The sequence below is a fragment of the Eleutherodactylus coqui genome, chromosome 13 (genome assembly GCF_035609145.1).
Source record: "Eleutherodactylus coqui strain aEleCoq1 chromosome 13, aEleCoq1.hap1, whole genome shotgun sequence".
Lineage (NCBI taxonomy): Eukaryota > Metazoa > Chordata > Amphibia > Anura > Eleutherodactylidae > Eleutherodactylus > Eleutherodactylus coqui.
Window position 1 is genome coordinate 39,655,419 of NC_089849.1, and position 71,251 is coordinate 39,726,669.

General features: G+C 45.9%; 1 protein-coding gene across 1 annotated transcript; it reads left to right on the forward strand.

Annotated features, from left to right (window-relative positions):
• Positions 1 to 1,504: 1,504 nt before the first annotated feature.
• On the forward strand, positions 1,505 to 55,820 carry KRT222 (keratin 222). The gene is made up of 11 exons (XM_066586421.1): positions 1,505 to 1,653; positions 11,507 to 11,587; positions 21,079 to 21,310; positions 25,020 to 25,102; positions 26,364 to 26,520; positions 35,214 to 35,384; positions 40,575 to 40,706; positions 43,101 to 43,321; positions 45,763 to 45,833; positions 50,833 to 50,950; positions 51,921 to 55,820. Exons 2-11 carry the CDS (start codon positions 11,538 to 11,540, stop codon positions 52,132 to 52,134), a joined length of 1,449 nt encoding a protein of 482 aa, XP_066442518.1. The 5' UTR covers positions 1,505 to 1,653; positions 11,507 to 11,537; the 3' UTR covers positions 52,135 to 55,820.
• Positions 55,821 to 71,251: the final 15,431 nt, after the last annotated feature.

Consider the following 71,251-nt stretch of genomic DNA (forward strand, 5'->3'; position numbering starts at 1 on the left):
CTCATATAATTTTTGTAAACAATTTTTATATGTTTCAATGCTCTTAAAAGCGTTGAAACTTTAACTTGAACCAATTTTTCGTTACACTGGGCTGCCTCCAGGCCTAGTTACCACTTAAGCCACATTAACCAAAGCGATTAATGGGTTTCACCTGCCCTCTTGGTTGGCCATGGCCAATTTTTTGGATGTACATTAGTACTGTTGATACAGCAATTTTTGTGGGCCCTCGCCTACAGTGTAATCAAATGAATTTTTAGCCCACCTGCATTACAGCTGACGTTACCTCAGCTGTGTTGGGCAATGCAATTGGATATTTCTGTGTACCGCCGGTGGCTTCCTGGCACCCACCCATGCTGTGGGTCCACAGGGAATTATAAATGCATCTGTTTCCACTTGTAAAGAACCCCAGTCTGACTGGGGCATGCAGTGTGGGCCGAAGCCCACCTGCATTAAGCACGACATTACTACCTCAGCTGTGTTGGGCAATGCAATGGGATATTTCTATGTACCGCCGGTGGCTTCCTGGCACCCACCCATGCTGTGGGTCCACAGGGAATTATAAATGCATCTGTGTCCACTTGTAAAGAACCCCAGTCTGACTGGGGCATGCAGAGACACCTTGACAGAATGAATAGTGTGTGACACATAGGTTCCCCATTGCTATGCCCACGTGTGCAGCTCCTGATGGCGGTGGCACAGGATTCTATTTCTCATTGCTTCTGTACAGCATTGTGGGCTATCGCCCCGCCCCTTTTAAAGAGGGTCGCTGCCTAGCCGTGCCAACCTCTGCAGTGTGTGCCTGCGTTTCCTCCTCATGGCAGACGCACTTCTAAATAGACATGAGGGTGGTAAGGCATTAGGGCAGCTGAAGGCTGCGCAGGGACACTTTGGTGTGCGCTGTGGGGGGGGAGGGGGGGCGGTTGGGCAGCATGTAACACAGGAGAAGTGGCAGTGGAGTGTCATGCAGGCAGTGATTGTGCTTTGTTGGAGGTAGTGTGGTGCTTAGCTAAGGTATGCCATGCTAATGAGGGCTTTTCAGAAGTAAAAGTTTTTGGGAGGGGGGGCCCCACTCTTGCCGCTATTGTGGCTTAATAGTGGGACCTGTGAACTTGAGATGCAGCCCAACATGTAGCCCCTCGCCTGCCCTATCCGTTGCTGTGTCGTTCCCATCACTTTCTTGAATTGCCCAGATTTTCACACAAGGAAACCTTAGCGAGCATCGGCGAAATACAAAAATGCTCGGGTCGCCCATTGACTTCAATGGGGTTCGTTACTCGAAACGAACCCTCGAGCATCGCGAAAAGTTCGTCCCGAATAACGAGCACCTGAGCATTTTGGTGCTCGCTCATCTCTAGTTGGAATACCTCTTTAAATCAGAACTGCATTTCTTGTGCTGTATACTACTTTACTGTAGCACTCAATCTACTAATGCCTCAAAGGGGAACTCAAACTGGTTCGAAACTTGATTAGCCGCATTCTCAGCGAAAGGAACATTTCAGACAAGTTACAATCTGAAGAGAAGTAAACTTTCTTTAAGTTCCGGTGTGGCAGATATCTGCGGAATATACTTACCCCTATAGTTGTTTGCTGGATCTTATATTGTCTGAAGGCACCATGATGACAGTGAGGTAGACGGTGATAATCTCCGGATCAGTAAGTATCATTGTTTTTAAAGGTGCTACTCTAGAAAATACCCGAACTCAGTAGGGCAGGACATTAAATAAAGAGACGCACCTACTGCCAGGTTACACTTGATCTAAGTACACAACGTCTAGCCAGAGCCATATCACGTTCTTGACTGTGTTGAAATGTTTTTTTACTATACTAGTATGTGGATGTGACAGCGCTGAAGGATTGCAACATAAGTGGTTGCTTTACTATTGTTATGATAGATATACAAATTACTATAATGGCTCTATGGCGGCTTATAGTAAAATCTCCCGTCACCACGCCTTTCAATAACCTATGCTGAAACATACCATTCATGTCTAATAGCATTCACATTATTTTGCTCCATAAGTATAAATAATAATACTACAGTTTATATTGAGATGTATTCGAAAAATGCAGGACCTGGGGCAAATTCTCAAACTTGCACTTGTCTTTTCATCAGTGTCTTACTTGAAATGGTGGAGAATAGAGATGAACGAGTAAACTCGCTAAAGGCAATTGCTCGAGCAAGCATTGCCTTTAGTGAGTATCTCCCCCGCTCGAGACTGCAGGTTCGGGTACCGGCGCGGGGGAGCGGTGAGTAGCGGCTGTCAGCAGGAGGGACCGGGGGGAGAGAGGGAGAGAGAGATCTCCCCTCCGTTCCGGCCCGCTCTCCCCCGCAGCTCCGTGCCCGCTGCCGGCACCCGAACCTGCAGTCTCGAGCAGGGGAAATACTCGCTAAAGGCAATGCTCGCTCGAGCAATTGCCTTTAGCGAGTATACTCGCTCATTTATAGTGGAGAACAATGTACAATTTCTCTAATTTGTCATGATGTAGAGGAAAACTAGTGTGGTGCCATGTTATGTGGTGTTGAATACTTTTGTATAAAACAGACAAAAGTATTATAGAGGTGATACCTTTATTGGCTGACTCAAAAAGTTATATATGCAAGCTTTCGAGGCTACTTAGGCCTTTTCATCAGGCTTGACCTGTCTATGAAGTCTGATGAAGAGGCCTAACTAGCCTTGAAAGCTGGTATATAAAATTATTCTAGTTAGCCAATAAAAGTATCACCTCCATAATACAGTATATACTCGAGTATAAGCCGAGTTTTTCAGCACAAAAAATGTGCTGAAAAAGCCCTCCTCGACTTATACTTGAGTAAAATAAAAAAAAAACAACTCAATACTCACCTCCTCTGTATCCCCGGTGTGGTGCTGTCCCCAGCAGTGCGGCAAGCTGCTGCAGTCTTCTCCCTGGCTTGCTTTTGAAATCCCCGCCATCAGCATTGTGATTGGATCGAGCGCCGGCCAATCACAGCTGGCGCTCGATAAACCAATCACAGCCATCCACTGATGTCATTCTGAATGGCTGTGATTGGTTTGTCGAGCACCGGCTGTGATTGGCTGGCACTTGATCCAATCACAGCGCTGACGGCGGGGATTTCAAAAGCAAACCAGAGAGAAGACTGCGGGGAGAAGACTGCAGCAGCTTGCCGCACCGCCGGGGACAGCATCGCGCCGGGGGCACAGACGCGAGCTAATAGGTGAGTATTGTTTTTTTTTTCCCTACTATATACTCGAGTATAGCCAGGCTTATACTCGAGTCAATAAATTTTACCAGTTTTTTGTGTTAAAAGTTATTGACTCGGCTTATACTCGGGTCGGCTAATACTCGAGTATATACAGTACTTTTGTCTTTTTTAGACAAGAGTATTTAAAATTACAGCTAATATGCATATGTGTAGGCTATATGGAGTATTTAACTGACATAATAATGCAACACCTAACTCGACTTTTAAAGGGGTTGTTCATGGAGTCTAAATACTGACATGATCCTGCGGTGTTAGAACCTCCACTTCTGGCCTAATTCTGATATTAGGTCATATGGTAATGTGGTATGGCCCATCTCTATGCCCGTTACCTCATAAAAGGGGTTGCTCATCTTAATAACTAAGCCAGTCCCCTTCTCTCTTGTGACCGATGCAGGAACAAACCAGGATGCATGACCTGGTCACAAACACAGGGTTCATACCACATGATCAAGTATTAAAACCGAGCCAGAAGTGGAGACTCCAACACTGTGGGCCCTTGGCTCCTGGACAACCCCTTTAAGTTGCCCATACATCTTTTTTTAACTGTAATTCTTATTAGAAATTTTCAAATTTCACAATAATGCAATAACCATTTAACTAGAATACTTCATAGTCTCATTAATACACAACATAAGCAGTTCACAGTTATGTAGATTGGGGGAAGAGAGAGAAGAAAACATGGCTGAAATTCAAATTAAGAATAATCTCCTTAATGTTCCGGTCCAATCTTGAAGTTGGACTGCTATAAAAAACTCAGAATACTAACGGCCTGGCCAGGGCCTAATTTGAGTTAGGGGGGAATAGGGAAGATTTAGGTTGGGACGGGGGAAAGTGTAACTTCTGAGACAGTTGGAGCTTTTTCCATGGGGTGGACACTGCAAGAGATAGTTTCGGGCAATAGATTGGCAGTTTAGTGGGCATTTTATGATAGTGCTGCTTTTACAGGGAGGCTAGGGATCTACTACTTTGTTGGGGGAGAGTATATTCTAGCCAAGTAGTCCATATTTTCAAGAATTTTCCATGCCTGTCAGCTAGAATAGAGGTCAGCTTTTCATTTATTAGATACCAATCCACCCTTCGCTTGAACTCGGTCAAGTCCAAGCAAGCCTTGCGCCACGAATGGGCAAAAACTTGTTTTATGACCAGAAAAAAGAAGGAAATTAGTTTCCTAGAGTCGGGGGGGGGGGGGGGGGGGGAGTTGCCCATACGTCTTTAATAGCTGTCAGCCGTACACTGATTTGATCAATATCTATTCCTGCACCCCCATACACATGGCAACTTGGTTTGGGCACGCGTGCATGTGTTCTGAATGAGAAGAGGGTAATGAGTCACTGCCAGACACCACTGCGGGTAGCTTATCTCTCCTGAGAACAAAAGTATTGAACGTTGAAATTCAATATGCCAAATCCTTTTTTTACGCCAACATCTGTCATCAGGGAGAGTAAGGAGGTTCCCATACACATTACATTCAGGAGACCCTCCTCCTATAGATTGTCATTGTGTCCTTATGGCCTTGGTAACTTAAAGCTTGCACCCCTAATCTCATACTTCGTGTCTAAATCTATGGAAAGGCAGTTGAACTAAATCTTTAGTTCACTCTCTTCATTCTCTAGTTAAATGAACGAGAACTATATAAAGCAGTAAAAGAGGTGCATTAACAGAAGGTTCGGAACAGGTCAGTACTCGACCTAAGGCCGGCCTTGGGTTGTCATGTACATGTCAAAATATTGTGACAGCCTTTAACAAAGCAATCCTACTTCAAGTCGATGACCAGGAAAACCGGGGTCGTAGAAATAATATTAAATTACGCGGTGTCCCAGAGTCTCCACCTCCCCCCCCCCCCCCCCGCCCCCCGTTCCCCCCGATCTCGTTCCCCTCGATCTCCACAATGCAGCTACGGTCATCCTCAACAAAATCCTTGATCGTGCTGAGTCAACAGCATCACAGAAGGGGAAATCAAGAATTAAAAACAATCACAGAAAATGGCCGTTACTTACTGACTGAGGAGAGCATATAGATGCATCCTCTCACCATGCAGGTAGCTGACTACCAAATGGAGGCGCCAATAACACCTGTGCAGGACACCGATAAAACACCCACTCACACTGCCTCTTGATAATGAGGGGGGTGGATGCTTGGTGTATACTCCCACACATAGTGGATACAGGGTGCCAGACCATTCTGGTATATGTAGTTCACCATGCAGACCAGCAACCTATTAATGACGCCATGATAATTCGGCGGGCTGCCCTGCATATCCATCAGTGAACCACATTGGTACTGCCACCCTGGGCTCCCCCTGGAGTCTTAATGCCACACTGCATGTAAATGATAGATAATAAATGCAAGGCATTGGTTGGATGTTGGCCAAGATACATGAGCCCACTAACTACTTCACGGTTCCTTGCGTTGTAGTGGGTCCCTACACTAATAAAAATGCATCACAGAAGGGGAAATCAAGAATTAAAAACAATGTGGTTCACTGATGGATATGCAGGGCAGCCCGCCGAATTATCATGGCGTCATTAATAGGTTGCTGGTCTGCATGGTGAACTACATATATCAGAATGGTCTGGCACCCTGTATCCACTATGTGTGGGAGTGTACACCAAGCATCCACCCCTCATTATCAGGAGGCAGTGTGAGTGGCTGTCTTATCGGTGTCCTGCACAGGTGTTATTGGCTCCTCCATTTGGTAGTCAGCTACCTGCATGGTGAGAGGATGCATCTATATGCTCTCCTCAGTCAGTAAGTAACGGCCATTTTTCTGTGATTGTTTTTAATTCTTGATTTCCCCTTCTGTTATGCATTTATATTAGTGTAGGGACCCACTACAACGCAAGGAACCGTGAAGTGGTTAGTGGGCTCATGTATCTTGGCCAACATCCAACCAATGCCTTGCCTTATTATCTATCATTCACATGCAGTGGGGCATTAAGACTCCAGGGGGAGCCCAGGGTGGCAGTGCCAATGTGGTTCACTGATGGATATACAGGGCAGCCCGCCGAATTATCATGGCGTCATTAATAGGTTGCTGGTCTGCATGGTGAACTACATATATCAGAATGGTCTGGCACCCTGTATCCACTATGTGTGGGAGTGTACGCCAAGCATCCACCCCCCTCGTTATCAGGAGGCAGTGTGAGTGGTTGTCTTATCGGTGTCCTGCACAGGTGTTATTGGCTCCTCCATTTGGTAGTCAGCTACCTGCATGGTGAGAGGAGGATGCATCTATATGCACTCCTCAGTCAGTAAGTAACGGCCATTTTTCTGCTGAATCAACAGAGATCCAAATTAATAGGGTCCATAGAGTCATGGGCCCATGTCAGTCAGAATCTTATGTAATGCATACCACACGGAACAGGACTGTTCATACCACATGTCTGGCCACCTGTACAGACCCACAGAACCCGTCACTGTCCCCACCATATAGAACACCATGCATGGAAACAAACACCAGGGTATTGGGAATCCAGAATCCTCTAGGAAAATATGTGTGCAGCAGACTGGTGGTGATTGGCTATCTGGAAAACTCCACACCCAACCAGCTCAATTATACCACACCTGTGAAGGTGTGCTCGTGGAAACCTATAGATTTACAGGTTCCAGAAACACAACCTAACAAACAATCTCATGCTGCATCTGTCTGCACCACACTCATGGCAGCCCACAAATGCCTGAAAGATAAACTAGCTTTCCAATCTAAATCTCTTTTAGCTAGAGGACATCGACAATTTTTTGAGTTCGGGAATAAATGGAGTAGAACCTTGGCAAGATTCCTGGGAAAACGGAAGTCCTGTAAGTTCGTTCCCATAATCTCATCCCATAATGGAACCCCCATTAGTGATTCTGAAAAAATTGTAGCTGAGTTTGCACAATTCTATAGAGAGTTGTACAACTTTACACCTGCCTCGGGGATGCGAGTTGATACCTCCCTAGGCTCTCAAATTCAGTGGTACCTTAAGGAATCCAGCCTGATATTATTATCACCGGAATCGACATGCGAATTGGATCGATCCATCTCAGGGGAAGAGATTTCCCAAGCCTTAAAATCCATGCCCTTGGGTAAGGAACCTGATGCTGATGGCCTCCCATACCATTATAAAAAATACCCAGAATTGCTTATCAGCCCACTGACCTCTGCGCTGAACTGGATCATATATGGGTGCCCACTCCCCTCAGATATGGCAAATGTAGAAATAACAGTAATCCACAAACAAGGTTGAGTTCCTACTCTTTGTTCAAATTAGTCCAATCTCACTACTCAGTGTTGACCTCAAACTGTTTATGAAGGTTCTAGCAACATGCTTTTCTCACCATTATAGATGAGCTATACACACGCAACTTTATCTCAATTCTCCAACACATCCAAGAGGACTTGACTCGATGGTCCAAGGGCCTATACACTGTATTTGAAAATGCCTATATAGTGCTTGGCCTCATTCACCACTCTCTACCGCTGATTTACTCTCTCTTGATCGTACCACCAAAGGACTATAAACCCTCTTATCTGTCTCTCTCCTGGCCCAGGTAGATAGGGTTTTAATCTTTGTATAGATTATAATCTATGCATGAACTCATAGACCCTATCTATTGCCAGAAAATATCAAGAATCAGGCTTTAAGCTACTCTTGCGCTGGTACATGGTGGCCTCTAAACTACACAAAATATTCTCTTCCTCACCCTTGACATGTTGGCACTGTAGTACAAAAGTGGGCACCCTCTTACACATCTTCTGGGATTTTCTCCTCATACGCAACTTTTGGAAGGCTGTCCAGACCATTTCGTGTACACTACCGTTCAAAAGTTTGGGGTCACCCAAACAATTTTGTGTTTTCCATGAAAAGTCACACTTATTCACCACCATGCGTTGTGAAATGAATAGAAAATAGAGCCAAGACATTGACAAGGTTAGAAATAATGATTTGTATTTGAAATAACATTGTTTTTACATCAAACTTTGCTTTCGTCAAAGAATCCTCCTTTTGCAGCAATTACAGCATTGCACACCTTTGACATTCTAGCTGTTAATTTGTTGAGGTAAGCTTGTGAAATTGCACCCCACGCTTCTAGAAGCATCTCCCACAAGTTGGATTGGTTGGATGGGCACTTCTGGCGTACCATACGGTCAAGCTGCTCCCACAACAGCTCAATGGGGTTCAGATCTGGTGACTGCGCTGGCCACTCCATTACCAATAGAATACCAGCTGCCTGCTTCTGCTGTAAATAGTTCTTGCACAATTTGGAGGTGTATTTAGGGTCATTGTCCTGTTGTAGGATGAAATTGGTTCCAATCAAGCACTGTCCACTGGGTATGGCATGGCGTTGCAAAATGGAGTGATAGCCTTCCTTATTCAGAATCCCTTTTACCCTGTACAAATCTCCCACCTTACCAGCACCAAAGCAACCCCAGACCATCACATTACCTCCACCATGCTTAACAGATGGCGTCAGGCATTCTTCCAGCATCTTTTCATTTGTTCTGCATCTCACAAACGTTCTTCTTTGTGATCCAAACACCTCAAACTTGGATTCATCCGTCCACAACACTTTTTTCCAGTCTTCCTCTGTCCAATGTCTGTGTTCTTTTGCCCATCTTAATCTTTTTCTTTTATTGGCCAGTCTCAGATATGGCTTTTTCTTTGCCACTCTGCCCTGAAGCCCAAAATCCCGCAGCCGCCTCTTCACTGTAGATGTTGACACTGGTGTTTTGCGGGTACTATTTAATGAAGATGCCAGTTGGGTACCTGTGAGGCGTCTGTTTCTCAAACTAGAGACTCTAATGTGCTTCTCTTCTTGCTTAGTTGTGCAACGCGGCCTCCCACTTCTTTTTCTACTCTGGTTAGAGCCTGTTTGTGCTGTCCTCTGAAGGGAGTAGTACACACCGTTGTAGGAAATCTTCAATTTCTTAGCAATTTCTCGCACGGAATAGCCTTCATTTCTAAGAACAAGAATAGACTGTCGAGTTTCAGATGAAAGTTCTCTTTTTCTGGCCATTTTGAGCGTTTAATTGACCCCACAAATGTGATGCTCCAGAAACTCAATCTGCTCACAGGAAGGTCAGTTTTGTAGCTTCTGTAACGAGCTAGACTGTTTTCAGATGTGTGAACATGATTGCACAAGGGTTTTCTAATCATCAATTAGCCTTCTGAGCCAATGAGCAAACACATTGTACCATTAGAACACTGGAGTGATAGTTGCTGGAAATGGGCCTCTATTCACCTTTGTAGATTTTGCACAAAAAAACAGGCATTTGCAGCTAGAATAGTCATTTACCACATTAGCAATGTATAGAGTGCATTTGTTTAAAGTTTGGACTAGTTTAAAGTTATCTTCATTGAAAAGTACAGTGCTTTTCCTTCAAAAATAAGGACATTTCAATGTGACCCCAAACTTTTGAACGGTAGTGTATATACCGCAAATTTATACTTAAACGTCCTATTAATGCAGCCTCCTCATTTATCCCGGCTCTTTGGAAGTCTCCCTCACCCCCACTTGGCTCATTGGGTCCACAAAGTGAAGGAAATACAGTGGATGGAGGAATTTACAGCCTCCCTCAACAAATACAACTCTTGGTATCATAGATGGGCCCCCTGGGTTAGTTTTCAACACACACAAAAATACTGTGTAATCTCATGCTCTGCCTGAGATACCAGCTGGGAAGAATAGATAAAGTGACAGGAGATAAGAAACAGGGAAGGTCTAGGCACACCCAATATAGTGAGTGGATGCCTCTCTAGTCCTGGCCCTCCCCTCCTCCCCTTTTTTCTTCTTTCTCTTTCTTTCCCTCTTATCTTTTATTATCTACTTTTTTTTCCAATGGTTGTCCTACCATAAAAATTTTGTATTTACGCAATGGACCTTACCGTCTGTTCATATGTTTATATTGTTTGATTAGTGATATGCTCCGACTAACTGAATCCTTTCCTAAAGGTATGTAAACCTGTCTCTCCTTTTCCTTATCTGCATACAGAGAGTCATATCAGAAATCTAATTTGGAATGCTATAGCTACAGATTGCAGACTCTACATCCAGAGGATTGTATCATCTCTCACCTTGGTTGGAGGGTACCACAGTCTAGATTTATTATTTGTTCATACTATTAAACTACTGTTAATTATGTTGATCCCCAAGCAGGGGACAGCCTAGCCACAGCCTTTATAAAGGATACAAAATGGATGAGCAGCTGGTGTATGGTGAAACCTTCCAATAAAGCAAACAGGAGGAGAAAATATAAATGGTCTGCTAGGGCGTCCAACTAACTAGGCAGCACCTCATAATTATCTAATTACTCTTCCTACTGCCAAAACTCCAACATAGCCTCACAAGCCTTGGGCACCAAAAACAGAGTTACTCCACCCATATCTGTCTCTCCACACCAATCTACTCTTTTTAACCCTTTCCAATCCATTGTCTGACGTCCAAAGACATTATGATTTAAGGCTGTACAGCTCCGATGTTGGAAGACGTCCGTCAGGGTTCTCTTACTGTATATTGCCAGCCTCTCTGCTGTCGGTGCCTATCCAACGTCATCTCATGCAGTACTGGCTTTAGCCAGCATATAGCGCTGTTGTAGAACAGCAGAAAAAGAGTAAGCCCCCTAGGAAAACCAGGATACAAATTGGATTGGAAAGGGTTAAAGGAAGGGTAAATTTTGAGATAAAAGGGTGCTTTATGTGTATAAATATTGCATATGCTTCCAGCACCGTCCATTCTGGCCCTGAATTTCTACTAATTTTCCACTGTACATCGTTTGGTACTTGTCTTGTGAACAAATTTACAAATGTATGTTGTGCGAATGTGCTAGGCCATTTCTTCATAGAAAGGGATTATCCATCTACAAGGTCTTACATGCATAGAGGCAATCTAAATGAAAGGCATACGTATGATGTGTCCATAGAGATGTACATTAGCATCCATATAGTGCAGCATTCTTGGAGATTGAGGAAGTACAGATTGGAGAATAGTAAATAAAATATTACATTTATGACCCTCATCTATAAATACTTGTGATTTTTTTCTTTTAGGGGTAAATACTCTTCTGGCTTTGTTGAAATTGTTTGGTCACAGGAGGAAGCCCCACTAAATAATAAGATGTAACTTGGAGATGTATTGTCAGGAGCTTGGCTCAGAGTATAATTAAATAACTGGTGTTTGTAAGATTAAAAACAGTGCCTGGTTCCTCCCAAGACAAACAAAACGTCCGAAGGAATCGAAGTTCATATTACCTTACGTAGTAACTCCGTGTTTATCTTAATACAGCTTGTGTGGCCAGCTCGATAAAGTAAGGACGATGCAGGATTTTATTCACGGGGAGCCCCTGGCCCAGAAGACCCAAACAAGGTACTTTGACAACTACTGTATCTTTGTCTTGAACTTGTACCTATCTAGCATTCAACACTAAAGGTGATATCCAGAGCTCTGTGAGGAACTTTCTATTTCAATGTGATTGTAACACATAAAGTAGACACAAATGTACACAGTGAGAAAGACATAGATACCTTTAGGTGTTATGTTCAGTAAAATGCGTGGGTTCAGCTAGGGGATGCAGAGGTAGCAGTTAAACTGACTCTTTGCAACTTAAGAAGACACCAGCATTATAAATGGCACATGGTAAGTGTAGACCCCGATTAAAGATTTTGAAACAGGGCACAATGTAGTGGCCCAGGGTTAACGGGACTCCTTCATAAGTATGAATTCCTATTGGCTGAATTTCTGAAGGTCCTAAAAGCGTCTGTATGGATTTTTGCCTGGCCTGGAGGGTTAGGGTTCGTTCTTCTGTTAGGCTTACATTATGAGCTCTAAATGCTTCCATGTTACAGCTGAAACATGGAAGCATTTAGAGGTAATAAATAATCTAAACCTAACAGGAAAACTAACCCTAACCCTCCAGGCCAGGCAAAACTCCATACAGATGCTGCTGCTATCACTGTCCCCGGAGCAGGCACCCCCCTTCCATCTCCCCTGAGCAACCACTACCCGGCACCCGTACATAGTGGCAGGGCAGGTGACCGTTGCAAGGGGTGCAGAGTGTGCTCAGCGGAGGAGCGTGGAGCGAAGGAGTTCGGAGTTCGGAGATTGGGGTCGGGACAGACGGCTGCAGCACATGGCACTTTAGCAAGCGAGGAGCGGACCACAGCTGATTACAAACCGAGCAGAAGCAGTGCAGCACTTTGTCCATCGGCTGTGAGATGGACGCCACTTGCAGTTCCTGAGGCCATGTAGTCAGTGCAGGTAAGCGGCCAGGCATCTTCACTCTGTTCAGCAGAGGACCGCTGCACTTGGGCAGCCCGCCCAGCCAATCAGACGCTGGGGGCGTCTAACCAGCTGTATTATGCCTCCAACCCTAGCTTCCGGTGGTGACAAGGTACAATAGTACCAGAGAAACTGTACCTTGCCTGACAAAGAGCCCCAGGATGGAAAAGGCTGAACGATTGCCTTGTGTGTGCCCTGGGCCCAATTCACCCAGGCCTTCCTGCTATTGACCTGGAGAACTGAGAGAGTGAGAGAAGTCACCATGCAGCCCTGAGTGCCTTTTCCCTAAAGGCACTCAGCGCTATCTCCTCGGCTTTGGACCCGCTCCATGGACGCTGCACCAGGAGCTTTAAGAAACATCTCTGGGCCTAGCTCAGGTCAGATCAAGACCAATGTCTATGCTCATACATCCTTTCCTGTTCTTGTTGTCAAAGCTGTCATGATTATTCATTGCATCTTGGGCTGGGTACTGTTTCTTTTTGTGGAGACCACTGAGCTAGCGTAAGGAGATTTGCAATGTTCCTCTGGGAAAATGTGAGCTTTAGGAAGGAAAAAGAAGAGGGCAAAGAGGAAACTACAGGAGTTGCTATCGGAGTATGTTTTTCAACTCTGGAATGGAGTCTTCATCAGTATCTCTATAGCACCATTTATTGGAAGGTAGTTTCTTATAAGTCAGTCTTCCAACTTCTGACTTTCCCTTTTTTGTTTCTCTTTTTGAAGAGTAGGATGTAATAGGTGCCGTACTTCACAGAGAGCTTCTTTGGAAAGGAAGAAGTCAGCATGCAGATAAATAATTGAGTAAATGCCCTAAGGGGAATTCTCATCTCAACATTTCTATTTAAAAGCAGCTTCTGATAGGTTCGATAAACGTTCAGTAGGATCTGAAAACTACTTACTAAGATTTGCCTTCATTTATTTAACTATCAACGGTCCCAAAGAGCCTATAAATTATGCTAATATATAATCTGCGCTTGTGAAGCCATTACGAGCCAATTGTACATTATGTTTGTATATAACACATCAATTAAAAAGCAATAGAGATGAGCGAGCGTACTCGTCCGAGCTTGATACTCGTTCGAGTATTAGCGTGTACGAGATGCTCGTTACTCGTAACGAGTACCACGCGATGTTCGGGTTACTTTCACTTTCATCTCTGAGACGTTAGCGCGCTTTTCTGGCCAATTGAAAGACAGGGAAGGCATTACAACTTCCCCCTGCGACGTTCAAGCCCTATACCACCCCCCTGCAGTGAGTGGCTGGCGAGATCAGGTGTCACCCGAGTATAAAAATCGGCCCCTCCCGCGGCTCGCCACAGATGCGTTCTGACATAGAGGAGGGAAAGTGGTATCTTGGTGGAGCTGCTATAGGGAGAGTGTTAGGAGTATTTTAGGCTTCAAGAACCCCAACGGTCCTTCTTAGGGCCACATCTAACCGTGTGCAGTACTGTGGAGGCTGCTTTTTGCAGTGTTGCACTTTTTTTTTTTTTGGTATATCGGCCGTGCAGAGCATTGCGCCCTGCAGTAATACTCCAGGGCCAGAAGCGCTTAGGCAGGGACAGAAGACATATTGATTGAATATAGGCAGTGGGCCTTTGCAAAAAAATTTGGGGAAAAAAATCTATTTGGGCTGCCTGTCACTGTCCTCAGTGTTCTGGGTCTGTGCTGGGTGTAGTAGTTCTCCAAATTCATACGCAGCCAGCTAAGTGTTACAGCAGGCTTGCGCAAAATTATTTCCTGGCTCTGTCTGGGCTGTGAAATCACCGCTGTATTGCAGTCCACAGTGCAACACTCTGCAGTTCTTTGACATACTCCAGGGCCAGAAGCGCTTAGGCAGGGACAGAAGACACATTGATTGAATATAGGCAGTGGGCCTTTGCAAAAAAATTTGGGGAAAAAAATCTATTTGGGCTTCCTGTGACTGTCCTCAGTGTTCTGGGTCTCTGCTGGGTGTAGTAGTTCTCCAAATTCATACGCAGCCAGCTAAGTGTTACAGCAGGCTCGCGCAAAATTATTTCCTGGCTCTGTCTGGGCTGTGAAATCACCGCTGTATTGCAGTCCACAGTGCAACACTCTGCAGTTCTTTGACATACTCCAGGGCCAGAAGCGCTTAGGCAGGGACAGAAGACATATTGATTATTGATTGAATATAGGCAGTGGGCCTTTGCAAATACATTTGGGGAAAAAAATCTATTTGGGCTGCCTGTGAGTGTCCTCAGTGTTCTGGGTCTCTGCTGGGTGTAGTAGTTCTCCAAATTCATACGCAGCCAGCTAAGTGTTACAGCAGGCTTGCGCAAAATTATTTCCTGGTTCTGTCTGGGCTGTGAAATCACCACTGTATTGCAGTCCACAGTGCAACACTCTGCAGTTCTTTGACATACTCCAGGGCCAGAAGCGCTTAGGCAGGGACAGAAGACATATTGATTGAATATAGGCAGTGGGCCTTTGCAAAAAAATTTGGGGAAAAAAATCTATTTGGGCTGCCTGTCACTGTCCTCAGTGTTCTGGGTCTCTGCTGGGTGTAGTAGTTCCACCCTGCAGAGGTCAAGGTGCTCTACGGTGTGGCAGTTTTTCACAGAGACGCCTGACGACCGACAAACAGTGGTGTGCAACCTTTGTCGCGCCAAGATCAGCTGGGGAGGCACCACCACCAGCATGCGCAGGCATATGATGGCCAAGCACCCCACAAGGTGGGACGAAGGCCGTTCACCGCCTCCGGTTTGCACCACTGTCTCTCCCCCTGTGCCCCAACCTGCCACTGAGATCCAACCCCCCTCTGAGGACACAGGCACTACCGTCTCCTGGCCTGCACCCACACACTCACCTCCGCTGTCCTCGGCCCCATCCAGCAATGTCTCTCAGCGCAGCGTCCAGACGTCGCTAGCACCACTGTTTGAGCGCGAGCGCAAGTATGCCACCACGCACCCGCACGCTCAAGCGTTAAACGTGCACATTGCCAAATTGATCAGCCTGGAGATGCTGCCGTATAGGCTTGTGGAAACGGAGGCTTTCAAAAGCATGATGGCGGCAGCGACCCCGCGCTACTCGGTTCCCAGTCGCCACTACTTTTCCCGATGTGCCGTCCCAGGCCTGCACGACCACGTCTCCCGCAACATTGTACGCGCCTTCACCAACGCGGTTACTGCCAAGGTCTACTTAACAACAGACACGTGGACAAGCACAGGCGGGCAGGGCCACTATATCTCCCTGACGGCACATTGGGTGAATTTAGTGCAGGCTGGGACAGAGTCAGAGCCTGGGACCGCTCACGTCCTACCCACCCCCCGAATTGCTTGCCCCAGCTCGGTGGTGGTATTTGCGGCGGTGTATGCTTCCTCCACTAAACCACCCTCCTCCTCCTCCTACGCAACCTCTGTCTCGCAATCAAGATGTGTCAGCAGCAGCACGTCGCCAGCAGTCGGTGTCGCGCGGCATGGCAGCACAGCGGTGGGCAAGCATCAGCAGGCCGTGCTGAAACTACTCAGCTTAGGAGATAAGAGGCACACGGCCCACAAACTGCTGCAGGGTCTGACAGAGCAGACCGACCGCTGGCTTGCGCCGCTGAGCCTCCAACCGGGCATGGTCGTGTGTGACAACGGCCGTAACCTGGTGGCGGCTCTGCAGCTCGGCAGCCTCACGCACGTGCCATGCCTGGCCCATGTCTTTAATTTGGTGGTTCAGCGCTTTCTGAAAAGCTACCCACACTTGTCATACCTGCTCTGAAAGGTGCGCCGGGTCAGCGCACATTTCCGCAACTCCAAGACGGACGCTGCCACCCTGCGGACCCTGCAACATCGGTTTCATCTGCCAGTGCACCGATTGCTGTGCGACATGCGCACACAGTGGAACTCTACGCTCCACATGTTGGCCAGGCTCTATGAGCAGCGTAGAGCTATTGCGGAATACCAACTCCAACATAGGCGGCGTAGTGGGAGTCAGCCTCCTCAATTATTTACAGAAGAGTGGGCCTGGTTGGCAGACATCTGCCAGGTCCTTGGAAACTTTGAGGAGTCTACCCAGATGCTGAGCGGGGATGCTGCAATCATTAGCGTCACCATTCCTCTGCTATGCCTCTTGAGAAGTTCCCTGCAAAGCATAAAGGCAGACGCTTTGCACTCGGAAACGGAGGCGGGGGAAGACAGTATGTCGCTGGATAGTCAGAGCACCCTCATGTCTATATCTCAGCGCGTTGAGGAGGAGGAGGAGGGGGAGGAGCATGAGGAGGAGGGGGAAGAGACAGCTTGGCCCACTGCTGAGGGTACAGATGCTGCTTGCCTGTCATCCTTTCAGCGTGTATGGCCAGAGGAGGAGGAGGAGGAGGAGGAGGAGGAGGGGGAGGAGCATGAGGAGGAGGGGGAAGAGACAGCTTGGCCCACTGCTGAGGGTACACATCGTGCTTGCCTGTCATCCTTTCAGCGTGTATGGCCAGAGGAGGAGGAGGAGGATCCTGAAAGTGATCTTCCGAGTGAGGACAGCCATGTGTTGCGTACAGGTACCCTGGCACACATGGCTGACTTCATGTTAGGATGCCTTTCTCGTGACCCTCGCGTTACACGCATTCTGGCCACTACGGATTACTGGGTGTACACACTGCTCGACCCATGGTATAAGGAGAGCCTTTCCACTCTCATTCCCGAAGAGGAAAGGGGTTCGAGAATGATGCTATACCACAGGGCGCTGGTGGACAAACTGATGGTAAACTTCCCATCCGACAGCGCTAGTGGCCGAAGGCGCATTTCCGCAACCCAGGTAGCAGGGGAGGCGCAAAGATCAGGCAGCATGTACAGCGCAGGCAGGGGACCATTATCCAAGGCCTTTGCCAGCTTTCTGGCTCCCCAGCAAGACTGTGTCACCGGTCCCCAGTCAAGGCTGAGTCGGCGGGAGCACTGTAAAAGGATGGTGAGGGAGTACGTAGCCGATCGCACGACCGTCCTCCGTGACGCCTCTGCCCCTTACAACTACTGGGTGTCGAAGCTGGACACGTGGCCTGAACTCGCACTGTATGCCCTGGAGGTGCTTGCTTGTCCTGCGGCTAGCGTCTTGTCACAGAGTGTGTTTAGTGTGGCTGGGGGAATCATCACGGATAAGCGTACCCACCTGTCAACCGACAGTGCCGACAGGCTTACATTCATCAAGATGAACAAAGCCTGGATTTCCCCAGACTTCTCTTCTCCACCAGCGGACAGCAGCGATACCTAAACAATATGTAGGCTGCACCCGCGGATGGAAGCATCGTTCTCTATCACCATCCAAAACGGGGACCTTTTTGCTTCATCAATCTGTGTATAATATTCATCCTCCTCCTCCTGCTCCTCCTCCTGAAACCTCACATAATCACGCCGAACGGGCAATTTTTCTTAGGCCCACAAGGCTCAGTCATATAATTTTTCTAAACAATTTTTATACGTTTCAATGCTCATTAAAGCGTTGAAACTTTCACCTCAACCAATTTTTATTTTTACTGGGCTGCCTCCAGGCCTAGTTACCAATTAAGCCACATTAACCAAAGCGATTAATGGGTTTCACCTGCCCTCTTGGTTGGGCATGGGCAATTTTTCTCAGGTACATTAGTACTGTTGGTACACCAATTTTTTGGGGCCCTCGCCTACAGTGTACTCCAATTAATTTTTAGCCCACCTGCATTACAGCTGACGTTACATCAGCTGTATTGGGCACTGCAATGGGATATATTTATGTACCGCCGGTGGGTTCCAGGGAGCCACCCATGCTGTGGGTCCACAGGGAGTTTTAACTGCATGTGTCCACTTCTAAAGAACCCCAGTCTGACTGGGGCATGCAGTGTGGGCCGAAGCCCACCTGCAGTAAACATGACATTACCTCAGCTGTGATGGGCATTGCAATGGGATATATTTATGTGCCGCCGGTGGCTTCCTGGCACCCACCCATGCTGTCGGTCCACAGAGACTTCACAATAGGGAGTTGTACCTGCCTGTGTCTATGAATTAAAAAGCCCGGTCAGGTTGGGGCATGCAGTGTGGGCCGAAGCCCACCTGCATTTAATCTGACGTTAGCTCTGCTGTCCAGGGCACTGCAATGGGATACATTTATGTACAGCCGGTGGGTTCCAGGGAGCCACCCATGCTGTGGGTGCACACGGAATTCCCATTGCGGAGTTGTACCTGCCTGTGACTATTTATAAAAAAACGCGGTCTGACTGGGGCATGCAGACACCTTGACAGAATGAATAGTGTGTGGCACATAGGTTCCCCATTGCTATGCCCACGTGTGCAGCTCCAGATGGAGGTGGCACAGGATTGGATTTCTCATTGCTTCTGTACAGCATTGTGGACTATCGCCCCGCCCCTTTTAAAGAGGGTCGCTGCCTAGCCGTGCCAACCCTCTGCAGTGTGTGCCTGCGGTTCCTCCTCATGGGAGGCGCACTTATAAATAGACATGAGTGTGGCGTGGCATGAGGGCAGCTGAAGGCTGGGCAGGGACAGTTTGGTGTGCGCTGTGGACACTGGGTCGTGGGGGGGGGGGGGTTGGGCAGCATGTAACCCAGGAGAAGTGGCAGCGGAGTGTCATGCAGGCAGTGATTGTGCTTTGTTGGAGGTAGTGTGGTGCTTAGCAAAGGTATGCCATGCTAATGAGGGCTTTTCAGAAGTAAAAGTTGTTGGGAGGGGGGGGGGCACTCTTGCCGCTATTGTGGCTTAATAGTGGGACCTGGGAACTTGAGATGCAGCCCAACATGTAGCCCTTCGCCTGCCCTATCTGTTGCTGTGTCGTTCCCATCACTTTCTTGAATTGCCCAGATTTTCACAAACGAAAACCTTAGCGAGCATCGGCGATATACAAAAATGCTCGGGTCGCCCATTGACTTCAATGGGGTTCGTTATTCGAAATGAACCCTCGAGCATCGCGAAAAGTTCGTCTCGAGTAACGAGCACCCGAGCATTTTGGTGCTCGCTTATCTCTAAAAAGCAACCTTTGGTCAAAATTGACATAACACTGATGGTACATGGAAATATATAACTAGATAGCTGCACGCAGAGCACTTGTTCAAAAGACAGCCATCTCACCTAGGGGAACGTTGGGAAATCTCCATACACATTAGATGATCAGCCGATATACAGTGTATCTCATGTATATGGCCACCTTAAAGTGACCCTGCAATTTCAAGACAAAATTCTGCTCTGAACTGGAAGCTGGAGGTTATATGTTACATGTAGATGATCTTCTCAGATGTTTCTTCATTCTGGCGGTTATGGCTGCCGTTTTTGGGCTGCCAAGATGCTGCCGTTTTCTAATTACATTATGCACTGCTCTGTGACTGGCCAGCACTAATCATGTGAGCAGCACAGGCCAATCAGAGGGCAGGTATAGCATGTGTAGTCCTAACACTACCAATGCACCAGTGATTAGGTAGTCTGAAAATGGTGTCGGCCACCTCCGCTGCTCGAAAATGGCACCCAGAACCAGCAGAATGGATAGACTGCTGAGAAGAAAAACTACAGGTAATATACCCCCTTCTACCTTCCAGTCCTATTTTTTGTGGCATTCTCTGGGACCTCTCATCCATGTGGAAGGCACTCTGAACTGATTTAGTTATGAATCCATCCTTGCAGATCATGTCCACTCATACTTGCTGTTTGTCTTCACTGGGGAGATGGGATCTACCAGCAAGACAAAGCGACACGTTACAAGGCTAGAAATGTTCGACAGAGGTTGGAAGAGCATGACCAAGACTTCTAAGCACTTCCCTGTCCCCATTCCCCATTGAGCATCTGTGGGACCATCTAAATTGTCGTGTTCACTCTGTGGATCCTTCCCCATGCACACCCTCCAGCAACTGGGGGATGTACTGCAGTCAGCATGGCTCCACATACCTGAGACAACCTACCAGCACTTATAGAGTCACTCCTGGCCCATCTAGCTGCTATCCATGCAGCACATGGCAGTTACTCTGGATATAAGCTGGTGGTCATAATAATGTGACTTAACTGTAATCTGTGTGAAAACAAGGCAGTAAAGTTGCTGAAACATCTTTAACAGGGGTTGGACAAATGACCATTCCTCAGCCAGCTGTCTCCTCTGGTTGCCCCATACATATAAACGTTCACCTTGGCCGAACATGTTTAGGAAGCTTGTAGCCAGACATCTCTTGTGGTGGCTTATCTCTTAGGAAACAAAAGGGTTGGGTGTTGAAGTTCAATGTCAGGGACATCCTTCTTCCCCAAGCATCATTTGTTGGGCAAAAGTTGAACCGCCCCCATACACATTAGAGAGTTATCCGGCCCCACGGTTATTGGCAGGTTTGGACAACTGAAATCTAGCGCCATCATAGTGAACATGAAGCATGACACGATTCCCATTCCAATCAATGGGCTGTCTGTGTAATGATGGACTGGACAAGCTCTAAAAGCGAGGTTATTGGTTGCAGCACCTGTGACGCCACATAACAAGGCTTGGAAAAGCCTGTAAATGTGATGTCAGAAGGGAGATCCCAGCGGGGAGAGGTGAGTATATACTTATTTGCTATTTTAGTGTTGTGGGGGGTTGGATTTACATAAATTTTACGACTTAGAAAAACTCCTTTAAAGTTATGAATACTCTTAATTTCAGGTTGAAAGAGTTTTTTATGATGTCAACGGATAACGGCCTCCCATCGGTTGATCAGAAAGAGACAATGAGACAGCTTAATGATAGGCTTGCTGATTTCATGAAGCACTGTCATTGCCTGGAACAATCAAATATTGAATTACACAAGAAAATTGAAGAGCGCTTAATGAAAAGTGAACCGCAACTTCCTGCCTGGGATGAAAAGACGAAAGAGAGCCAAGATCTCCTCCAATCCGTGAGTGTGACATGGTTCTAGTCATATTAAAATACTGGGGTACGTTATAGAGAACCTAGGTTAGGGTCAATCTCCAGGATGTGAAGACCTATGGTGTCCTTCCACTGTGCTTTAGGCAATTCAATAAATCATCAAGACTAGGTGGGGAATTCATTCAAACCGCCATTTTATACGTTATTGTAAATATGAGATGCATTGGAGTTAAATGTGCCAAATTTGGTTAATTTCGAGCTACCCTGCATGCCAAAAAGTCAAATGTATGCAGATATTTTGTAATTTGCACCAGTTTGTGGTATAAATTTTAAAAAAATTGTTCTGCCAAGCCAATCAACTTTTTAGAAAAGTGTCGTGGATGACAAAAAGGGTGGGAAAGTTGCATATTTTTACATAACTACTGCATGCACAAAAATTAGCAACTTTTTTTAGACTGAAATCATTAAATCCCCCCTACACTGGTCCTCATTGCTTGCTTAGTCATTTCAACTACCATGTGACACATACCCTCACAGCTATGCATTCTCCATGACTGTTCGGCTGGTAATAGACATTCCTAGTACCCAGTTGGCTTTATTCCTTTTTTTATGCAGTTCCGTTGAGGTTGACATGGTAAAAAAATGCAATCACATCGAAAATTGCAAAAAATGTCATTAAAAATTCATGCGATTTTTCAGGTCCATTTTCTATGAGATTTTAACCACAGCTCAACTGCATCATCTGAATATGCCCAAAATCAGGTTGTTTCATCTGAACAAAACCTGTATATACCTGTATGTTCTATCAGGTATATGGCCTTATATTGTCTGCCATACAAGACTGCACTATATTGAGTGGTGGACTAGATCATGTCATATACCCAATGGGACCTACAGGTATTAGCAGACTTTATTCAAATGCAACAACCCATGGCAATATAAGTTGAATGTGTTATAAGGGGCGTCAGTAGTCAGATGCAGGGCAATCAGCAGATCATTGGGGGGTGGGCTTCATCTTGGAAGTGGGTTGTCTAGATGAGACAACCCTTTCACATGTACGGGCTGGTTGGCTTAACATGCATGCTATTTCTGTGGATGGATGATGGATGAGTCCAAGGTCTTCAGCTGAGCTTTGATGGACAATAGTACATAAGTCCTGGTGATAAGTTCCCTTTAAGGCTAAAAATCTGTCGTTGGGTTTACAGACATCACTAAAACGTCACACCTTCAAGCTGAAAGCATCGGCGCCTGCTAATTGACTTAATAATTAGTCAGTGATTCACTAATGATTTTTTTGGTAATCATTATCTCAGTGTTTAACAAAGCTTAACAACTAATAACCACCAAAGCCATAGCATAGGAGCGGTGGACTATTGCAAAATGCTGGCATCTCTTGTGCATAAATTATAATTCTCACCTTAATTGGTAATTACTACACTGAGGATCTATGACACATTTTATACTGGATGTCTGTTATGTAATTGCTTTCCTGGGACATAGGAATATTAGGAAAGCTTGATTATATGAATATTATATAAGGCTGTCTAGTGTCAGTAGAGCTGGGGAGTAGGAGAGCTCCCTTCGGTGGAGGTTTCCTTTCAGGGGCCTATATGGACTACTAGGGTATTAGTAGTACCACAAATTAAGGGGTCTTTCACACGAGGGACCTATGCGTGCCCAAATTCAGCGCATAAAAAACGTGGCTAACTACACAAAAATGCGTTAATGGCTGATTTGTGTGCGCCCAAATCCCGAGCCTAATTAGCACTAAAATCACCCATTCACGGTGCTATTGTTCGGGAGTTCGGGGACAAGAGAGAGAGAGAGAAAGAGGGAGATTGAGGGAGCAGCCCCAAAGTCCCAAACAGCAATTAGTACCTGCGGGGCTAGAGAGGACTCCCCAAAGGAATCCCCCATAGCAGGGAGAGAGAGGGCAGGGCTAGAGGGGACTCCCCGAGGGAATCCCCCATATCAGAGAGAGGGTAGAGCTAGAGGTGTGCCACGCCCCCTCTTTCTCCTTGCTATGGGGGATTCCCTCAAAGAGTCCCCTCCAGCCCCACCCCCTCTTTCCCTGCTATGGGGGAATTCCTTTGTGGAATCCCTCCAGTCCCGCTCTCTTTTTTTCTCCATGCTGTGGGGAAATTCCCCTGTAATGGGGAGAGAAGGGTTACCATGCAGGAGGTAATTACACTGACTGTCATTATGCCTTTTAGCCCTTAAACTACCGATTAATGTCTGTACTGCTACTGGGTAGTTTAAGGGCTAAAAGGCAGAATGACAGTCAGTGAAATTACCTCCTGCAGGGTAACCCTTCTCTCCGCACTACAGGGAATTCCTCGTTCTCCATTTGCCGGTAGGCTTTCATAGTCTCCCATAGGAGTCTATGGACACTCCAGAGCAGGGCGCACAAAAGATAGGTCAGGTCCTTTCTCTTCCCACAGCAGAGGATTTGAGTTACTGAATTTCAGGTCCTTTTTTTTGGCGGAGCACTTTCTGGGTGCAACTTAAATTCCTCTGTCTATATGTTTCAATAGGAAACCATGGCTTCTAATAGGCGTGATTTTTTGGCGCGCCTACATTGGACATTCGTGTAAAAGAGCCCAAAAGAGGTTTTCAATGACTAAGGGCTCATTCACACAGGTATGTTTAGTTTCAATCTGTGAACATGCTGTGTTTACATGGACTGAAACTCTGCATATATAGTGCCTCTGGATATTCTTGCAGGGGTTTATGCGTGCTTAATAACTGCGTACTTACACGAGCAAAAAAAGTGTAAAAAAAAATGGAAGAAGGCCCAATTGATTTCCTGCGTAAATATGTAGTGAATACACGTCATGTGTATCCACTGTCTATTTATGCAATCCCATTGACTTCAATAGGCTGTTTTGATCCATAATATGCATCCAATGCTGCATTTTTTTCACATGTGTAAGGGCGGATTCAAGGTGGTATCAGACGAGCATATGCGCAAATTAATTCTCTGTATTTTTGCATGAACAAAGTTAGAAGATGGCTAGATAGCTGAAACGTCTGCATGCAGATCGATCTTATTTTTTTCTCGTGATCGAAATGCCGGTTCACACGTTCGCGTGTTACACCATTCCCATCGAATAGAATGGCAATTAAATGCCTAATTAGGGCTAGCTGTCTTCTTAACCCTCCTTTGTACACAGGGTAACTCCCTCCTTCCCCCTCCCTTTTATTGAACTGCCATAGAAGTCTATGGCAGCTTTCTGCATAACACAGACAAATATAGAGCAGGTTTCACGGATGAAGATTTTGTACGGAAAAAACACGTTCATCTAACCGAATCTACTGAAATTGAAGGCATCGCTTCGTTGCACATAGTACTGTACTTTTTGCGCATGCAAAGCCAGTTCACACGCACTTGTGACACATTAAGGATAGGCACGCCCTTTACGTAGATTTCAAGGCTATTTTAAGCCTAATGAGCTCCAGATGGGTTATTTTCCCTACATTTTGGGAAGTGTCACACCCTTCCCCTTGTGTTTTTTCGCACCTCCCATATACTTCTATGGGACTTTTGCTGTGCAAAAAGCAGGAAAATAGAGCAGGTCCTCCTTTTTTAAGTGTGAGCTTACGAGAACGAACCCATTGAAATCAATGGCTTTTATTCTGTGTGTTTAGCGTGCGCAGTTACTAAGATAGGTGAACATACTCAAATATTAAATATGTGGAATAATTGTGCACGTTGTGCTATTGTGTTCTATCAACAGATCCATAAAACGCTACTAGAGAATGCAAAAATATTTCTGGAAATCGATAATTACAGGATGAACCTCACCCAACTCAAACAAAGGTAGGCCATTAGAGTTCCTATAAAAAGCCACAGGATTGTCTGTTTTGTGATGGCTAATAAATGCTGATTTACAATGTAATAAGAGCGACACCTTCCCAGAAGTATGGTGCAGTCCATTGAGATGTCTTTGCACAATATACAGTCATTGCTATAAAACTACGTGTTACCGTCTTATGCGACCTGAGTTTCCTAACGTTTCACTCATAGGCTGCCAGCTGCATAGATCACACATTGCTGTGAGTAAAGAGATAGGAAAGAAAGTGTTACGTCCGTCCTGGACTGCCAACAGGAACAGGGTACAGGGGCCAGCCAGAACGGACGCCGGAAACTCGAAATGCGGGCTGCTAGATGCAGGACAGGAAACGGATACAAACCGGACGCGCTTGCAGAAACACCAACAGGACAGTAAACTGCATACTAGAAACTGGACTTATGGACAGACATAACATAGGGACTGACAAACGACCAAAATACTCACCTTGCATACCAGCACACATAACAGATGGAATTGCTATGAAAGTACAAGGTATTGGTTCATGAATAGGCAAAGTCATTTAAGCCTGCAAGCCACCTCAAGGCTCCTGGTTATCTCATGAATCCCTTCTCTAACGATACAACATACACCAGAACCCTGCCTGCAAGCAGGGCGATCGCCCCTATAAGGGCGACCCGGCACTAGAACCTAAGAGCCACACTAGCCTAGAGATGATGAATGATCCAGCAGAACAAAGACAAACTGACATGAAACTGACAGAAAATAAACATAAGAACACACAGAGAACAAGACAATCCACACCTAATGTCTAGCTGGACACTGGACAAACACTGGACAAGACACTGTTCACACACATAACACATATACAGGCATTCAGGAAACCAAACCCTAGAGTGAAGGGATACCAGCTTCCTCTTGCAAAGGGGCTGGTATATATATATGCAGCAGACCAGTGGGGTTTGGCTGGCAAGAGGAACCTCACACCCAGCCAGCTCAATTATCCCTCACCTGTGAAGCTGTGCTCATGTAAACCTGTAGAACTACAGGCTCCAGCAGCATAACCTAACAGAGAGACTTTACATTTCTAGTAAGCCTGTCTGACTCTGTTACAGTCTCTACTTTATGGCTGCTGAAGTAGAGACTGTAACTAATTCCTAGGCTGAAGTACAAGGGGAAGAAGAGATCAAAAGCATAACTAGCTGAAAATGTACAGTGTAAATCTTCAATGTTGGAAGATGTTTTACTGATACTCAACTCTTTTTACAGGATTTCCACAGAGACTTCAGAGAAGAATCGGATCACACAGCAAAACCAAGTCCTGAAAGCGATGGCAAATGAATTGGCACTGAGCATCACAGATATTAAAATTATAATGATGGATAAGGAGGAGGAAATACAGCACTTAATGTCAAATCATCAGGAGGTATGACAAGAGGCACTTTCTAGTATTTGGGAAAACTTAATCCAGCATAAGTGATCTGTAGCGTTTAAACCCATGAATTCACTGATACGTATTCTATCTTACCAAAAGTAATTGGACACGTGAGCAAGTATCAAGAGTACTATTTATTTACATATGTTAATATGTAGTGGGGCCACTTTTGGCCCTAATGACATTGGATGCTTTCCGTAGTATACTTTCTATTGACGTCTCATACACTTTAGCTGGTATTTCCCTCAATTCAACCTGCAAATGTCTGGTGAGTTTTCTCAAAGAAAATGAATGTTGTTCATATTTCCTGACCTGACCTTCCAGGTCTTCCTTAAGATGTTCAGTAGGGTTCAGGTTCCAATCGTGGAACATCCATATCCTCAAACCAACATAAAACAGCATTGGATTTGTGACAAGGCATGTTGTCTTGTTGGAAGTATTGCACAAAAACCACAGCACTTTGGAAAGAATCTTGGGTGAAGTTTTTAGCAAATGTTTAAATGAATAATAGGGACTTACCTGGGGTAGGTGGCTCAACTCTAAAAAAATTAGCTTGGCCGCTACACCTAGACAACGTCCCTGAGGCCGATGATAGACATCCTGTCCTAAAGTACTTCATACATCCACTGGGAAATGGAGGGGTTGCAGGTCCATACACCAGATAACTCATGCAGTAATCTGGGAATAGTGATAGAAACACAGAGGAAAACAATAACTCTAAAGGATTAGGGTGAAAAAAAGGCCTGGAAATGTAATCAAGAGAACTTACTTGAGAGGGATGTCTCATAACATGGAGACCAACCCCGTAAGATGGAGTGATATCCGTAGTGATGAGGTCAGTCAAGAAAAGACCATGCCATGTAAAACATAAACAGACCACGGGCATGTCAGAACTGCAAGGTCTTAGCAGACCCCTGACCGACTCTGACAGTGACTATTGGCACTACTGGGAGATGTTTTCCCCTGTAACTGGGACTTCTATGGATGCGGCTCCAGTTACAGTGGAAAAGTAGGAAATAAGAAAAAATACAGCGTGAATGTCCCCCACAGTTCTTATATGACATCATGGGAGCATAGATGCTAAAAAATATATACAAAAATAAGTTTAAAACAAATTACAGAATAACACTAAAATATCAAAATTTAAAAAAAGGGCAAACCCATACCGTACTTTATTTTAATGCTGATATAATATTTTTAAAAATAAAGAGCTATAGATTTTAACCTTTTTTTACTTTTTGTACACATTACTTCTAATAAAATAAAAGAATGGAAAAAATATTCAGTGAAAAAAGGTACCATATATACTTGAGTATAAGCCTAGTTTTTCAGCCATTTTTTAATGCTGAAAAAGCCCCCCTTATCTTATACTTGAGTGAGGTAAAAAAAAAAAAAAAAACTGCAATACTCGCCTCCCAGCTGGCTTCTGTGTTCCCGGCCAGATGGTCACCCCGGCGTTGTGGCAAGCTGCTTGAGAATTCTTCCCGCTGTCATCTCCATGCTCAGCTTTGAATTCCCCTGCCATCAGCACTGTTTAGGTAAGCGCTGTGCTTGGATTGAGGGCCAGCCAATCACAGCCGGCGTTCGATCATTCCAAGCCATTCAGTGGATGACATCACTGAATGGCTGTGATTGATTTATCGAGCTGTGATTGGCTGGCGCTCGATCCAATCACAGTGCTTACTTACACAGCGCTGGCAGCGGGGGAATTTAAAGCCAAGCAGGGAGATGACAGGGAGAATTCTCAAACAGCTTGCCGCACCGCCGAGGAGACCATCACACCGGGGACACAGACGCCGGCTGGGAGGTGAGTATTGCATCTTTTCTTTACCTAATATATACTCAAGTATAGCTAGGCTTATACTCGAGTCAATAAGTTTTACCAGTTTTTTGTGGTAAAACTTATTGACTCGGTTTATACTCGGGTCGGCTAATACTCGAGTATATACAGTAATTTTAAAAAAACCTTATATGTGAAGGATAAAAAACGCAGCAAAAATAATTTGGTCAGTCCAGGAATAAAAAATAAGGCCATAAAACCACCACATGGGTAAAATCACTAAAAAGTGTTTTGTCCTTTAGGACTGAGACACTCTTGTCTTTAAGGGGTTAATGATGAGACTGTACTATTCAGTGTAGTAATCGTAAAGTAAGACACATAAACTTAAGGACCTTTCACACGGGCCATAATCGTTTGCAGTCCGTAGATCAGTCACTAGTACAAGCATATGAATTACTTCTTCAGAATTGTATGCAAATTTTTTTTACGAGAGTATCTTACTTAATCGTTTTTCATGTTCCCACAGTCAAAAAGGAGATCAGCTAAAAAAAATTGTTTACGTTAATAATTATATGTTTGGAGATTACTGAGTGGCTCTTCCCTTCAGCAAAGATTCGCGGATGGGCGAGTTGTAGCAAGCGCGCAATTATCTGTCAGCAGTTTCCTGTTACAAAGTAGTGGCGATGCATAAACTCTGTCTACATTGGACAATCTCTCTTAATTAAAAGGGTCCCTCGTTAAGAAGCTGTTTGCAAGGAGGAAGAAAGGCGGCTCCCTAGTGCCACCTATTGGATAGCAACCTTACAAGTCAATATTTGACCCTTTAAAGGGTCCCAAGAAAAGAAGTTATGCTGTGACCCCCACCTAGTACAAGAAGGGGGAGCCCGAATGTCCCAGAATGAATGTAGTGGCAGCCACGCATGTGATACTGCTCTATTCATTTTACTGGGACTCACAGAGATAGCAGAGTGCTTGAGAACGGCGAGCCCCGGAAGTCCCACTGAAATCAATGGAACAGAACTGCAGATGCTTTAACGCTGCTCCATTCATTGGGGACTCCCATTCTTGTGATCAGTGTGTTGTAGTCAGAACCCCATCATTCAGTTAATTATACCCTGCTCTATGGACGAGGCATACCTTCTGTCCAAGGGGCAATATTTCATGGGACAGCTCACGGAACCTGAGAGTATCGGGCAGCACACGGATATGTCTCCATGTGTGTCCATGCCAGCTGTGCCTAAGAACCTTGTAAAGCCGTGTGCATGTGTAAGGGGGTAGTGCTGCCACACTTCCCTTTATACTACGGCTTCAGCAGTAGCAATGATTTGAGGCCTACACTGGTTTATTTTCGTTTTTGCACGCAAATTCCATGTGCGCCCCCCCCCCCCAAAAATGCAGTATGCTCTATTTTAGTGTGCATTTGCGCACCAAAGCTCCCATTGGAGTCTGTAGGGGTGTGCAAATGTGTACCTTATACCCGCGTAATTGCGCATTACGCTGCACAATTTCACGGAAAAAAGAACACACCTGGAACCAGGGGCATAACTAAAGGCTCAGGGGCCCTGATGCAAAACGTGAGCTGGGCCCCCCCCCCTCTATCTGTATCTGTACCCGTACCCATACCTAAACAATGCTGCACAGAGGCATAACTTGAAGCTCCTGGGCCCCGATGCAAAACCTGTAACAGGTCCCCCAACTATAATGCTTTATTCATAGTACTGGGATCCCTATATGGAGAAGAGAGGCCTTATGGGCCCCCTAAGGCTCCTGGGCCCGGGTGCAACCGCAGCCCCTGCAGCCTCTATAGTTACGCCCCTGCCTAGAACTAATTAGGTACATAGTCTTTTAAATTACAGCACAGATGTGTACTGCGCCCGCGTGAAATGTCCCCGTTGACGCAAAAAATACGGTAAAATGTGTTAAAACGCGTGCATTTTTGCCCTTATGCCCGTGCGAAGCCGCCCTAACGATCTTTACTTGCAGCACAATTAGGCTGCGTTCGTGTCCGTTCAAGGTTTCCGTCTCTCTGCTCCGTTTTTGAAGGAGAGAAACTAAAATAAAATGGGAAAAAACTTTTTAAATTAAGGCGGAGGGTGTTTTGCACATGTATGTGAACAGGCCCTGCGTGCACAAAAAGAACAGTGAGGCTTACAGACGGCGTGTTTTGTCCCATTATGCAGCCGTGATAATCAAAACGAAACCACGGCTTTCAGTTGTCTCATTTTCGCTAGTGGTATTCTTGCCTGTTAATTCTACAGACAAGCTAGTCCTCGCCCCATCTGTCCCACGTGTGGTTAATACTCGGCCCACTACATATCTTTATGCTATTTTTTTTCAAACTCCTGCTCTATAAAACAAAGTTTAAACGGCTGGAGAAAAGAAAAAACTCGTTCATGCGCAACCAGGCCCCATAGCGGTGAGCGTAACGGCACATACGGCCGCGTAAAACTGCCCTACGGTTGTATTCACACAGGCGAATGCGATTTTGGTCAGTGAAAAACTGACTGTTTTCCATGTGACTTCCACAGGTTTTTTTTCACGTGGTTACCATAGTAACATGCGTTAAAAATGTATCGTAATTGCATGCAACACGCATGGCACGCAAATTCTGGTCCATTTTTTCTACTCTCGCAAAAAATAATGGGCAATACTTGAAGAGGAATCACACAAAAATACATAGAAAAGCAGTCCGGGCACCACACTGTTATGAAAGCTGTCTAAAAGGGAAAAAAATCTGTCTTTGTTGCCCCTAGCAACTAATCACAGCGCAGCTTTCATTTTACCTCAGCAGTGTAAGAAATGAAAGCTGCACTGTGATTACATAGTAACATAGTAACATAGTATGTAAGGCTGAATGAAGACAATGTCCATCTAGTCCAGCCTGTCTATCCTCCTGTGTTGATCCAGAGGAAGGCAAAAAAAACCAAGGGCAGAAACCAATTTAGCCCTTTTGGGGAAAAAATTCCTTCCCGACTCCCTAATGGCAATCAGACTGTTCCCTGGATCATCCCCTAATAGTTCCTACCTACCTGTATACCAGGATTGACAATTAACCTAAGATTTATATCCTATAATGTCCTTCCTCTCCAGAAAGACATCAAGTCCCCTTTTAAACTCCTCTATGGATTTTGCCATCACCACTTCCTCCGGCAGAGAGTTCCACAGTCTCACTGCTCTTACAGTAAAGAATCCCCTTCTATGTTGGTGATGAAACCTACTTTCCTCTAATCGTAGCGGATGTCCTCTTGTTACCTTTGTGGTCCTGGGTGTAAACAGATCACGGGAGAGATCCTTGTATTGTCCCCTCATGTACTTATACATGGTTATTTGGTCGCCTCTTAGCCGTCTTTTTTCCAGAGTGAATAATCCCAATTTTGATAGCCTCTCTGGGTATTCCAGTCCTCATTCCATGTATTAGTTTAGTTGCCCTTCTTTGAACCCCTTCAAGCACTGAGTACCGGTGACCAGAATTGTACGCAGTATTCCATGTGAGGCCTGACAAGTGCCTTATATAGTGGAAGGATAACGTTTTCGTCCTTCGCCCCTATACCTCTTTTAATGCACCCCAAGACTTTATTTGCCTTTGCAGCAGCGGACTGGCACTGGTTACTCCAGTTTAGTCTATTATCCACTAATACCCCCAGATCCTTTTCCATATCACTTTTCCCTAGTGGTACCCCATTAAGTGAATATTTGTGACATCCGTTTCTCCTGCCCATGTGCATAGTCTTACATTTTTCAACATTGAACTTCATTTGCCATTTTTCTGCCCAAGCCCCCATCTTATCCAGGTCCGTTTGTAGCCGCACATTGTCCTCCGTTGCATTAATTATATTGTATAATTTTGTGTCATCTGCAAATATTGATATTTTTCTGTGCAGCCCCTCTATCAGGTCATTGATAAATATGTTGAACAGAGTGGGGCCTAATACTGAACCCTGTGGCACCCCGCTAGTGACTGTGGTCCAATCAGAGTACGAACCATTTATTACCACCCTCTGCTTTCTATCATTGAGCCAATTTTTTACCCACTTACACACGTTTTCGCCCAGTCCGAGCTGCCTCATTTTGTATATTAGCCTATTATGTGGCACGGTGTCAAAGGCACCGTTGCTATTCCACATTGGTTGCTATTCCTTACACTGCTGAGGTAAAATGAAAGCTGCGCTGTAACTGGTTGCTATGGGCAACACAGACAGATTTTTCTTTTCGACAGCCTTCATAACATTGAGGTGTCGGGATACTTTTTTGCGGCCATCCCGTAGGACATGCAGCGATCTTTCTGCCTCGGACTATCAGTCATAGAGAAACATCGCTAGTGTGAATTAACCCATTCAAATAAATGGGTTCTTTTCCCGTGCGAGTTCCGTCCATTTTGGATAGGGATAGAACTAGTGGGGGAAGATACTCTTTGTGAATACGCCCTCATGGCACTTTCAGACGGCGAAATTCGCCACAGGATTTCCCGCGTGCATATTCCACCTCAAAAACCATGTCAAAATCCACGGTTTTTGCCAAGGTTTTTGATTCGGATGCGCACACAGATTTTCCCTGCATCAACGACAAATTTAGTGCGTCACCAAAAACTGCATCAAAAAACTGCAGATTTTGGCGCAGTTTTTGAGGCAGAATTTTCTGCCCCAAATTCCGCTGTGTGAAAATGCCCTTAAGCTATATTCACTTAGGCGAACCTGCCCCCACAGCGCTATAAACTGAGGTATGATGGTGTTAGGGGCCGTGCCAGGGAGCCGGGTGATGTATTGTTTTATACTCGCCCGCTTCCGTGATTAAGCCCTCCGAAGCTGGATCGCGGGTGAGTATAAAAGTTACATCCCCGGCTCCCTGTCATGTCCCCTAACAGCATCATATCTTAGTTTCTGGTGCCGTAGTGACACGACAGGTTCCCTTTAAGTCCTTAAAATTCCGACCAATTTTTTTCATGCGATTTTTCACGTGGTTTTTTTTCACGTTTCTGGGATTCTTCTGCACAATTTTCATCCGTTTCGCATCCCTTTTTTTTTTTGCATGTAAAAAAACCACTTCATAGCCAAAATGACGTGATTAAAGGTTCTGCACACTTTTTTATAGTTACCATGGTTACATTCGATAAGAACGTATTGCAAACGCATCAAATGAGTTTTTCTAATCTCACACATAGACTTCAATGGCGATTTTCGTCCAAAAATTGCTACAAAATAGAACATGCCATAATTTCTTTTGCTTGGACTATTTGTCTGATTTAAAAAAAAAAAAAATTGCGTGTGTGAATTAACCCTTTCCAATCCACTGTCTGACGTCTGAAGGCATTATGTTTTAAAGCTGTACAGCTCCGATGTTGGAAGACATCCGTCGGGGTTCTCTTACTGTATATTGCCAGCCTCTCTGCTGTCGGAGCCTATCCAACGTGTCACGTCATGCAGTACTGGCTTTAGCCAGCAGATAGCGCCATTGTATAACAGCAGAAAGAGTAAGCCCCCTAGGAAAACCAGGATACAAATTGGATTGGAAAGGGTTAAACCAGCTAAAATAATCTGCTTTATTTCCGTCTGATTTCTGGACGAATTTTGGGGTCCAAAACCTGGATGGATAAATTGTTTGTGTGAATATACTGTAAAGGTGTCAAAACTCTGCTGGGCTATTAGGGTCTCATCACTCAAGCGTGTTTGCACATGCAGAAATTACGTGGATATTGCGCAGAGAATAGAGCACATTGTTTTCAGAGGGTTTATTCACACTTTCACATTTGCACTTGCATTTCGTGCATGCAAAAAAAACAAAAACCTTTTGTGCTCCTTTATACACATAAGGCACCATAGGAGTCCATGTGCTTGCGCAAATGCGCACCCGATCTCCATGATACTGCGCAGTTTCGCGGGGAGATCGATAACACTGGGGACCAATTAGGCTGCACAGCCTTTTCAATCACGGCACAGGTAAGTTCTGCGCTGATGTGAACGGTCCTCAGCAGCGCAGAAAGTACAGTTAAAAGTGCCAATACGCATGTGATAGCGGGACCTTCACCATCGCGCTATCATGAGCGTAACTGCGCCCACGTTTGTCTGCAGGAGCCCTTAAATTCTTATTTCACTATTTCTAAAGGCGCTTTTACACATATTTACACAAACATTTTTCCGAATATTCGTTCACCCGATCGTTGGGCTGCATAAAAAAAAAAATAAATGATTGACATGCTTGTCGTTACTTCACTCCAAGAATCGTCCATTAGAGTAGCTAAAGACGGACGTATTTGCGCTCAAATATCGCTTGCGCAAAACACAGAAAATAGAACCCATTGATTTCAATAGGATCGTTCTCATTTCCTTCTTCTTGTTTTGCGTGCGCATTACTCTATTTTCCTGCGTATTCGCACACCAAGGGCCCCGTGGAAGTCTTGAGCGTGCGAAAAGCAAGAACATCCACAATACTTTGCGCAATTCCATGAACAGGAGAACATATCTATCCTCATTAGGCTAAATAGCCTTTTAAATCACAGCAGAGGGGTGTCACGCATGCATATAAAGAGGGTGTGTGTTTGCATAAAATTACAATTCAATGCGCCAATACGTGTGCATATCAGTACGTATTTGTGCATACGCTCGTCTGAAGCTGCCATTGCTTCTATCTGTTTTTGGAAAAGCTGTGTAACAACCCATAAGACCACCCTTACAGCTCCCAAAGGGATTGACACCCAGCTTTCCTTGTAGCCTGATCACGAAATCAGCTTGTCACCCAGCTTTCCCAGAAGCGAAGGATGATGCAAGAATTTCTATTTTCTGATGATTTTTCTATGTAGACTGTTTCAATGTAACAAGTGCAGCTGACGATAGTGTCATTCATTCAGGACTTTGTCGGTGTCTCCTTCCCTCCCTCTCCCTCACTCCTTCTTCCCCCTCTCCCACTGCAGAAGGTCCAGGCTGTGCAGCAGTTAAAACATCCCATCGATGATATTCAGTTTGCTACGGTGGAGGATGGGAGCAGGATGGAACTGTCCCAGCTCCTCAATGAGATCCGAAGACACTATGAGGCTCTCATCAGCACAAGTCACATCGCTGACGACCTTCCAGCCAGGATCCAGGTAACTGCATTACTCAGGCAGGCAGGCAAGCAGGCAGGCACCTTCCAGGAAAGGGATGCAGAGTCATTGTCAGCCTGACTCAGCCTCTGCTGCTTTCTCCAATGCAGGGGAAGGAGTGGCGGTAGCACTGCAGATAAATCCCATCTATTATAAATTATATATATGTGTAAGAGTGTGTGTGCATGCAGCCATTACCCGTCACCCACAATGCTTTGCAATATTTTATGATCAATAGAATTAACCATCGTATTAATAGAAGGCCTTCAGACCTTGACATGAATAGTGAACGGGCCTTTCAAGAACATGTCAATAAACTTCATAGAATTACCCGGCCTCATCCTTAATAATTGATATTGGATTTGCTTGGGTTTCCATTCTACCGGGCCTTTCTTGTATCCTATAGAGCTTCCATAGGAAGTCGAACACGTTTTCTTTACCCTTTATATGACTTTTGTGATTGTTTTATAAATTGTTTGCATCATAACTTCCATTCTGCTAAGTTAACTTATCTCTAAAAAGGAACTATAGTAAAAAAAAAAAGTTTCCCATTGTAATCATTCATTAGGGAGTTAGAAAGAATTAGTTATGTCTTCTGTGTTTAGTATGTATTGGTGCAATGTCAGTTTCTCATACTTATTCAGTGGAAATACTTAAAGGGAAGCTGTCATATCAAACACGGTGTCTGATCTGTGGGCTGTATGTTATAGAGCAGGAAGAGCTGAGAGGAGATATATATATATATATATATATATATATATATATATATATATATAGTCTTGTGGGAAAAGTTTCAGTTTAAGCTGGATTTTATTCATTAAAATCCCTACTCTTTCTAAGCCTAGGAGTCCAGTGGGCGGTCCTATCAGTGGCTGACAGCTCTCTCTATAGGCACACTGATGCACAGAAGGCTGTCAGTCACTGAGAGGACCACCCACTGGACTACTGAACTCAGAATAAGCCACGATTTCAATCAATAAACTACAAAATTTGCTGAATCTTTTTTCACAAAACTATATATCAATCTGCTCAGTTCATCCTTCTTACGTCCAAGCTGGACGTTAAAAACACCTTGTTCAGGTCGGTCGTAATTTATCGTCCTATGATAAACCAATCACTGGTTGCCCCACAGCTGGGAAAATCAAAGGTGAGCTGAAATATGTGAGAAAGCCAGGCAGCAGATGTTGACTTACCTACCAATGCCACCACTGCAGAAAAAAAGCATTAAACAGTGCCCACTGAAATGATTGGGCTGTCCATGGAATGCATAGGTATGATGGGCTGTAGTCATGTCAAAAAGATAACGAGAGACATACAGTGTCCTCCATTAATCATGCTTAATTGAAGGTATTTTCTTCAAAGTAGAACTTTACTATGTGCTTGTATAAAACTCAAAAAGTTATTACTAAAGGACTAGAAACAGCAAAGCATTTTGGGACCAGTTAGTCCCTTTGCCAGGATAGGACACTAGGGAGAGATGATCAATGTAGTGCGGAGTGAAATGGCTGACTCGTTAAGACAAAACCTGTTCATGAGCGCTAATAGGGCACATGGGCATCATCGAAGGGGATAATGGCTCCTACCCTAGAGGACCGTGTTCATTTATGTATTACATGGCCAGTCATACTATATGTCTACTGAAGTTAGTCAGTAGAACATCTGAAGCCAGACCCACTTCAATCAGCTAATCGTCAAACTGGGTTTGATATAAAAAGGGCAGAACCCAGTGAAAGTATGGCCGATCGAAATATGGCCTGACTGGATGCAGCCGACACCTTTCTAGTTCTCAAAAAGGGAAGTTGACACGTATAGTTTAAAATCTATAGTTTACGTTGAATGGACTAGGATCAATACCAGGAGATTCTCTGTGAATCGTCACATCTGATGAATAATTAAATGTATAGAATTTCTGTTTATGGCCTTGTGTCATCAGTACTGGAGGATCTGATCCCAGCGGGGTGAGATATAATATCAGTTCATGTGAAATGCGAAGAGGCCTTCTCTTGCTATGGAGATATTGGCACTACTTTTATTAGTATGAGGATAGTCAGCCTAAAAAACGTTTCCCTTCTCTGCCTTTCTTCCTCTGTGGACTGTCACCAAAGTTATGTTGTAGGACTGCCAACAGAAGCGTTAAAATTTGGTCATGTCACATATATTCTGCAACAGGAGTTGTCCAGAGAATGGCCGCCATCCGTGTAGCCCATGAGAAAGGGTCCACGGCATAGGTGGGCAGCAGGGTCTTACACCACACTGTTTGCTCCTGTTAGTCTGAATGGTAAACCTAACAGGAAGGAATAGTATGGCGTTAGACTCCTTTCCAGTCCATAGTTATTCCCTGGCCTACACACACCCCCCTGTCTTGAGATACATTCACCTGTTCTAGGACTAGTTTTTTACAGGTGACATGGGCACTGGCCAGTTTGTTGAATTCTTGGACCGCCACTTTAAATATTTTCTATGGAAACTAATATGGTGGCCATTACAGTTTCTACAGGCATTATCACTCCTACACCATAAAACTGACTAGTTATATACAGTACTGTGCAAAAGTTTTAGTGTGTGTTGTCACAGAGTAATCACCGTGGAATTTTCCATGGCGAATTCCACCTAAAAAAATCATGTCAGAATCCGGGGCTTTCTGACATAGTTTTTGCCCTAGATCTGCATACGTAATTTGCCCTGTCAAAGGGCAAAATCCCCCATGCTTCACTGCTGCCTGTAGACACTCATTATTGAACCTCTCTCCCCCGTGCTTCACCGCTAAATACAGACACTCATTATTGTACTGTTCTCTGCCATGCTTCACTGCTGCCTGCAGACACTCATTATTGTACCTCTTTCCTCGATGCTTCACTACTACCTGCAGACACTTATTATTGTACCGCTCTCCACCATGCTTCACTGCTACATACAGACACTTGTTATTGTAACTCTATCGCCCATGCTTCACTTATACCTGCAGACACTCATTATTGTACCTCTCTCCACCATGCTTCACTGCTGCCTGCAGGCACTCATTATTGTACCGCTCTCCACCATACTTCACAGCTGCCTGCCGACACTCATTATTGTACCTCTCTCCTCCATGCTTCACTACTACCTGCAGACACTCATTATTGTACCTCTCTTCCCCCTGCTTCACTACTACCTGCAGACACTCATTATTGTACTGCTCTCCACCATACCTCACTGTTGCCTGCAGACACTCATTATTGTATCTCTCTTCCCCATGCTTCAATGCTACCTGCAGACACTCATTATTGTACCGCACTTTACCATGCTTCACTGCTGCTTGCCGACATTCATTATTGTACCGCTGTCCACCATACTTCACTGCTGCCTGCTGACACTCATTATTGTACCCCTCTCCCCCATGCTTCACTGCTACGTGCAGACACTCATTATTGTACCTCTTTCCCCCATGCTTCACTACTACATGCAGACACTCATTATTGTACTGCTCACCACCATGCTTCACTGCAGCCTGCAGACACTCATTATTGTACTACTCTCCCCCATGCTTAACTGCTACCTGCAGACACTCATTATTGTACCTATTTCATCCATGCTTCACTACTACCTGCAGGCACTCATTATTGTACCGCTCTCCATCATACTTCACAACTGCCTGCCGACACTCGTTATTGTATCTCTCTCCCCCATGCCTCACTACTACCTGCAGACACTCCTCAGTCCAGATCACCTGCTGCCATTTTCTGCACCCCAGTTCTTTTGATTTCATGTATAGTTGAGTCGCTTGGCCTTGTTTCTACGTGGAAGGAATATTTTTCGGATGTAATTCTTCCATGAAGACCATTTCTGGCCAAACTTCTTCAAATAGTACATGGGTTTATCTGGGTCCCACTGGGTTCTGCCAGTTCTGATCTGATGACTCTGCTGTATATCTTCCGATTTCAAAGGGAAGAAAGTGTGATATGTCAACAGTCTTTAATGTTGCCCTCTTCTTTGTTCTTCTTCAAAGGAGCTTGAACAGCACATCCTGAAACCCCAGTCTGCTTTGAAATCTTTGCCTGGGAAAGACTTGCCGATGCAGTAGAACCACCTTGTGTCTTGTTTTTGTGCTCAGTCTTGCCAAGGTGCATGACCTGTGACATGAAACTGTCTTCCACAATCTCACCTTTGTAGCAGACTTTGGCTCTTCTTCACCCAGTTTTAAGACTCTTATGGCTTACTCAAACAAATGCATTTGCGCTGTGTATTACACGTGAAACATTTGCATGCTCAATACGCAGTAAATAGAACCCATTGATTTCAATAGGTTTGGTCACGTTTTTTTTTAACATGTGCATTTTGATCATACAAAAAAAAACAGCATGTTTTTTGTGCATGCAAATACGCAGGGCATGCATGTGCAAAAAATACAATAAAATATGCACACATCTGCGCAAAAACGCAAAGCCGATCACGCAAATGCTTGCATAAATACGCTTACGCCTGTTTGAAGCCAGCCTGCACAGCTGTTTCTGTTTCAGTTAATGACTGAGTTTCAACCTACGCATGAAAATGATGATCATTATCACCTGTTTGGTATAATTAGTTAATCATACACCTGGCTATAATCCGACAAAATCCCTGACTCCATGCAAGAGTACCTAGAAGAACTGATACTGCTGTGAGGATAAAGGGCGACAAAAAAATAACTATTGCAGCCGGGCTCACACAGCCGTAAGCGTAAAACGCTGCGGGGGTCACATGGGGTTTTACAAGCTCTGGAGACGGCGGTGACCCGGCAAACTGCCGCATATAGCGGCAAAATTGTATACATGTGTACATTGCATGTACATGCCGCCAATACGCAATGTAATTATATACGTGCCTATAGAGGACAATGCAGAGATTCGGTTGCAGTGTCATCCGCACCACATCTGTGTTACGGATCCGTATTACGTACGTGTTACAATTCGCTTGTGTGAAACCGGCCTTTTATTACATTTGGCTACATAGTCTGTCTATTAGAGTTCATGGGGCTGTCGGAGGCGCTGCAGGATGTGAAGACTGAGAGCCTGTGTTGAAGGAATATTAATATTAAAGAAGTTAGTTGTGTCCTTGAGATTATATCCATCATCTGTCACTGTCCAATTTTCCTTGTCAGTCTACAGTGGTTATCGTCTGACCTATCGTACTCAAAGATCAGATACATTATGATCCTGTCACTTCATTTCCATTCAGCTGGAAGAAGAAGAAGCCCGGCAGAAGATGCAGAAAGATGAAGAGGAACTAAGGGCAGCCCGGGCCAGTCTCCACGAAGCCAGGAAGCAATGGAAATGCCTACAGGCTGAAATTGAGTCCCTCCAAGTAATGGTAAGTATTTCCCATGAGCATTGGCTCTCCTAGTCTTCCCAGTGTGAATGTGGCTCTTGGTCTTGAATTCCAGAACTTTTACAATATTGGGGTCTGGATCCTTTATATATGAATATAAGGATATATTAGAGCCCGTGGTCCGTTCACAATCGGAGCTTCCTTGTATGGAAATTAGAGCCGAGACCCCGGAGTGCAGCATAAAATCACGTGACAAGTCTTTCGTTGATCAGTTTCATGTGAATCCACATTAGATGGGGAAATCGAGCGACCTCCAACGAGGCCTGGCCATCGGTGCTAGAGTAGCTAGGATATAGCCAAGCTCGTGGGGTTTCTTGTGCAGCGGTGTGGAGAGTATACAGAGAATGGCCTGATCGAGGAAATACATGCAGCAAAAGGGGATGCTGTAGTCGTAAACAACCTGTCGACAAATGGGGTCAAGAGAGGATGGCAGCAGTTGTTCTGATGAGCAGGTGCTGCACAGTCAAGCAAATTGCAGCCAAATACAACACCTGTGCTCCAAATAACGTGTCCGAATGTACAACTCATTGTTCCTTACAGGGGTATTCCAAACACTGTTCAATACCTCTAAAGTTAATACAAGGGGGTTTGTCCAAGTTGTATTTTTCATTAAAATCCCAATCCCCTTGCAGTAACATAACTAACCAGTGCATGTGCAGTGCACACCATTTTTAAAAAATGTCCTGCTCTGCCGCTTATCCGCGGCACAGCACAAAAACAACTGCAGCTCTGCCGCGGATGCGGACGGCTTCCATAGGTTTCCATGGGAGTCGTCTGTGCGGCAGATCCGCAAAAAAAAGGAGCATGCTGCGATTTCTGCCCGTGTGTGTGACCCGCATGCCAGGAAGAAATCCTGTCCGCATGCTTTTAGCTGTCCTACGGATGCTAATGCATCCCTATGGGCAGCAAGACGCACAGAACTCCCGTGCGGGGGCAACGTGCGGATTTTATAAATAAACATGTGAACATTGGGCCTAACTGCATCTTACTCTTTAAGAAGTATCCCTGCAGAATGACATCATAACTTCAAAGTTTTCTATGGACCCCATCCTCCACCCATAATCAAAGTACCATAAAAATAAAAAATAAAACACTCTTAGGGCGAGCACCCACTGGCGTTTGCGTTTTCCGCGGGAAAAAACGCAGCGTTTTCGCCGCGTTTCCCGCGTTTTTTCCGCGCGCTTTTCGCGGCGTTTTTCGCGGCGTTTTCGCGGCGTTTTCGCGGCTTTTCCATTAATTTCTATGGAGAAAAATAAGGACACATATGCAACTGACAGTTCCTATGTTAAAAACGCAAACGCAACGCAAAAAAAACGCCAGTGGACAGGAACACATGTTATCTCTATGCCTGTGCAGGAAAAACGCAAAACGCAAAACGCAAAACGCAGGTAAAAAAACGCCAGTGGGTGCTCGCCCTTAAAGGGATATTCTCTGACATTTATACCATATCTACCACTAGTGTAACTATAGGGGATGTTGTTGCACCCAAACCCAGGAGCCTTAGGGGGCACATAAAGCCTCTTCTTTCCATACAGGGAGCCCAGTACTATGAGTAAAGCATTATAGTTGGCAGCCCCGTTACAGGTTTTGCATTGGGGCCCAGGAGCTTCAAGTTACGCCTCTGATATCCACAGTACATGCCATAATTATTTGATAGATGCAGGTCCCACCTGGGATCTGCACATATCTCAAAAACAGGCCCCTTCTGGTTCAACACCATCCAGGTATGTCTATGATGTTGTGTCTCTGCGTGATACACACAGTTAGGACGAGCACCCACTGGCGTTTGCGTTTTCCGCGGGAAAAAAACGCAGCGTTTTCGCCACGTTTCCCGCGATTTTTCCGCGCGTTTTTCACGGCGTTTTCCATTAATTTCCATTGACTTTCATGGGTGCATTAGGAGAAAAATAAGGACACATATGCAACTGACAGTTCCTATGTTAAAAACGCAAACGCAACGCAAAAAAAACGCCAGTGGACAGGAACACATGTTATCTCTATGCCTGTGCAGGAAAAACGCAAAACGCAGGTAAAAAAACGCCAGTGGGTGCTCGCCCTTAGAGTGCACAATCGGCTGTTTTCTCCATGTGCATTTATAGAAGATATTACAGCAACAGTCTCCACCCACCAGCTCAGAGAGAACTGAGAATTACATATACACCCTGCACAGGAAAAAACGGATGGTAAAAGTAATATTCAAGCCAGAAATACTGTTATTTGTCGCGTACACACATATGGCAAATTATTCTGAGAAGTCACTTGAATGTGCGGGTACGCTTTAAGAGATTTTTGTAAACTCTAATGAATAATTTCAATAGGAAATTCTGTGTTTCTAGCAAATTCCCCCTTAAATGCATTATTAATATTGTTTCAAAGGAGAGAAGTCTAAAGTTCACCCTGCATGAAACGGAGCAGCAGCACCAGAAGCAGCTGGAGGCTTTGTCTGCTGTAATTGCTGATTTACAGCAAGAGCTGCAGGAGGTGAGAGAAGGAGTGCGGACACAACTACAGAAGCACAAGATGCTCCTTAACACCAACATGAAGCTGGAGAAGGAAATCTCAACGTATCGCAGCTTGCTGGAGAGTGAAGAGACCAGGTGCACCAATCAAATTTAAGCCATACTTATCCTTTTCTTAAAGGGCTTATCCCTCTTTTAGCTGTTTTGATGCAGAAAACTGACAGCTCCATACATTGTGCAGTGGTCTAGGTTGGTACTGTTAGCTGAGTCCCATTCATTTTGATAGGATTCAGTCCGCAGTACCAACCCGGACCACTGCACAATGTATGGAGCTGTCTGCTGCCTGCAGCAAAACAGCTAGAAGTGGCACAACCCACATGACGTCGTGTACCATAGAGTATTCTAAAGTCCTCAAACCTAAAATTACCATAACACTCCATCTCTAAGTCCTTACATGCATTCAGTTATGGCAATAATTATAAGGAGATCCAAATTGTTGTCCTCACAGTCTATTCACACGGAATGCGAAATTCCACTTGCCCACGTGAATAAGGTCTTAAAGGGATTGACCACTTTAGATAAAATATTTTGGCATTCTGTATGGTATTAGTGAATTCTCAGTTAATAGAGGGAGGTTCTCTGTTCAGGATCTTCATCTCTTGGCCAGAGCGAAGAGCAGTTATAAAGAGTGTTTCTTGCTCTGTAGGACTCGTCCTGTCCTGTATTACACAGATACAGTAAAGCACTAAATTAAACTAGAAAAGTGTAATGCTTAATTTCCCCTGTGGTGGCGCTGCAAGGAATTTAAACACTTACTGCTATGTTTCCACCTAGAACCTAAACACTGCCATAGGGATTTCAGAAGGGGGACATTTTGTGATCAATTTATTGTCAAAGGCCCCTTCTAATAAGTAATGTTTGTCTAAAGTGGACATCCTCTTAATGCCCCTATTCAAGCTAGTACCTAAGTATGGGGATTTTGTTATGGCCCCTATGGTAACGCTGAACAGGAAGTGTTGTCAAAGGGACACAGAAATCAGGAGTTGCAGCTTTCAAGATTGCGACTTCCAACAGTGTTAAAGGAAACCTGTTACCTAGTATTTGGGTATTAATTCGCTGTCAAGGTACTATTCCACTTGTGAACACCATCAGTTACATGTTCTTATTAAAATCGTTGCATTTTGTTCTTGTCCCATCATTTGGGCGGCACCGAATCACCGAGTCACAGCTTTTTTCCCTCTCAATTCTACCTGATTGTCACCTCCCCGTTGTAATGATGTCAGTGCCATCCTCTTTGTAACCCTACACATGCTTCATTGTTCGCGATCCCCCGACTAGCACGCTCATGTGCAGTACGCTGGCGTGTATACAGCTTCATTTCTCCTGCTCATGTGCGCATGCGCTGGAAGTGCCACCAGAAGGTATTTTGCACCAAATACCTGGTGGGCACTCCACATTTTCACAGAGGGCTTCTCATTTGTCAGTTATGCCCTTATAGAGAAAGTAATGGTGATAGGATCTGGCGCATGCGCATACGCTTGGGTGAAGTCAAAGTGTATATACGTCAGCTCACTGCACATGAGCGCACTAGACGGGGAGATCGTAGCTGATGAAGCATGCACAGGATTACATAGAGGATGCCCCTGGCATCAGGAGCAGGGTGAGGGGACTGCCGCAAATTGCCAAATGAACGTTGCTTTTTTGCGTGTGCATCAGCGTATCTTTTGCTTTTTTTTTTGTGCACAGGAGCCATGTGCATTTGTGAGCTCAAAAAAAACCATGCACCGATGCTCCCAGCCATTGAAATGGCTCATTAGTCTAATGAGTTCAAGATTAGAGATGAGCGAGCATACTCGCTAAGGACATTGCCGGTTCGGGTGCCGGTGCGGGGGAGCGGTGAGTTGCGTCAGTCAGCAGGGGGGAGTGGGGGGGGAGAGAGGGAGAGAGAGAGATCTCCCCTCCGTTCCTCCCCGCTCTCTCCCGCAGTTCCCCGCTCGCCGCCGGCAGCTGAACCTTTTCTCTCGATCGGGCAGGTACTTGCTAAGGGCAATGCTCGCTCGAGCAATTGCCCTTAGCGAGTATGCTCGCTCATCACTATTCAAGATGTGTTTTTTACCTGTGTAATTACACAGCGTATCACGCATCTCCTAGCGTTTTGCGTGCCCATTTGCGCATCCGCATTGACCTCTATGGGGACTTTTGGTGCAGCAAAATAAAGCATGCGGCATTTCTTTTTGTGCAATTAAAATGTGCAGGAAAAATATGTGCATGGGACCGAACTCATTGAAATTATTGTGTTATATTCACTGCGTATTGTGCGCTCGTGTGAATCTGACCTTAAATGAAGTTTTTCGGGTGAATTAGGATGTGGCAATTTTAACAAGATGGTGTTTACAAGTGGAATAGCACCTTGCTGGCAATTTAATACCCCCCAAAATGGTGACAAATTAACTTTAACAGCAGCTACCATTATCAAAAACTCTTGACACGGGTGCTGAGACCCCTAGCAGATCCCCTGACCTCACTGATCAATGGTTTACTTCATGAAAGGTACTATGCTAACTTGTTTCTATCCGTAGGTTATATGGTACTAGGCAAATTCAGGAACCCAAATCATCTACAAGCAAAATAGGCTTCACCCAATCTTCAGGTAAGTGTCAGTGAAGTGTTGGTCACTTGGCAGCTTCGCAATCTCATGGAGTTGTATGGAGCGGAAGAGCACATAACCAACTGACGCTCCATGCAACTCCTTCTCACATGCTGGGGAAGGGGAACATGGAACTCGGGTCTTCTGTACCAATAATTGGTGGGACAATGCAGCAATCAAACATATCACCGATCTTGTGTACAGGTGATAAATATTAGTGGTGTCAACCCAGCATATTAGATTAATGTTGGCATATCCCACTGGTATAGGCAGAAGGTACGGACCATGCTATGTCCATGACGTTCTCCCAACCAATGCCAAGACATCTGAGGATTGAACAGTTGGATTTCAGTATGCCTCATCCTTTGTTCTGCCAAGTTTTTCCATGTGATAAGCCAAAACCCGAGGTACCTGCCAGGATTTTTCTGAAACGCCTTTTTTATACAACCCGATAATCAGGCAAGAAGCTTTATAGAAACATGTATTTCCCCGATCATTGGAATGTATGAAGATGCCACCAAACATCTGAGAAATGAGAAAATGGTCATTCATTGGGTGATCACACCTCTCATGCAGCACCAAAATTCATTGCTACCGGTAGCACATCTTCAAGTGTAAATGGAAGATGTGCTGCCGACAGCGATGAGACTGTAAGGTGGGTGAACGATTGTATGAACTATCATTCGTCCCTCATGCATTGTGAATTGGCTTGTTTGAAGGCCAGACAAATGGGCATCAATCTAGTTGATTAGTGTGAGTTACATGGCTCAGATCAAAATATGTAAAAAGACCCTAACTTTCCCAATTGACTAAAGATGCATCTAATTGGGTTGGTTTGGGAATAGTTGTTGGTGAAATGAGTGTTCAGCAGATGACTATCTTCATTTTATGGGCGGCATTTGCATCTATCTATATGTGCTGACACCTTAATGGTCTATGAGAATTTAGTCCCATTCAGAGTTAGCCAACTTTTTAACATTGATGACCTACCCTCAAGATAGGCTATGAATATCAGATTGGAGGGAGTTTGGCATTCAGAATCCCTGGTGATCAGCTGAATAAAGGGGCCGCGGCACCACAGACTCAACAGTGTTTACATCTGCGTATGAACTTGTTCGTACTCAGAACACTGCATTATTTATAGCAGCTATTCTGAGTATTACAGTCTTGTCCTATTCACTTCACTGGGGCACATCTGTAGTACTCAGAACAGCTGCTATAAATAATACCGTATTCTGACTATGAGAGTATTAAATTATATTTGATGCAGTAGTGTCAAGTGCATAATATTTGTGCTCTGTGCATAGCAAGAAATATGTGAGTAAAAGACACATTGTAACTACATTTTACTAACAGTGTCCCAGACGCCGAGCACACAGCTTTGTCATAATTAACCTTTGTAATGTTTTACTAAGATAGAAGTATCACACATGCTGTAGATTTTGAACTGTTGATTTTGTGGGGGGTTTCAAAGTATATAACCTCTTGCATTGTAACAATAAAACAGAAGAGCTTGGAAACATCACTTAAGTGTTTCTCAGTGTTCTCTTCTCCAATGCATCGATAAATAATTAGGCATACCTGATTGATAAGGCTACAATACCCCTTGAGTATCACCTAAACTAAGTGATTACTTTAGAATTAGAGATGAGCGAACATACTCGTCCGAGCTTGATGCTCGTTCGAGTATTAGGGTGTTCGAGATGCTTGTTACTCGTAACGAGTACCACGCGATGTTCAAGTTACTTTCACTTTAATCTCTGAGACATTTGCGCGCTTTTCTGGCCAATAGAAAGACAGGGAAGGCATTACAACTTCCTCCTGTGATGTTCCAGCCCTATACCACCCCCCTGCAGTGAGTGGCTGGCGAGATCAGGTGTCACCCGAGTATTTAAATCTGCCCCGCTCGTGGCTCGCCACAGATGCATTCTGACATAGATCAGGAAAAGTGCTGCTGATGCTGCTGCTGCTATAGGGAGAGTGTTAGGTGTAATATTAGGCTTCAAGAGCCCCAACGGTCCTTCTTAGGGCCACATCTGACCGTGTGCAGTACTGTTGAGGCTGCTTTTAGCAGTGTTGCACTTTTTTTTTTTTGTATATCGGGCGTGCAGAGCATTGCGTCCTCAGTCTGCAGTCATTGTACATAGTATAGGGCCAGTACTGGTGAGGCAGGGACAGTGGGAAAGGTGAAAGAGATATACTGTCTACATAGGCAGTGGGCTTTTTCAAACAAATTTGGGAAAAATACTATATTTGGGCTGCCTGTGACAGTCTTCAGTGTACTGCGTGTCTGCTGGGGGTAGTAGTCCTAATTAATACGCAGCTAAGTGTTACAGCAGGCTTGCGCAAAATTGTTTCCTGGCTCTGCGTTGCCCTTTACATCACCGCCGTCATCCCGTCCAGAGGGAAACAGTATACATATATACACTGCCTACAGTATCTTTCTGCTGTCTCAGCTCAGCCTTTAAAAAAATAGAAGCAAAATACTTAAGGCCTACTAGTGGCGTTTGGCCACTTGACTGCTTCAGCGCTGTGAATTCCACTAGCTGAGTCATACGCACCTACGTCTCACTACAGGCTTGCGCAAAATTCTTTCCTGGCTCTGCTGTGCGTTCCGTAAGCGAAGTCAGCCTCCAACCACAGGCCAATAAGCGGCACATTTAATTACAGCGTTTTGTTTCTGTACTACTGGTAATACACCATGCTGAGGGGTAGGGGTAGGCCTATAGGACGTGGACGCGGGCGAGGACGCGGAGGCCCCAGTCAGGGTGTGGGCACAGGCCGAGCTCCTGATCCAGGTGTATCGCAGCCGACTGCTGCGGGATTAGGGGAGAGGCACGTTTCTGGCATCCCCAGATTCATCTCACAATTAATGGGTCCACGCGGTAGACCTTTATTAGAAAATGAGCAGTGTGAGCAGGTCCTGTCGTGGATGGCAGAAAGTGCATCCAGCAATCTATCGACCACCCAGAGTTCTATGCCGTCCACTGCTGCAACTCTGAATCCTCTGGCTGCTGCTCCTCCTTCCTCCCAGCCTCCTCACTCCATTACAATGACACATTCTGAGGAGCAGGCAGACTCCCAGGAACTGTTCTTGGGCCCCTGCCCAGAATGGGCAGCAATGGTTCCTCTCCCACCGGAGGAGTTTGTCGTGACCGATGCCCAACCTTTGGAAAGTTCCCGGGGTGCGGGGGATGAGGCTGGGGACTTCCGGCAACTGTCTCAAGAGCTTTCAGTGGGTGAGGAGGACGACGACGATGAGACACAGTTGTCTATCACTCAGGTAGTAGTAATTGCAGTAAGTCCGAGGGAGGAGCGCACAGAGGATTCGGAGGAAGAGCAGCAGGACGATGAGGTGACTGACCCCACCTGGTTTGCTAAGCCTACTGAGGACAGGTCTTTAGAGGGGGAGGCAAGTGCAGCAGCAGGGCAGGTTGGAAGAGGCAGTGCGGTGGCCAGGGGTAGAGGCAGGGCCAGACCGAATAATCCACCAACTGTTTCCCAAAGCACCCCCTCGCGCCATGCCACCCTGCAGAGGCCGAGGTGCTCAAAGGTCTGGCAGTTTTTCACTGAGAGTGCAGGCGACCGACGAACTGTGGTGTGCAAGGTTTGTTGCGCCAAGATCAGCCGTGGAGCCACCACCACCAGCATGCGCAGACATATGATGGCCAAGCACCCCACAAGGTGGGACGAAGGCCGTTCACCGCCTCCGGTTTGCACCACTGCCTCTCCCCCTGTGCCCCAACCTGCCCCTGAGATCCAACCCCCCTCTCAGGACACAGGCACTACCGTCTCCCAGCCTGCACCCACACACTCACCTCCGCTGTCCTCGACCCCATCCAGCAATGTCTCTCAGCGCACCGTCCAGCCGTCGCTAGCGCAAGTGTTTGAGCGCAAGCGCAAGTACACAGCCACGCACCCGCACGCTCAAGCGTTAAATGTGCACATAGCCAAATTGATCAGCCTGGAGATACTGCCGTATAGGCTTGTGGAAACGGAGGCTGCTTTCAAAAACATGATGGCTGCGCAGGGACACTTTGGTGTACGCTGTGGACACTGGGTCGTGCGGGGGGGGGGGGGGTTGGGCAGCATGTAACCCAGGAGAAGAGGCAGCGGAGTGTCATGCAGGCAGTGATTGTGCTTTGTTGGAGGTAGTGTGGTGCTTAGCTAAGGTATGCATTGCTAATGAGGGCTTTTCAGAAGTAAAAATTGTTGGGGGGGGCCCATTCTTGCCGCTATTGTGGCTTAATAGTGGGACCTGGGAACTTGAGATGCAGCCCAACATGTAGCCCCTCGCCTGCCCTATCCGTTTCTGTGTCGTTCCCATCACTTTCTTGAATTGCCCAGATTTTCACAAATGAAAACTTTAGCGAGCATCAGCGATATACAAAAATGCTCGAGTCGCCCATTGACTTCAATGGGGTTCGTTACTCGAAACGAACCCTCGAGCATCGCGAAAATTTCGTCTCGAGTAACGAGCACCTGAGCATTTTGGTGCTCGCTCATCTCTATTTAGAATGTACAAATGTACACACTGAGGAGGCTGTAGCGCTCCCACCAGCGCCGCGGCCCTTTCAATTAGTTGATTTGCAGGGATCCTGAGCAGATATTCCAACCATCACATATTGATGGCCTAACCTAAGAATAGGCTATCGATTTTTAAAGCTTGGAATTGACCAAAGCACTCTATGTAAACTTGTACCTAATGAATTTTAAAGTGGTTTTCCACAACTTAAAATCACTTCGCAACCACTCCGTCCTTCTTAGTTGTTGCTGACCAGGACATAGGACGGAGTGGTTGTGAAGCAATTTTAAGTCATGGGAAAACCCCTTTAGTGAGCATAGCCATGGGGAGGAGGGTGGTGTTATGTCCACTCTATTTCATGGAAGTTCCTTTTCATCACTAGCCAGCTTCTATGTAATCTGAACAATGTGAAAATTCAATAAGCACAGAAATAAAAGATAATAAGTCACTAAATGTGAATCATTTTGATTATTATAGGCCATGTGGAAAAGAGTTCAAAGATGTACAGGGAATCTCCAGAAGAGCCGGACAAAAGCCAAGCAATATTTAATGGAAATATTGCAGAAGAGGGTGCGGAGGCCACGGGTACAGTGCAGTAAGTACTGCCCCACTAACAGCATTCACACACTGATCCAGCCAGTCATGAAAAGTCAGTAACGGAATATCTTCTCACATTCCACACCATCGCTTGGGGTAGCCAAAATGATAAGGTTCCTCACAGGCGCTTAACTCAAAGCTGCTGCGCACCACTGCAAAATCTTTAATAAGGCCCCATCTAACCATAATGCTTCATTCCAAGTATTGGTCTCCTTATATGGGGAAGAAAGACCTTAAGGCTTCGACATCTCAATGCAACCGTATCTTCTGAAATCATTGTAGTTATGTTCGTGGTTCCTCATAACATTAAAGGTAACCTGTCATCACTTTTAGAGAATTAACCCCTTAATGCCACAGGACATAGGTTGACGTCCTGGCAGGGTGATAGTTAACACAATTGTATGTAAACTTACATTGCGCCATCCCACAGCGTGGATCGATTAAGACACTGATCCCCGCTCTTAACCGCTTACATACTACGATCAACGTACATCTCAGCATGCCATAGGTTCACAGAGGGAATCATTCACCTTTTGTTTGATGTTCATTTTATGCAGTCATAAAAACCATGGTTGGCTCATTCACTTATCGTTCTATTTAAACAGCAATTGTTCAGTCTTTCACATTTGCTTATACAGTGAATGTGAAAGACTGAAGGTTTCTGAATGATTCTCGTTGGAGGAGCCAACTAAATATCTGCCTGTCTAAACAGGCTGCACGAGAGCATTGTGGCCCATTCAGAGACTATTGTTTATCAGTTGTGGTAAACCAGCCACAGCTATTAAAGACTACTCACGTTACCAGGTCTCAGCCTTCTTCCCTGTGCTACACCCTGTGTCCAGCCGGAGTACCCACCTCACTCCCTCTTACAATGTAATGCCATTGTTGCCGTTCCTGAAGGGTACCGCAGATATCTATGGAGCCCTTCTGTGTGATATTGCATAACATACTTGTATTTTGCTTTGCAGGACGGAGAAAGTGGACAAAATGATCAGACAGTGGGAAGGTTCCTTCTTCAAGGACAATCCTAAACTGAGAAAGAAATCTGTGTCCTTAAGATTTGACCTCCACCTGGCAGCGGCAGATGAGGCCTGTTCCAACATCAAAAAGGACAATCTACCTGACATAGAGGTTCGGTTAATCATGAGACGCTCGTGCAGCATTCCTACCATGAGTCCTTGACCTCACAACTACCAATCCAAAGTAAAAAGGTGGACAGCTAAGATGATACATAACAAGGGGGTAATATTACTAAGACAATGGGTCATGTTGGATCTAGGAGGAAAACTGAATACACATTCTTCATGCAAATATTGCAGCTTGATATGATTTTTATGTATATTTATTTCTGCTGCTCCATCCATATATGGACCATCTAGATTTTCCCTGCATGCTTGGAGCTAGTTGAAGGCATAAACCTAAAATAGATATTGTTTAACTATTTGTTGCCGACACCTACAATCCAACACAAATGCTCCATCATCGTAAACTTTTCCTTTGCCATTATAGGACTTGTAGCCTCATCAGTACTCAAAAATGCAATTGAAGGAATTGTCCATTGTTAGAAAGCATCTTCTCAATTGCCTATTGAGGACATTGTGACCCAGAGGCGTAACTTGAAGCTCCCGGGCCCCAATGCAAAACCTGTAACGATGCCCCCAACTATAATGCTTTACTCATAGTACTGGGCTCCCTATATGGAGAAGAGAGGCCTTATGGGCCCCCTAAGGCTCTGGGGCCTGGGTGCAACCGCATCCCCTGCATCCTCTATAGTTACACCCCTGTTGTGACCAAAGGTCCAGGTCAAAGGGTTGCTTCATATGGGACAACTATCGGACAAAATAAAATTGCTCAAACAGGACCCAAAATCCCTCAGTAGTCGCTACTCACTTCGTTTCAGCTCACTGAAACAAAGAGAATAGTGAGCAACTTTGTAAAAGGGCAGAAGTTCATCTTGAAATGACTGCCTATTCACAGTGAATGGCGTCCGGAAGAGATCTTCAGCATTCTGCACCTCCATTCACTGAATGACTATCGCTTCCTCCAAAGTAGAAGTGCATTGTTTTCAAACAAAAAGGTAGAAAAGTGGTCCAAGGATCATTTTAAAGGGTATAAAATGGGAAACAAATACCAGGCCCTCCTATCCTGGCTGGGGTGACAAAAATGGGCACCATAATGGCAGGCCCATTTAAGTTTTTGCTATGGGGCCGCATCTCTTCTATGTACTCCACTGTTCTTGTTGTAGGTCACCCTTGCTGGGGTACAAGAGTCAAGAAATGTGACGGGCATGGGAGTGGGTGTAGTTTAAAACAATGGTGAACAAACCTTCTACCAGGATACAAGTGACAGAACTAGTGGTGATCGATGCTTATTTTATGGTGATGATCTATTTGCATGGTGTTGCTTTTACCTGTTGAAAAACGCATTACTTTGGGAGGTAATTATTGAGACTCTTGGGTCAGAGACATAACAAATAACCATTGGCCTCCGTAGCTACACTTGGAACGGGACCCCACTCTAGCATTGTCACCTAATGCAGCAAGTACATTCAGGAAATGGAAAGGTTATGATTATCGTATTCATAATATGTAAGGTAAGGCCATAGTTTCATGAAGACTAGTCCAGTTTGCCAAAATGGCATTCAGCAGTTCCCAACGAGTCTTTCTAGTAACCCCAGACCCCTGAGCATGCCACTATCATGGCGAAACATGTTGGGGGGGATTGCTATGCTTCTTTTAGCTCAAACACGCAGACCTGGCGATATTATTCAGTCATTAGTCTGCAGCATTGACCCACTTGATATCTTATATAGCTACTAGCTATTTAGGAGAGCCCTATAAAGAACAGTGTACAGCATATTGCAGCAGCATTGAAGATATATATCATAGGTGGCTTAGCTCTCCCAGGTTTGCTAGGCAGGGGGTTCTATTTTTAATTCCTATGCCTCTTAGTATTTTAATTTTAGTTAATTAAAAGTTAGATTTTAATTAGGGTATTCAACCTGGGTGTTTCTTGCCCTTTGGGTAATTCTGGTGTTAACTGCTGTTAACGAGAGGCTCTGTGTGCGGTACAGCTTAGGTCCTCCTCTATGATGTGCATATGTCCTAAAAGGACAGAGGGGTAGAAGATGGCATCATGAGATAACCCCTTTAAGAAAATTAATTCTTCAAAGAGCATCTGCACCCAGTGGACATGAGAGATGATTAAAAAAATATTCAAAAACATTTAATACACATAAGTGACATTTTTAACTTTGTTTCTCACAAAACCATAAATACGTCATAACTATGCAATATCATCTGAAGCAGGGACTTTGCACCTTTATATAAGTAATAGGCCAGCAGAATGTGGATCGGTCTTTTTTCAAGCATCATCTGACTGAGGAGGGAAAAAATAACATTTACTTTCGCTATACAGCTTTTAAGATGAACTTTTTGAGGAAACTACAGGAGAAAACAAGAAGACAGTAGAGAAAATTTCTAGAGTTATGCCTAGTAAAGAAAAACTTCCAGTAGAGAGATCAGAAGCCTATAGCAATGGTAGTAGAAGTTCTGGTGGTGGAACATATGAATATGGGCCATTAGTTTAAGGGCTTATTCAGATGACCGTATATCGGACGGATTTTCACGACTAGCCGATATACGCTGTCCCTCTCTGCAGGGGGAGGAAGCGGGGTGGGACGGGAGCAGTGCACTGATCTCCCGTCTCCTCTCTGCCCCTCGTCACTGTTTGGAATGGGAGGGTCGGAATGGAGGCGGAGCTAAGTCCCCCCCCCCCCCCCGTCCTGTGCTCTGTGCATTTCTCCCGTCCCATCCTGCCTCCTCCCCCTGCAGAGAGGGACAGCGTATATGGGCCGGGCGTGAAAAACCAGCCAATATACACGCGTCTGAATAAGCCCGAAGACCCTGATTCTTTAAATCCATCAAAATGATTATGAGGGCTTACTGTACATCTTATACAGAACATGTACATGTCCACTTTTAATTTCATTGAAGTCATTGGTGCTACACACGCAATATATCAATAACGAATCAGTTTATAAAAAAAAGTAGATCCTAATGATGAGCAATTCCCTCTATATCGGGTCATCTTTTGCTGGACTTTGGGCCCATGTAATATAAGAGCTAGTAATGAGCGAACCTCTTAAAAATTTGTTTCAGCCAGTTCACTGACTGTTTGCAAAACATTTAGTCTGAATTAGTTCAAACTGAATAGGAAGTGCACCACCCTCCCCTAAAACTGTTGTACAACACTGTCTAAGACCCATAAAAGCCCTCTAAAACACTCTAAGTGCTCTTTCCCACGAGCGTATATCGGCCAGCGTTTTCACGGCCATCCGATATACGCTATCATCTGGGGTGTAGAAGCTCGTGAACGGGCACACAGATCTAACGTTTGTGCGCCCTTTCACACAGCATGGGCCCCGGGGCGGGAGCTTAGCTCCGCTCACGTCCCACCGCTTGCCGCAGCCAGCAATGGGAAGAAGAGGGATGGGCCGGCACTTAGCTCCGCCCCCGCCCCCTCCCATTGCAAAGAATGCAGAGGTGAGCCTGCACGGAGGGAGGAGAGCAGAGGGACGGAGTTTAGCAGCCCAAAGATAGTTCCAGGACTCTCTTTTGGGCCCGACGTAAAAACGCCCAGCACTATATTGGCCTGGCTGGGCGCTTTTACATCTCAGGAATATGGCCATGTAATCTAATGTATTGGAATATACGCTCGTAGGTCAAAAAGGGTATTATTTCTCCTTAGGGAGAGCACCTAGAAGGTGTGAGGAGGCTTATAAGGCCATCCATGCTCCTCTTGGAAATATGCATATGAGAAGATGGAACAATATCTCTACAGCGCCACCTATTGGAAGGCAGCATTTCTGCCAGTCAATGTCATACTTTTCAACAAGCCTTGTAACAATGACTAGAAATTGTGAGCCAAAGCCAGAGACTTCTCCAGAAAAAGGAGATAACCATGAAACAGCTGTCTGTGCATGGTTATCTTCCCCTGGGGAAGATTCTGGCTTTGGCTCACAATTCCCAGTAATTGTTACAGCCCTTGTTAAAAAGTCTGATATTGACTTGCAGAAATGCTGCCTTCCAATAGGTGGCGCTGTAGACATATTGTTCCATCTTCCAATTTATACTCTAAGAGTTTTACACAGGGCTTTTATGGCTCTTAGACAGTGTTATATACCAGTGTTTAGGACTAGAGTTGAGTGAACTGAACCAGTATCCCAGTTTTGGGTAGAACTTTGCTAAAAACTTGGTTCAGGTTCATGTCAAACTGAACTTTTAGCAAGGTTTTACCCAAAACAGGGTTCTACTGGTTCTTTTCACTCAACACTAATAAGGGCTCATTAGTGTGTCAGAGTCTGGGTACACCAGAGGATCCTCTACTATTTGGATTAGTCAATACAACCCTGTGTGCCACATGCCATTCAATATACCACTAGTTTCCACCTGTCAGATACCACCAATTTCTGACAGGTAGACTAAAGGGGTTGTCCTGGACATTTAAAACACTGGCTGAATACAAGGGATGACTTACCTGCTAAATCTCCTGCCGCATTAGTGGTCCTGCTCGTCCCTGGTATTGTCCTACAGTGATTATGTTCCAACTCCCCCAGAAGGACCTCTGCAGCCAATTGCTGTCTTGAACGGTCATGTACCCACCGCGCAATAATCACTGCTGAGGATTATGATTGACTGCTTAAGGTCACACAGGGAAGTTTGAACATTATCATTGCAAGACAGCAACAGATTGGATCACCGGAGTTGTGGCTCTGGAGTCTTATAGGACATGTAATGCTTCCTGTCAAAACGTTCTGCAAAAAATCCTCCATAGTGCTACCTATTAGAAGCCAGCTACCCTATAAGTAAACATGTGACCTTTTAACATTCCTTGCAACATGTAAGCCAAACCAGAATACTCATGTACAGACAGCTGTTTCAGGGTTATTGCTTCTGAACAATGCACAGTAATGTTTTCCTTGTGGAGAGCAATGAAGGTATAGTGAGTCCTTTATGCCATGCAATACTCCCTGGGAAAAAAGCTATGCAAATAAGTGATGTAATCCAGAGTGCCACTTATTGGAAGGTAGCTACATTATGAGTTAATATCCAACCTTTTAACAGACTTCACATCTAATGTAGAAAAGCTAAAATGTAGCCAATAATGATGAAGGTAATGACTCACTTATAACTTTTTAGACCACAATGGGAGGTCCGCAGCTTGTATGAATCTTCTCTAAATCCACTATAAAACAATATAAGTTTATAATTTTGTTTACTTCTGATGATTAATATCTCCCTAATTAACTAATTAATCCGACCATTAATCATAATTACACATTATAGTTTCATTTAATTGTGCTGCCATGTAATCTTATGACACATTCACATTCATTAACTGCGCAACAATTTTAATAATGGCTTTATTTGATCACCGCCCTTTAATCCCTTAATATTTAGTGTTTATAACTATAATTTTATGGCATTTTTCAGCACCACCTGCAAAAGAAAACCAAAGTAATATTTCCTGTATATAGGATTTCTTCAGGGAAATAATATAGAATAGCATGCATTACATAACAATGTGGTCCTTGTACGTTTTTCCTTTGTTGCACTGAAATCACACAACTTCCAAGTGTAGCACTCAGGACTTCCTCAATGGGCAGGTGAAGGGCTTCAACCCAGGCAAAACTGATAGATTGTGTTATGGCTAGTTCAAAACTCGAAAGGGGTTGTCCAGGAGCAAACATTTGTTTGCCTATTCTCAGGATAGGCCATCAATACTGGATCAGAGGAAGTCTGTCACCCGAGATCCCCTGTGATCAGCAGTTCACTAGGCTGCTGCGGCTGCTTGGTGCACTGCAGTACCCCAGCTTGGTACAGCCATTTATTTCACTTGGAACTTTGCCTGTAATATCAAGCTTTGCCACTGCGGTGGGAATGGAGCTGTCTGCTTCCCGCACAAATCAGCTCAGTGCATGAATGCACTGTCCCAGCAAACAGCTGATCAGTGGAGATCCCGATGCAGTGTAACCTTGTTGATCTACCTAAGGATACAGCTTAGTTTACAACTGGACTACCCCTTAATGGCATGATACATGACTAGGATTCTGTTTTTGTCATGCACCAGCCCCTCTGGCCCCGTACTAGGCATAAAGAAAAATTGTTGTTTTTTTTCAAGCGTTCCTTCCAGTCTTTTAAGAGTGGTTATATAAAGGGGTTGTCCCACAAAATAAAGTTTTCCCCTATCCACAGCATGGGGGACAACTATCTGATTGATGATTGTTTTGCCGCTAGGAACCCAGATCCATCATAATAACTGGAGTACTGATGGTTCCCAAATAGATGGAGCCGTAACCACACATGCACACCGCTGCTCCATTCATTTTAAAGGGGCTGCTGAAGATAGCCAAGTACTTGAACACAGCTACCTCTGGAAGTCCTGTAAAATGACTGAAGCAGCAGTGAACATGCATGACCACTGCTGCATTCATTTGGGGAGCTTCAGGATCCCTGTTCTTGTGATTGGTGGGGAATCCAGCATTTGGACCCCAGCAATCAGGGTCTAGCCAATCATCTAACGTATATGGTGCACTGCTGACACTTCTCTGAGTTGTATTTCAACTCTCCAATCATTTGGATCTCTGGATGATAAGCTGCTCAAGCAGCAACCTTTCCCCCCCTCTGCATTCATCTGTATGGAGGTGTCAGGCGAAGTACTGTAGATAAAAGTTATGTTATATATATGAGTATCGTGGGGACTTATTCAGATACTGCAGTTTTGTGCAGGAAGGAAATAGACTACTTAATGAACATACTCCGCAAGCACTAAGATTGTTAAGCACTGCACAAGTGAGTTTGGGCTGGAGTTTGGTAACATAACCTGCCGCTGGCTCTTGATGCCCTTGTTGAGAATTAGTGTGGTCACGTTCTATACTTTCATGTTTTGAAAGCCTGAGAGCGTGCTTTCTCTCATCCTGGTGCATGAAAGAGAATAATAAGTTATACATAAAATGCAGTCATATCTTCTCCTAAGGCTAGGGTCACACAGGGCTTATTTGCTGCGGTTTTGCTGCAGCAGATCCGCCCGCGGCAAAACCGCCCGCGGCCGCTAATCCCGGGATTAGCCAGCCATGTGGATGAGATTTCTCAGAAATCTCGTCCACACGGGACGGCTAATCCGCTGCGGTAAATCCGGTTGAAACCGTGGCTGCGGCCGCCGCAGCCCCGGCTTCAAGAGAAGCAGCATGTCCATTCTTCGCTGCGGCCGCGCTCTCCTCTATGGGAGCGCCGGCCGCAGCGCGGCCGGGCCGCTTCAAAGCCGCCGCTGCTTAAATCGCGGCGGTTCTCCCGGCGGAAATCTTGCGGTTTTTGCTGCGGCCAAACCGCGAGATTTCCGACAAAAATCCGCCCTGTGTGACCCTAGCCTAAGGGCGTAGGGCCTACCAAGCCAAAAAGCCCTGGCAAGGGTTGGAGAGGTCATTCTGTGCACTCACCTGTACCTAGGCGGCTTGTCCAAGCGTCCAAACATCTTGCAGGACTCAACAGTCTGGGTGGTTAGTACAAAAGAATGAGCTGCGGGGGTAAAAACAGATAACCACTACTCTCCCCCCTAGATTGTTAAAAGGAGCACCCACTGTACCCCCCTCCCCTTCCTTTCCTTGCTGAAAAGCCTTGGCAGAAAATGGACATGAAAAGTGAACCTTTAATAAGTAAGGATACAATGTTGTGATGTGATAACATAATATCCTGTACAATATCTCTTACTGATTTGCAGTATACTGTAATAAGATAATATCCATTAATTTACTTTGCATTAACTCCCTTTGGCCCTGGGGTAACTTTTAATGCAATTATATGTAGGGTAACTTCTTATAAAACCAAACCTTTGGGTTTACGATTCTATATGCAACGCGTGTTCTTATTACTTACCCACATTGTAATTGTTAATTACTAGAGATGAGCGAGTATACTCGCTAAGGACAATTGCTCGATCAAGCATTGTCCTTAGCGAGTATCTTCCTGCTTAGGAGAAAAGGTTCAGCTGCCGGCGTGGGTGACAGGTGAGTTGCGGCAGTCAGCAGGGGGAGCGGGGGGGAGAGAGGGAGAGTGAGATCTCCCCTCCGTTCCTCCCCGCTCTCCCCCGGAGCTCCCTGCCTGCCGCCGGCAGCCGAATCTTTGCTCCCGAGCGGGCAGGTACTTGCTAAGGGCAATGCTCGATCGAGCAATTGCCTTTAGCGAGTATGCTCGCTCATCACTATTAATTACTATGCTGCTCATATTTGTTATGTTGTATACAGTACTTCTTTATATAAATCAATATGTTCTTTATGTAAACCAAATGAAAACATATTATAATAAGAGGAGCACTTTCGCACTTCCGGTGGTGGCTAAGCCCCTGGCCTACATGAGCCATTTACAAACCTACCGCTGTGTGTAGATCCTGCAAAATGATTTGTCCGCTACTAATAAGAACAGAAGCTATGCTTGATCTGAGCCAAAAGGCTGAGAAGAAGACTTTTAGTTACCTTTTATACTCTCGGAATGATGGTAGTGGGTATTGTTCACATGCCACCAGCATTTCCATACCCTGCATACAAGGAAACTTGTCTACTGCCATCTTCCAAGCTATATTGTCTAGGCCAATGCCTAATGTATCTACATCGTTAATAAGTTTTGTTTGTCTCTAGATCATTTTGACTGTAACGACAACAGCCACTGAGCTGTAAAGGACATCTCTCATTTTAGGCTACTAAGTTAGTAGCATGGCAAGAACGCTAACATGGAAGGAAGGTTAGACATACTTCTATCAACGCTCATACTGGAGCAGTAACCTGGAAGTTGATGTTTTATTCTACCGCACGCTGTATGCAGATTACCTGAGAACCATCTGATGGGTAGTCTATTATGAGTGGAAGGTCTTGGGCTTTCTTCATTAAAAGTGCCCATACACCTTCAATAGCTGTTGGCCAAATGCTCTTTCAACTGACAACTATTTCTCGCAAACTCCCCGTACACATGCACACTCTTTCAGCTGAAAGCTATGTCTGGGTTCCTACCTCATACACATGAACACTCACTTCAGCCGAACATTCACTTGTATTAGAGATGGATATTGAGAAAGCTGGCGATGACTTATTTCCCTGGGGGACAAAGGGATCAGGTGTTGACATTAAACTTTCTGATCCTTCTTTCCCATTGTGTACAGGATGGGAGGCCCCCATGCAATTCAACAGTTAACTGGTCCCACCAAAACCATCGGGTTTGGACCACTTTTGTCTATTGTATATGAGGGTCTTAAGATTTCCAAAAACCCTCCCCCTGGCTCTTGATTGACGGCTCCAGTATAATGCTAGCATCCAATCAAGAGCCAGGGGGAGGCGTTGAGTAAAGAAGAAAGCTGAGGACCACTCACTTGTAGTGGATGCCCCATCGGACAGTTCTCACCTAATTGAATGAAGTGGAATAAAACTCCAATTTCTCCCATGTAAACATTCTTCCTATGCTATTGGTTTAGTAACAGATGTTCTTAAACTAAAGTCAACCAATATCAACAACTCTCAAATCTCCTTTTAGTAGGAGTCCCATTTACAAAATTATGGGATGAAGCATAGTCCATGTCTTGGACGTAGGACAGTGGTTTCAATGTAAATCAGCAACAACATTACCTTGGGTATAACAACCAAAACTCCTGAGCCATAGTCTATGTATAATAAAACCACCCCTCAGGTCAGCAGAGGGAATATTTTATTGTACCTGGACCATAACTACAGGTGGTATGGGTACATCACCCGGCTATCTTACCTGCACCAAAGGTTTTAGAGAGAGGGAAGCTCTAATATGGAGAATTCAGGGAAGGGTGGATGAGATTAGGCCAAATCCCTAACCAAAGCTGCATTCTGAGATATCTGAGAAGGCCTTTAAATGTTGGCACAGTGGCCCACACTATGCCAAATTTTAGCTTGGCATAGAGGAAAGCAGGTCTGAAAAAGGCACCCTGCTTGGTTAAATGGGATTTTTCTACAGCGGTTCTACCATAGTAGAAGACATGGAATTTGGAGGATGGACTTCCATACCGCAAGCAATGGACGATGAAATTGTCCATTTTATCATTGCAATTCATTATGCAAAAGCTAACTGCAGACTAGTACTGTAATATACTCTATGTACGCAGGCTATATAACGCACTGCTGGAGATGCTTCTCAGTGTCCTCATCTAATTAAGGGCTGCTTCTTAGTTTTGCCTTTTAGCAATATCCGGCTTATTGAATGTAAACGCCTTGGCGATTGTGTTTCTTATATTAATGTGCGGCTTTCCAGCTAGTTGTACTTATAGAACTTAGTTTTGTGTGTTTAAGTAATACATGGTCACAGTGGGGGAAGGCATAACTGATGCATCATTGTCCAGAGGAGGTTTTATTAAAAGTGTTGGTTTAGATTATTATGGCTATGTGGTGACGACGTGTGGATGAAAATGGCCAATTTTAAATAAACTTGCTGGTTTTTCATCAATAAGAGTTTTTATACTTTTTATCCAAATGTATGCAGTAATAAAGTTTTCCTTAAAAATGAAGAAATAAAGCAATTTTTACAGTTGAGAAACACATTTCCAACAAATTGCAGAATGTTGATGTCATGTGACCTGTTACAATGCACCGGTGCCAAGGAGATGGAATACTACCCTATAAGAAAGATCCGAGTTACCGAGCTTCTTCTGACCAGTGTTCTCTGACACCATTCAAGTCAAGAGAAAGCAAAGTATCTGAGGATGTTAAGTGAGCAAGGCCCTGGCCAGACCAGTAGTGAAGCCACCACGAGTGAAAAGGAGAACATCCTAAATGATGACACTAAGTGTATGTAAATTCAGCAATATAATGTTATCTGACAACTGCACTAATACACATATGTACATACAGAATGCCACCCCTTACACTCAGGGCTTTATGTGAGTCTAGACCTTAGTGGCCATACACATTAGATTATATTGGCTGATTTTGGCTGGCCCAGAACATCATCTGATGTGTATGAGGGCCTCTAGACTCTCCTCTGACAGCCAAGGTCGGAGATCATAAGGATCAGGCAGTTGGATTTCAACTGCCTGATCCTTTTGGTCTCAGTGGGAGAAGCCACTGCCAGAGGTTTTCGGTAGCAGCTTTCTCCCCTCTCTACATTCAGGGCAGATGTACACTCAGCCAAGACAAGCATACCCATGTATTGCAGTGTCAGGCAAGATTGCTATCTACATACTTTCCAACTTTTTGGACAGTCAAAGAGGGACACTCATGGTTCTTTGTGTAGGAGATCCACTTTCCCACGCATATCTCGTATAAGCTTGAATAGTTTTCATTAGGCTGAATTTACATGGCTCGGGGTGAATTCTGCGAGATTCTTAGGCTTCACTGTGATTGGTTGCTATGGACAACAAAGACAGATTTTCTTTTAGACAGCTTTCGTAAGAGTGCGGTGCCGGGATACTTGGCCACCCTGTAGTTTGCTCCACAATTTGAGAGATGTCCTATCCTGAAGATGTAGGCCAGCTTGCAGATACGCTTCATATGATATGCCTTCCATTGACATTGATGTGGATCAAAGCCCAATGTGTTTAGTGAGAGTTGGCTGTACGGAGTAGAGGCGATAGAGGCCACGGGCACATTCAAGTAAGTATTGACTAGCTGTGACTCACGGCAATGATATGAAAATGTATTCCCACCCTATCATGTGATATTCACCACTATAATCATAAACCAGGATAATGATCCTACAGATTGTACATGCTACACTGGGATATATATTCACGAGTGCTGGTTTTGTGGAGGTTTTATTACTGAAGCAAAGACTATGTGATTTTGGAAAACCAGAGTGTGAATGTATCGTGTGCCCAGTATGCTTTAATAGACAAAGTTGGCGCAGGGTAACCAAAAGCCTGTTGGTTATGACCCCCACCAAAGTAATACATAACCTTTATTATAAAAGGGAAATAAAGCAACTATGAAAATATTAAAATGACAAGACTCCTGCAGTTCCTATAGACTAAAGTATTCATGGATCATCGCTCATGTCATAATGGTATAGAAATGAGGAATTCACCAAGCTGACTCCTATCATGCTAGAATATGGAGGGATTGAACGCCAGCCACGATCCCCCGCATATATATATATACAGTGCCCCAGAGGAGTAGTCCGGACAACTGACTTACGTGTGGAGCTGGGAGGTTTAAGTGCTGGCTTGTCACGGCAACACTTACCAGGCTCTCGTCCCTGAGGGATAACATGCAGCCAAGGCCAAAGTGTACCTGCAGCTCGCCAAAGGCACACCTAGGATGGGGAATTCCAATAAAAGGGAGGATGGGGGTAGTAGTTGTCATGGGTGATACCACCGTTCCTACACACCAGGGGTCCCCAACTCCAGTCCTCAGGGACCACCAACAGTTCATGTTGTCAGGATATCCCATAGTAAGAACACCTGTGGCAATGTCTGAGGCACAGACCATAATTACATCACCTGTGCAATAATGAGGAAATCCTGAAAACATGACCTGTTGCTTGTCCCTGAGGACTGGAGTTGGGGAACACTGTTCTACACGGCAGAAAATAATCAGACACGGATTCTGAGTACCTTGGGTGCCCAGGAACGGTTAGGGCCCGGTATAAACTTTACTTGAATAAAACTGCGGGAAATGGTTAGTCGATCTTCTGGAGCAGAGAGCAAAGTACAGAGGCACATGAGGGCACCTTCAGCCCTCATGTGCTGAAGATGAAAGAGGAGAAGAGGTTTCCAGTCATGAAGTTGAAGGGGTGCGCCCCCAAAAGAGAGCGAGTGCGCAACAAGTGAGCGTTTCATCTCAAGGCCTAGTGTAGAGGTACTCATCTATCATCATTGTCTTTCACACCTGAGCGTCCTGAAGTCTGAGTCTGCTGAGTGGAGGTACACATTTTCAATTCATCACACACATGTGCCCTGAAGTCTGGGTCTGCTGCGTGGAGGTACTTTGTCTTATCTAAGTCCTGCACTTTCCAAACTTGTCATTTGTGCCTTGTACTGCTGAAGTTTCAAGTAAAGTTATTTCCAGACCCTGACCGTTCCTGGGGACCTGAGGTACTATACTACTGTCTGTGGCTCATTTTTCTCCCCGTCGATGTTCATGCCGGTGGGTGCTGAAACAGTGGCGTCACCCGTGACAACTCCTTCACCTGTCCTAATGTTTACTGGGCATCCCCATGCTGGGGGTTGCTGGAAAAGGCCCAGTGCTGCCCTAGCATTGGCTACGTGCATTCCTCCGGGAGGGAACGTGGTAAGTGCCACCATGACAAGCCAGCATCTTGCCCTCCTAGCTCCTCAGCATATGCCATGTGTCTGGGGTCACCCTACAGGACGCTGCAATATGATGACTAGAGATGAGCGAACACCAAAATGTTCGGGTGTTCGTTATTCGTAACGAACTTCCCGTGATGCTCGAGGGTTCGTTTCGAACAACGAACCCCATTGAAGTCAATGGGCGACCAGAACATTTTTGTATTTCGCCGATGCTCGCTAAGGTTTTCATGTGTGAAAATCTGGGCAATTCAGGAAAGTGATGGGAATGACACAGTGACGGATAGGGCAGGCGAGGGGCTACATGTTGGGCTGCATCTCAAGTTCCCAGGTCCCACTATTAAGCCACAATACCGGCAAGAGTGGGCCCCCCCCCCTCCCAACAACTTTTACTTCTGAAAAGCCCTCATTAGCATGGCATACCTTTGCTAAGCACCACACTACCTCCAACAAAGCACAATCACTGCCTGCATGACACTCCACTGACACTTCTCCTGGGTTACATGCTGCCCAACCGCCCCCCCTCCCCCCCACAGCGCACACCAAAGTGTCCCTGCGCAGCCTTCAGCTGCCCTCATGCCACACCACGCTCATGTCTATTTAGAATTGCGTCTGCCATGACGAGGGACCGCAGGCACACACTGCAGAGGTTGGCACGGCTAGGCAGCGACCCTCTTTAAAAGTGGCGGAGCGATAGCCCACAATGCTGTACAGAAGCAATGAGAAATAGAATCCTGTGCCACCGCCATCAGGAGCTGCACACGTGGGCATAGCAATGGGGAACCTATGTGCCACACACTATTCATTCTGTCAAGGTGTCTGCATGCCCCAGTCAGACCGGGCTTTTTAATTCATAGACACAGGCAGGTACAACTCCCTATTGTGAAGTCCCTGTCGACCCACAGCATGGGTGGCTCCCTGGAACCCACTGGCGGTACACAGAAATATCCCATTGCATTGCCCAACACAGCTGAGGTAGTAATGTCGTGCTTAATGCAGGTGGGCTTCGGCCCACACTGCATGCCCCAGTCTGACTGGGGTTCTTTATAAGTGTACAGATGTAGTAAAAACTCCGTGTGCACCTACAGCATGGGTGGGTGCCAGGAAGCCACCGGCGGTACATAGAAATATCCCATTGCATTGCCCAACACAGCTGAGGTAGTAATGTTGTGCTTAACCCTTTCCAATCCAATTTGTATATGGTTTTCCTAGGGGGCTTACTCTTTTTCTGCTGTTATACAACGGCGCTATATGCTGGCTAAAGCCAGTACTGCATGAGCTGACACGTAGGATAGGCTCCGACAGCAGAGAGGCTGGCAATATACAGTAAGAGAACCCCGACGGACGTCTACCAACAACGGAGCTGTACAGCCTTAAACCCTAATGTCTTCACAGGTCACACAGTGGACTGGAAAGGGTTAATGCAGGTGGGCTTCGGCCCACACTGCATGCCCCAGTCTGACTGGGGTTCTTTACAAGTGGACACATGTAGGTTTAACTCCCTGTGGACCCACTGCCTGGGTGGGTGCCAGGAAGCCACCGGCGGTACATAGAAATATCCCATTGCATTGCCCAACACAGCTGAGGTAGTAATGTCGTGCGTAATACAGGTGGGCTTCGGCCCACACTGCATGCCCCAGTCAGACGGGTTCTTTAGAAGTGTACAGAAGTATTAAAAACTCAGTGTGCACCTACAGCATGGGTGGCTCCCTGGAACCCACCGGCGGTACACAAAAATATCCCATTGCATTGCCCAACACAGCTGAGGTAGTAATGTCGTGCGTAATGCAGGTGGGCTTCGGCCCACACTGCATGCCCCAGTCTGACTGGGGTTCTTTACAAGTGGACACATGTAGGTTTAACTCCCTGTGGACCCACTGCCTGGGTGGGTGCCAGGAAGCCACCGGCGGTACATAGAAATATCCCATTGCATTGCCCAACACAGCTGAGGTAGTAATGTCGTGCGTAATACAGGTGGGCTTCGGCCCACACTGCATGCCCCAGTCAGACGGGTTCTTTAGAAGTGTACAGAAGTATTAAAAACTCAGTGTGCACCTACAGCATGGGTGGCTCCCTGGAACCCACCGGCGGTACACAAAAATATCCCATTGCATTGCCCAACACAGCTGAGGTAGTAATGTCGTGCGTAATGCAGGTGGGCTTCGGCCCACACTGCATGCCCCAGTCAGACTGGGGTTCTTTACAAGTGGACACATGTAGGTTTAACTCCCTGTGGACCCACTGCCTGGGTGGGTGCCAGGAAGCCACCGGCGGTACATAGAAATATCCCATTGCATTGCCCAACACAGCTGAGGTAGTAATGTCGTGCGTAATACAGGTGGGCTTCGGCCCACACTGCATGCCCCAGTCAGACGGGTTCTTTAGAAGTGTACAGAAGTATTAAAAACTCAGTGTGCACCTACAGCATGGGTGGCTCCCTGGAACCCACCGGCGGTACACAAAAATATCCCATTGCATTGCCCAACACAGCTGAGGTAACGTCAGCTGTAATGCAGGTGGGCTAAAAATTAATTTGATTACACTGTAGGCGAGGGCCCACAAAAATTGCTGTATCAACAGTACTAATGTACATCCCAAAAATTGGCCATGGCCAGCCAAGAGGGCAGGTGAAACCCATTAATCGCTTTGGTTAATGTGGCTTAAGTGGTAACTAGGCCTGGAGGCAGCCCAGTGTAACGAAAAATTGGTTCAAGTTAAAGTTCCAATGCTTTTAAGCGCATTGAAACTTATAAAAATTGTTCCGAAAAATTATTTGAGTGAGCCTTGTGGCCCTAAGAAAAATTGCCCGTTCAGCGTGATTACGTGAGGTTTCAGGAGGAGGAGCAGGAGGAGGAGGAGGAGGAATATTAGACACAGATTGATGAAGCAGAAATGTCCCCGTTTTGGATGGTGAGAGAGAACGTAGCTTCCATCCGCGGGTGCAGCCTACGTATTGCTTACGTATCGCTGCTGTCCGCTGGTGGAGAACAGAAGTCTGGCGAAATCCAGCCTTTGTTCATCTTGATGAGTGTTAGCCTGTCGGCACTGTCGGTTGACAAGCGGCTACGCTTATCTGTGATGATTCCCCCAGCCGCACTAAACACCCTCTCCGACAACACGCTAGCCGCAGGACAAGCAAGCACCTCAAGGGCATACAGGGCTAGTTCAGGCCACGTGTCCAGCTTCGACACCCAGTAGTTGTAGGGGGCAGAGGCGTCACCAAGGATGGTCGTGCGATCCGCTACGTACTCCCTCACCATCCTTTTGCAGTGCTCCCGCCGACTCAGCCGTGACTGGGGAGCGGTGACACAGTCTTGGTGGGGAGCCATAAAGCTGGCCAGGCCCTTAAAGACTGTTGCACTGCCTGGGATGTACATGCTGCTCGATCTACGCACATCCCCTGCAACATGGCCCTCGGAACTGCGCCTTCTGCCACTAGCGCTGTCGGCTGGGAATTTTACCATCAGCTTGTCCGCAAGGGTCCTGTGGTATAGCAACACTCTCGAACCCCTTTCCTCTTCGGGAATCAGAGTGGGCAGGTTCTCCTTATACCGTGGATCGAGCAGTGTGTACACCCAGTAATCCGTAGTGGCCAGAATGCGTGCAACGCGAGGGTCACGAGAAAGGCATCCTAACATGAAGTCAGCCATGTGTGCCAGGGTACCTGTACGCAACACATGGCTGTCTTCACTAGGAAGATCACTTTCAGGATCCTCCTCCTCCTCCTCCTCCTCCTCCTCAGGCCATACACGCTGAAAGGATGACAGGCAATCAGCCGGTGTACCGTCAGCAGCGGGCCAAGCTGTCTCTTCCCCCTCCTCCTCATCCTCCTCATGCTCCTCCTCCTCCTCCTGTACGCGCTGAGAAATAGACAGGAGGGTGCCCTGACTATCCAGCGGCATACTGTCTTCCCCCGCCCCCGTTTCCGAGCGCAAAGCAGCTGCCTTTATGGTTTGCAGGGAATTTCTCAAGATGCATAGCAGAGGAATGGTGACGCTAATGATTGTAGCATCGCCGCTCACCACCTGGGTAGACTCCTCAAAATTACCAAGGACATGGCAGATGTCTGCCAACCAGGCCCACTCTTCTGAAAGGAATTGAGGAGGCTGACTCCCACTGCGCCGCCCATGTTGGAGTTGGTATTCGACTATAGCTCTACGCTGTTCATAGAGCCTGGCCAACATGTGGAGCGTAGAGTTCCACCGTGTGGGCACGTCGCACAGCAGTCGGTGCACTGGCAGCTTAAAGTGATGTTGCAGGGTGCGCAGGGTGGCAGCGTCCGTGTGGGACTTGCGGAAATGTGCGCAGAGCCGGCGCGCCTTTACGAGCAGGTCTGACAAGCGTGGGTAGCTTTTCAGAAAGCGCTGAACCACCAAATTAAAGACGTGGGCCAGGCATGGCACGTGCGTGAGGCTGCCGAGCTGCAGAGCCGCCACCAGGTTACGGCCGTTGTCACACACGACCATGCCCGGTTGGAGGCTCAGCGGCGCAAGCCAGCGGTCGGTCTGCTGTGTCAGACCCTGCAGCAGTTCGTGGGCCGTGTGCCTCTTATCGCCTAAGCTGAGTAGTTTCAGCACGGCCTGCTGACGCTTGCCCACCGCTGTGCTGCCACACCGCGCGACACCGACTGCTGGCGACATGCTGCTGCTAACACATCTTGATTGTGAGACAGAGGAGGAGGAGGAGGAGGAGGGTGCTTTAGTGGAGGAAGCATACACCTCCGCAGATACCAGCACCGAGCTGGGGCCCGCAATTCTGGGGGTGGGTAGGACGTGAGCGGTCCCAGGCTCTGACTCTGTCCCAGCCTCCACTAAATTCACCCAATGTGCCGTCAGGGAGATGTAGTGGCCCTGCCCGCCTGTGCTTGTCCACGTGTCCGTAGTTAAGTGGACCGTGGCAGTAACCGCGTTGGTGAGGGCGCGCACAATGTTGCGGGAGACGTGGTCGTGCAGGGCTGGGACGGCACATCGGGAAAAGTAGTGGCGACTGGGAACTGAGTAGCGCGGGGCCGCCGCCTCCATGATACTTTTGAAGGACTCCGTTTCCACAACCCTATACGGCAGCATCTCAAGGCTGATGAATTTTGCGATGCGGACGGTTAACGTTTGAGCGTGCGGGTGCGTGGCGGCGTACTTGCGCTTGCGCTCGAACACTTGCGCAAGCGACGGCTGAACGGTGCGCTGAACTACACTGCTGGATGGGGCCGAGGACAGCGGAGATGAGGGTGTGGGTGCAGGCCATGAGGCGGTAGTGCCTGTGTCCTGAGAGGGGGGTTGCATCTCAGTGGCAGGTTGGGGCACAGGGGGAGAGGCAGGGGTGCAAACCGGAGGCGGTGAACGGCCTTCATCCCACCTTGTGGGGTGCTTGGCCATCATATGTCTGCGCATGCTGGTGGTGGTGAGGCTGTTGGTGTTGGCTCCCCGGCTGAGCTTTGCGCAACAAAGGTTGCACACCACTGTTCGTCGGTCGTCAGGCGTCTCTGTGAAAAACTGCCAGACCTTAGAGCACCTCGGCCTCTGCAGGGTGGCATGGCGCGAGGGGGCGCTTTGGGAAACACTTGGTGGATTATTCGGTCTGGCCCTGCCTCTACCCCTGGCCACCGCACTGCCTCTTGCAACCTGCCCTGCTGATGCCCTTGACTCCCCCTCTGAAGACCTGTCCTCCTGAGTAAGCGTTGCACACCAGGTGGGGTCAGTCACCTCATCGTCCTGCTGCTCTTCCTCCGAATCCTCTGTGCGCTGCTCCCTCGGACTTACTGCCCTTACTACTACCTCACTGCAAGACAACTGTGTCTGATCGTCATCGTCCTCCACAGAAAGTTGTTGAGACAGTTGGCGGAAGTCCCCAGCCTCTTCCCCCGGACCCCGGGAACTTTCGAATGGTTGGGCATCAGTGACGATAAACTCCTCTGGTGGGAGAGGAACCGCTGCTGCCCAATCTAAGCAGGGGCCCGAGAACAGTTCCTGGGAGTGTTCCCGCTCCTGAG

What these genes read in the sequence shown, in the direction of transcription:
- KRT222 (XM_066586421.1), top strand. Translation starts at nt 11,538, where the DNA reads ATGCAGGATTTTATTCACGGGGAGCCCCTGGCCCAGAAGACCCAAACA. An exon ending in CTCACCCAACTCAAACAAAG is followed by an intron (nt 25,103 to 26,363) that starts GTAGGCCATTAG and finishes CTCTTTTTACAG; the next exon opens with GATTTCCACAGAGACTTCAG. An exon ending in GAGGCCACGGGTACAGTGCA is followed by an intron (nt 50,951 to 51,920) that starts GTAAGTACTGCC and finishes TTTGCTTTGCAG; the next exon opens with GACGGAGAAAGTGGACAAAA.